The sequence below is a fragment of the Opisthorchis viverrini genome (genome assembly GCF_000715545.1).
Source record: "Opisthorchis viverrini unplaced genomic scaffold opera_v5_14, whole genome shotgun sequence".
NCBI classification, from domain to species: domain Eukaryota; kingdom Metazoa; phylum Platyhelminthes; class Trematoda; order Opisthorchiida; family Opisthorchiidae; genus Opisthorchis; species Opisthorchis viverrini.
Genome location: NW_008751670.1, coordinates 3828605 through 3883908, shown reverse-complemented (window position 1 = coordinate 3883908; position 55304 = coordinate 3828605). Strand labels below are relative to the sequence as shown.

At 42.6% G+C, this 55304-nt stretch overlaps 2 protein-coding genes across 2 annotated transcripts; one reads left to right on the top strand and one right to left on the bottom strand.

Annotated features, from left to right (window-relative positions):
- Positions 1–20604: 20604 nt before the first annotated feature.
- On the top strand, positions 20605–41489 carry T265_12782 (hypothetical protein; the record flags this gene model as incomplete). The annotated part of the gene is made up of 3 exons (XM_009165401.1): positions 20605–22020; positions 29101–31107; positions 39193–41489. Coding segments are annotated over 3 exons (5718 nt in total), but the record flags the coding sequence as incomplete, so codon positions are not given.
- A 2762-nt stretch (positions 41490–44251) lies between these two features.
- T265_01374 (hypothetical protein) lies at positions 44252–52384 on the bottom strand (the record flags this gene model as incomplete). The annotated part of the gene is made up of 5 exons (XM_009165380.1): positions 44252–44774; positions 46038–46160; positions 47780–48048; positions 51907–51972; positions 52011–52384. The coding sequence occupies 5 exons, from the start codon at positions 52382–52384 to the stop codon at positions 44683–44685; spliced, it is 924 nt and encodes a 307-aa protein (XP_009163644.1).
- Positions 52385–55304: the final 2920 nt, after the last annotated feature.

The following is a 55304-nucleotide window of genomic DNA, read 5'->3' as shown; positions in this document are numbered from 1 at the left end:
TCGTCACTCGAAATGCCAGTCACTACTTTACGACGTAATGTGGATTCCATGATTGAAAGATAAGCGATGCTCTAACTTGTATAAGTGCAAATTACTCACGCTGCCAATCAGCCGAAATTCCAGTGCTCCAACTTATAGCCGGAGAGTTGCGGGAGAAGTATTCGCGGTTAAAAAATTTATTCTGTCTCAAGTTTTCTGCTCCTTTTAACCTTCTGTGGAAAACAAAAGCAAGACAAGTGATCATCAGCCCCTAATCTACAGGTGTAGAAGTACGCGTCTATTTATTAGTATGAAATGGCGAACAAGATTTGAAAAAAGAGGAGAAAGCAGACTACAACGCAATGCAAACCAAGAAGGAGGCTAATCAAAAAGGGAGGAGGAACTACCAAAAATAAAAGGTTCCGGAATGACCAATCGACTTGAAGGAACGCAAACCACAACGGACTAATAAATTCACGATAAATGCTGTCACCCAACTAGCAACTCACTTTAAGAGATAACAGATAGCCTTTTAATGCAATATAAACGTACGCTAGCAAATGGGATGTACATACCCAATGGCGCACTGATGAAGTCTCCTTGTATGGTGAAGAAACGTTTGCAAGTCAATTGCCAAGTTCGGTGAACAAATCAACAGCCACCTGATCAACAACACAAGATTTTCATCAATTGAGAAAACAGTATTGCGTTGAGACAAAGGTAGTGTTCTTGGCCGACGAAATCAAGCACAGTTTTGTAACTACGTATTTTGGCAGAATCTGCAGATAACATGTGCCAAACTGTGTATGGTTACTACGGTCAACCCATTCCCAGTAGTAGAACTTTCTGTAAAAATGGGTCCAATAAACACACGCCCAACAGTTCAAACCGCTTACCTCGGCGTATTGCATCCACCAGTCGCTTTTTGCTTTGATTACGTCTCAGTACACAGATTTACTATTGGATCCTTTTGATTCAAAATCGGTTTCGTTGTCAGTGAAACGCGGTAGAATTCTTACACTTTGTGTTCTCAATCGTGATGATTTAAACCTCAACACTTCCGGACTCTAAGGACGAAATTTGTCTCTGACTTTCCATACGTTAAATACTGGTGCGCCTCACACTTTCAGCTTTTCTAAAGACTGGCACACCATGGCATTGTTAGTACATCCTGAATTCTGCACGATGTTTCTTGTTTTCATGCGAATTCAACGCGTGAAACTTCCACAACCACAATCTGATAAGGATGTTCGGTTCCGAAGTGCTTTACTGTCCTCTTTTAGCACATTTTTTCTACAAGCACTTTAAAAATCTAACCTTTCCTGTTATGTAAGTAGTAATGGTCCTAGAAACCTCTGTTCGAAAAACTTCGTGCTATGCAGTGCAACATGTTTTTTCATATTTATATGACTGGTAGTGGTCAGTTTTCTGACATGCTGCGGATGTTCATACAAGATGTTTAGCATGACGCCGTACTTGTGGCAGTTCACATAGAAATAATCTATTATATTAGTAAATTAATTTCGGGTTATCCTATCCAACGTAGTTCACCAGAGTTTTCACTATTCAGCGGTGAAACAGGGTAACTAGATCTGACTGGTCGCATCATCGCGTCATGGGAATAGGTGCAGGGGAAATGGACACTCACAATTGAACTCTATGGTCACAAACTGTGGAACAAACGGGTATCAAAATAAGTTGCGTAAATTACTTCCGTTTTTGTGGAAACTGCGCTGGGGTCAATGAGAACCTATTGTAGGTTAGAGATATGAACAGAAGTGAATATACCTAGCGGCCAGCAACCGAGATCCTTTCAAGTTTGATTCATTGGCTTATGTACCAAAAATGATAGTCTGTTGACTAAAATGCTTCAAGCTTCAAGCACGTAAGTTATTGAGGAAATATTCTGGCTAACACTTCGCTTAACTAATGTTTAGGATTATTTGGCCGAACACACGGAGAGACATCATGTTGTCACTCAGTTCTGTTTTGACGAACCAGAACCACTAAACTCCGAGGGGGATTGGCGCCAGATAAAAAAGTGGTTGCATCAGAAAAACACGTAAGGCTACTGTAGTGAAAAATCAGCATCTTCCATCACCAAGTATAAAAAGGTTCGGTACCATCTGGACAACCAGCAAGTTCCATTCATCTGTATATATTTTACTTCTTTATTATTTTTAGTATAATCCCAAAGAAATGGTCACGCAAGTTATCGTTTATTCATTGACGCCGCTTGTTGTCCAGAGAAGATGAAATAGCACGAACTCAACCGTCCTCGTAGGAATTTGAAACATTGAATTCCCGGAATAAACTTGATAGAATGTTCATTGCAGTGATATTTGATTAAAAGTCTCTCCATCTCTGTCTAACGAAGCTGCGTTTTACGGCGCACAGTAAAAACGGGAAGCAACAAAACACTTTTCGGTAAAACGTATCACGTAAGCATTCATTTCATTTACCCTAGTTTGATGGAACTGGATCTCAAATAACAGTGCTAGGTGTCCAGACAAAAAATATTACAGGCCACTAGCTTGAAAATGTTGTATCGGGATCACATGAGAGATTAATAGCAGAATAGATTGCCGCCGTTTTTTGGGTCGTTGCTGAGGATAAAAATGGACGTGATTTCGGAAAATGTAACTCTCTTTGATGACTGGACTGACGATTCCTAATTACTGGCAATACGATTTTCTAATGTCCATAGGTTTCCTTAGCAATGTTTGCGATTCGCAAGCGGGGTCTCTCATTTGAAATAACCTTGAGAAATCGAGCAGCTTTGGTATTTCAAAACTGGTATCAAAGAGCAGAAGGCGCACAACTGATTCATGCATTCTGATCAGACGGCATCATTATATGAACAAATACTTCAGTTCTCTTTGACAGAAGAGATTTTGGGCCGAATTCTCAAAGTTAAGAAAAAGCGAATATCCTCATCAGTCTGATATTGCGTCACACATACAAAACTTAGATTAGTTACGTCGAACTCATCACAGACTACCGCTGGCTGTGCTTGCGCGCTAGCTAGGATTTTGAAGTTTCGACTTGTCCCCTGGACAATCAGAAAACTGGTTTTTGTGATTGACTGTAACATCCACAGGAATTATGCCGGCCGGAATGCCAGTGAATCAAGGAACTGTTATGAAGAATGTAAGTTGTAAGTTTTCAAGTAGTGTATTAGAAACTGGACATAAACCATGATGAAAGTACTTGAAGAATGCTGTCATTGTTATCAGGCATGTGCGCCTTGTACGACAGTTTTCTGAAGGAACTTATTTACTACTTTATTCTCAGTGTAGACTGACCTCAATAATTCGGATGAAAATCCTAACTTTGGGAAAACTTATCATGAACCCCTGATTTAAAACGGATTTTTTGTGAGAAACCAATCACGTGCGTGAATAATGCACACAGTTCGTTAGAAGGGTAGCCTTTCTCGAGGAAATCGCCTGAATTTGAATAAAACATCTGACTGTATTTTACGTTTTTTTGTTTATAATCCAGTGGTCACAAGCAGAAAATAGACCGCGATTTAAGATTGCGCTGGGGATGCTGACTCACTAAGCCAGCCTAGGTGATTATTATTCCTAATAACCACTAGATATGAACACGTCGTCACACTTAAGGGAAGGACCCAATGGCTCGATCTAGCTGTTCCCTGGTATGGCAACGAGAAATAAATCAGGCATATAGTGCAAAAACTGGAAAGGTTACAGGCAGGTTTCACTCACCATCTCACACAGCATGATGACAATCCAGGTAAACTGAGTACTAATTTTGTTTTGATGAACCAACCGTTAATGAGGCCACGTTTTTTTCAAAGAGTGGTCCTGCGAGAAACTGAACAGGTGCTCACATGACCGTCTCATTGGGGTGATCGTATCGGCTAGTCCCACAGCGACTTAGTGACAACACGCAATTTATCCACCAGTCATGATATCGTGTTTAATGCAGAAGAACATCCAGCATACGACTTGTTTCTTCTCAGTACGTTCTATCTCGGTTTATATTTCACTGCTGATGTAAGTTGATGCAAGTCAAATTCGTAGAGGCTGATCATACTAGGGAAACGTGGTACACAGTGCAACAGGGAATGAACGATGGTCTATTCAAAAATCAACTTTGAAGAATAAACAACACTATCGTTTTCAAGAGCAACTGAGTTGTCATTCGCCAAGATACACCGCCAATAAAAGTACCATAATTTTTGCAGCTGATAGAAAAAATAGGTGAAGGCATCAAGCTTTACTCGCACTTGTGCAGTGTGGAAATCAGGTCCCAGCTATCTTTTCGTTTGACGTCTTTCTTTACACTCCAACATTCACTGTGATGGTTACCTCGACACCGAAATTCCAAAGCGTATAACATAGAAATTCCGTTAACATACACAGAGGGTTTGGGCTGCTTTATCTCAAAAGGGCACAAGTCGCGGTGTATTTTGACCTTTTTCGTCTTGATTTTTGATGAACTAAGTTAGTGTTGCCTCTTGGAGAGTAGACCACGATTAAAATAACTTTCAGCTAAATGCCCGTCCCTTACGGTAGGTAGAAACTAAGATAGCAGGTAAGAGTGTAAAAGATCTGATTTAAGGATTTTTACATGGCAGCTTCGAATTAGTACGGCAAGAAAGATGACTGGCAGGTTTATGCAAACATATGTCATCCGAAAAGCTCATAGGGCTTTCAGTTCCAAGTCCCTTTTTGGTTATTTCAGGCGAGCACTGTTTTTAAGATTGCCACGGTTCTTGGGTGAGAAATCTCCGCCTATATCGTTTAAATTTGTACGCAAAATCCTTTCATTTTGCGCAGAGAGCTTTCAGTTTTTGGAGAATTTCTGTGGCGTTTTAAACTTTCTCAACACGTACTGGTCACCTCGACTATCCGTGTATCGATGGAAGCAATAGTAAGCTCAAGTCTTTATAATAATCAGTGTACGTGTAACAGGCAGTTCTCGGATGAAATTCGGCACAAGAATCCCGCAGGTTGTCGCCACTTTAACAGATAGGGAAGTGTCCACATTGGATTCTCTCTGGTTCCCTTCCAAACGTTTAAGTACTCCGGATAAACTGGTTTAGTATAGTTTAGCGTAACTGAAGCACCCTGCGGGCCTTCAAAGGTATGAAATGTGAAATAACTCAGTGTTTTACTCGAAGGAAACTTTTGTAAAGGTTACTGAAGATCTTCCGGTTTCGCTTTTTTTGGGACTTAATCGGTGGGCGCAGTTCCCGAGTTACCAGCACCCTTGTGTTCTACTTGACCCAAATTGCTCGACATTCGAAGAGTTTCCAGCACTGCATCTATTCCTTTGAAATTTCACAACACTGTGCTTTCGTACGTTTATTTCTCATGGGACATGAACTGTGCTTTGACAAAGACTCACAAGTTGACTACTGTTGGTACAAATGGTAATTAGGAAACACTGTCATGTGGGAAGTGGAAAGCAGATGATGTGATAAAGACCCGGGACGAACTTTTTTCTCACTTTGTGAACACCACCGCTTTTAACTCCACTCTTATGCTCTGCTCCACTAACACAACTTGCACGTTAGGTCGGCATGCAGATTTTGTGTGATTGACCTGTCTTAGTTTATGTAAAATTCGTAACCGCTCGTGTGGAATTACCCTTCCTTGAGTTTCGCCTTATATATCCGTGTTAGACGATGCCTTCATTGTATTGTAGACCAATGGGCATCAATTCGTAAAATTACTAAGCCAGACCCCAAAAGGTATAGTAGATCATACTATACGGAACGCAAAACAGCGATACCCGAAAGAAGTACGGACTACGATGACTAAACTTCGATGACTGATGACGGCCTTCCAAGTTGCCAAAATATTTTCTGTTGGACCACTTATACGAAACATGAGCAACAATGATTTAAATTCGACAAAAATTAAGGGATTCTTTATCCTTTAACTGGTTTCTTTGAAATTTAACAATCTACCACGAACTGAAGTACGATAAAATCACACACGAAATGATCAATTGACGAGTTTTTGAAGCAGGCACAAGTTATCCCAAACTTCAGTGAGATATCACCATCCTGAAATTTATTTACTTAGGAATATTACACTAAATTTAGAGATTGAAAGACTTCATAAGGATGGTCAGAGCCTTCTTTTATGGTTCATATTGTTGTTTGCCACCGCAAATAAGGTTATTTTTATTTCGAAATAACTCTGCCTTGACCTTTCCTTACCACTTGTTGCTCATGGACGGGAGCTAACAACGTACCACCCAGCCACATATATAGAATTGAAGACGTTTCTTATTTTAACTTGAATTCAAAATTTTACATGTTTTTGTGTACTCGGCAACTCTGCCGCGTGCGATATAATTTTTATTTATCTGAACTGCAGGTGGTTTTTCATCCATCCCTTGCTTACCAGCGCGACAACTTTACAACCATGTTTTTTCTCATTTTACTATCGATCGATGAGCGCATGTCTGTGCAGGATTTTTCAACTGCAGCGAGCTTGTTACTTTTTGCGCTAATTTTCCCTCTCCAGGGGTCTCTCAGTGATGTGCTACAACTCACGCACTATTCTAGCAAATAACTTACTCCCTGTGGACATCAGTTAACATTCGAACATATATGCATAGGAACACTTATAGAATACTCGGAGTGTCCAACTTTCTGTGCACGTTACCTATGAATATTCATACATGAAAGGGACATTAAAGTGACCTGAATGCACAGGATGCCAATCAAACACGTAGTTGGATGGTGTAAATCGCAATCATGGGCTGTCTGGCGTTCGCTTCCGTTGCGAAGTAAAATAAACCCATTTTTTAAGAGACTTTCAATATTCTCTGCTCCGGCACTCCTCCTGTAGCTTTGAAGGTTTATATAATGAGTGAAACTTTTACGAATGTTCCATGCGCCTTTTCATTATTTCCCCACCGTTTTGGGGCTGTCTCAGTACCATACAAAGTTGGAAGCTGTGTTTTAGAAGGGTTTGGTAAACAATCGGTAGTTTTTTACTTGGGCAACGTTTCGCTTTTGACACAAAAACTTCATTAGACCAAATGACCAGGTTTTAAGGCAGACGGATTACAAATTAGTAAGACCTTTTCACATTACCAAAGTAGATCAGTGTCGAGTGTCAGTTAACGGCTCTTGTTGGTTGGTGTGGTCAGCTAGTGTGACAATCTGAAGAGGTTTCACTGATTGGTTCTCCGTCTGCCTTAGAGCCTGGTCATTTGGCCTGATGAATCTTTTGTGTCAAGAGCGAAACAGTGCCCAATTATAAACTACCGATTGTTTGCCAAACCCTTCTGAAACGATGACTTCTCAGTCGGTTCCAAACCTTTTCCGATTGATTGGAAGCTATGTTGTTCGTTCATAAGGTACATAGATGAGCACATTCTGAAAGTGAAACGAAGTCGGTTCCAACCTTTTCCGATTGATTGGAAGCTATGTTGTTCGTTCATAAGGTACATAGATGAGCACATTCTGAAAGTGAAACGAATGCTAATCAATATCATTTGTCAACAATAGATAGCGGTCCTAAGAACCATTGGTACATTGTATAACCCGCAATCAAAAGTGAATACGGTAAAAAAAAACAGCTTCTGCGTTTGGATGCGTTTTCTCTACATTTATGTTGTCATCGTTATTAGGGAAAATAATCCAAGGATAACTCCAAGTAGAATAAGGCTTTGTCTACTTAAGATGGTACCGAAGTTGAGATTTTGTCAGAAAGTTATTGTGGACAACTTTTTGTTGAGAATTCGGACAAGTATTCGATAGTTCATTTATCTCTCCAAGAAACTTGCACACCAATGTTCTCCAATTTGGAGGTTGTCCATCTTCACCGATAGTCAGCTGCACATTAGATCACTCACTATGGGGTTGTTCTATTTCTTTGGGCATCTTTTCCAAAACAGCGTCCAGTCGATCCTCACTGTGGGTATCGGTGAATTTTGTCCTCACTTAGATTGACAATGGCTGAACAATTATATTGGGCTTCATCAAATGACACTATCCAACCAACAACTTGAACCGGTCACACGGAAACGTCAGAATTACATTCGTCTATTCGAAATTGCCCCCAATGTGGAAAAAATTCACATTCATAAATACTTGCACATCCACGAATGACGGTTTCACTCCTGGTTTTAATCGGCAGTAAACTGTTAGGATTATATAACAGCATGTAATTTACGCAAATGAGACTGATTAACACGTGTTGTGAAATGAATCAGTTTGATTCATAGTAACCTTGGATAACACGCGGTTTGAATATTCGCTGCTGAGAGCGAAGCAATGAGTTGCAGCACAGCCAAATAGATCAGCTGTAGTATCTCGACACCCTTACAACTCGGTTGGGTGTCAATACGTTTAGCTTGAAGTTGTCTGTGGGATTAGCAGCATTTGTATCCAGTAAATTCTCGTCTCAAGTGTCTTGATGCAATGGCTTGACTATTCCGGTTGATGCACATTAGCTCCTTCCTCTGATTGGGTCTCACCACCAGCAAACATGAGTAGGTTCTTTCCCGAAAACATACTGCGATTTTTCGATTATTGTATCAAATGAGATCTTGGTCTTTTATGCAGCATGTTTAGTTGAATTACATCCTAAGTAAGGTACTCAGCTGAGTTTCAGGTGAACATCCCATAGAAAACGAATGGGTATGCAAATGAGTGTATCTGTCGAATTTCGTGCGAAGTGGATTCAAGTAGAGAAGGAGGCTAATCGAGAATGGAGAACTGCGCCCAAAAATGAGCCCAAAGAGGAGCGTAACCAGCCAGGTGCTACCGTGAAAGAGTTTTAAGCAACCCAGTAGGTGGATTTCTTTATGAAAATCAGCTCATGTTCTTTTTTATCACAATCACGTCAGATCAAATTCGACTTTCGTTTATGTAGATGTGGTGACTCAGATTCGTTCATTACGCGCCTTTAGATTTGCAGTAGCACCTTCACTTTGCATATGGTCAATAATAGGTATTGTCGATAAATCACAATAACAGCAATAACCCTGAGCCCACTGCTTTCGTCCTGTCAAGCCGAAATAGTTGCACCGACCCAGGAGAGCGACTTTTCAGTCACGCGTGCTGAGAACACACAGGGTGGGCACGGATTGCATCGAGTGATTTTGAGCAGTAGAAGTAGGTGCCGATTACCACTAGGCATCTATAGCTGTCTCATTCTGATCGAAAAGTAACCACCTGTCTTTACTTTCTGCGTTTCAGGCTACTTTAAGTATTCCATAGTTTGCAGGAGGCACTGAACAAGCACACTGTTGACTCTGAATGCACAGTTGTATACGTTCATTAGTGCTGCGAGAACGTGATTTATTCTGAACAGTTGTTCAAGCGAAACAACTTATCCAGTTCCTGTGTGAAATGGAAACTTACGCAACCTACCCCCCACCGCGCATTTACCAGTAAACTAACTTCGGTCAGAATTTCCATCGTCACCCTTCTGCTGTCTTAAATAATAGGTTGGACTTACGGACGAATACGGGTGGCTAATATGGATTATCATAATTCTACCTTGAAGATACGCAAACCAAGAAGGGTCGGGGAAACGGACGAACCAATGAATACTTTTATGGTAAGCGCCAGTAAAAAAGTTTTCATGTGCGTAGAACATGAGAAAACATAGATACCGAAGCAAAATCGGTACGTTTATAAGCCCAGAAAAATTAAGTAATAATGAATAAACAATTCAAACTCTATAAGTCACTTCAGTTAACACATTCATTTTACAGCTTTACAAATTTCCATGAGAAGCACGAGGGGAAAACCCAGCAAATCTGGCTTACTTTAACGACTATCCATCAGCGTCTAATCAAAAGCATCAGGAGTAACTGAACCTTAGACCATCTCAAAATTAGTTGTGGATGGTTGCGAGTTCTGCAGAACACATGCCTTTATCACTCACCTTTGAACAGTCGTCTTCCTGTTCTGACGCAATCATTCTGATATTGCGCACTATTAAACCCGAGCTTTGTTCTTATTAGAGCAGCAGCGCACATCCTTGACCGTGTCGGGGATTGAACTCAGTACATCCGACATGCGAGTTCAGCGTGTTACAATTGATCCACCACAACACGCTGAAGGCACCTGAATTTTCACGTCCGAGCACGTGTATACGTTCGCACTTAAGTATTGTAAGTGGCAGACCAGATTTCTCGAACGACCACCCGGTAACTTACCTTGGTTTTGCCAAGCGTTTGGCCAGCCTGTCAGGGCTTCACAGTCAGGTGGTGCCACAGATGCTCAAAATTAGCCTCTGCTATTAATGACGGGACATGCTAGTCATAAGGCTGTTGGAAATTCTTCGGTGGACCACAGTCGTATTCGCCCATCTAGAACCGAAATGCCCACATAAATGTTGCATGTTCATTATGGATCATCATCATTAAGGCCTTGGAAATTTCGAGCCACCAATCCACCCCATTTAGGTAGATGTCTGTCGCTCTATTCTGTCTAACTGCTGGCTAAACACACTGGCGCCAGTTTCTTGTGGCCAGACATTGTGTCCAAATTAATAGCCGGTAGGTCACCGGTGCGAAACTCCTTGCCATTCTGTGAGACACAAAGTGCTGGTGATTCCCAACAACAATTAAACGGGTATGCGGTGCTTCACCGATTTTCAGCTCCACTTACGAGGCGAAATCGCCAATGGATATTTCCAAATCTCCAACAGTTTGATTCGGTGGGGAGCTCAACAGAATTTTGATGAGTCTGTCTAAAGTCACCAGACGGGAGTTTCAGGCGGATTAGTCCGAAAAATGAAAAGCAAATCCGTGCGCCGATAAGTGTATCTCGCTAGTTGCATACGAAGTTTAGTTTATCTAAAATATAGAGTTGACAGAAATTTCGGTACCGCCATATTTGATGACTTCGTGGAATCGCAGTATTCTATTTTTGAAGGACGATAATTGTGAATTCACTTCACAAAGTCAACTTTTTGTAAAAGGTATCATTTTGTTTATCTCTCTTAATCTTAGACCATTACTTTTAACACGTTCTCATTAACGTCGTCACGTGATCTCAGTGATTGAGTAATAGGCATTGCGTGACTAAAACAAAATAAGAAACTTAACATTGCTTAGAAAACACATTCCAAACGCAAATTACGTTTTAAAATAGGAGGGACTACCAGGGTTGCTGATTCTTTCTATCATTCCGAATTATTCGCTTTTCCTCTCATTAACGATTCATCATGTGTCTCCTAACACTCCCCCATGTTTTTCCCTTTTTTCTTTCGCCAGTGTTTATCTGACGCTGGGTGATGAGTGTGGCAGAATGCATTCTAGAGAGCTTGGTTTCCACTTCAGTATCATTCCCATGTGCCCAGCTTATTCACTCTCTTGTGCTATTTTGGCATATGCACTTGGTAATACGGAGACCACAGACATGTAGTTTACTACAGCACTGTATCGTTTTGATCGGGCGAACCGTTGTCGATGGTGGTTGTGTGAAGTCTGCTAATGTGTAGACCCCAAATGAACAGTTGGTCACGTGCGCAGATGATCGATTGACATGTTCCGTCCAAGCCAACAAAATGCTTTGTCATTTGGACGGAAAATGTAGAGTGCACAATTTGTGAGTTGCCAACTCGGTTTGAAAAGCGCTCAAGACATGGTGGGATGGACACCCATCATCAGAAAATAACACCAGTGGGGACAGTTATTTTGAAGCTTTGTTTTTTCCAACTCTGGTATCCTAATCTCAGTGTACAATTTTTGGTCAAAAGGAACAGGGCTAAACTCTGTTATCTGGTGTCATGGCAACAGTTGACCAACACTGCATCGAAGGGATAAAGCAATAATCCGCATCAGTGTGTCGGAAATTAGCCCCAGGTTTTTCGTTGCCGTCAGTAACCACGTACGATCTCTATTTCACACAATTTTTGGAAAAAGGAGTTCAGATTGGAATACAAAACGGACAACCGGGATGGTTAATCAGGAGTCTGGGAGGTGGAACGTATGCAAGGAGTCTCCAAAAGGTCAAAAGCGTCAAGACCGTGTCTAATTATAATGCTATTGGAAAAGAAAATTTGTTTGGCCAAAAAAAACAGAATTTATACACTTTACCCGATATTACTAACTTGGTTTCTGTAAGGCTTCTTTCTAAGATCCGTAAAAAATACGAATTCAAAAGCAAAAATTTAGCCTTCTTATATCGAACCACTAACATGTTAATCTGCTATTCAGAATAAACTCGCTCTTACCGACGACTATCAAGTTTTTTGCTTTGCTACTCATATGATCCTTAGGTGAATTTGACATTTCTTGGCCTAAGATTCCTCCCACCATTTCACCTTTTTATAACTGAATGAGATAGTAAATCTGTTTTCAGTCACCCGAGATTTCAAGCACTTTTGAAGTTCATATGTCAGACAGCGTTGAACGGTAACAGTCAACTGGGTATCCTCGCATTGAGTGTTGTAGTCAGCTGGTCATGCCTCTTCTAGTTAGTCTTGTCTACCACTGCGGAACTTGAAATGTGTTTTTGGATATTTCTCCTTCTCTGAGGTTTGTTACACTAGGCTGCAAAAATGTATAAAATAGAGCGTCTATTTTGATGCTGGGGAAATTTAGTACGGATTCAGCCTGAATAATTTACAGAAGGAAGGCCAAATTTCAGGGTAGACTGAACTAGCGGAAATCCGCTTTCACTAGCATAGATTTGTTCCCACTTTGTCGTGCACACAGGAGATAATTCATTTTTGATTCGGGAACCAGTGATGACTTTTTAGAAACCGAACCATCTGTATTTGTACTCTATGATAAGGACATCGCCTGGCATGCAATCCCCACCCACATGCAAATAAGCCTCATCAAAATTCCGGAAGCTATCCTGTTGGTCAATATTTTTTAGCATTCATTTCTAAATTTAATTTTATGACTGTGTACATGTGCTAGGCGGCTGGCATTTTGGAGACTGTGTTTTATTCTGAATCCTTTCCCATCACAAAATCTACGATACTGGTTTTGTAGGTTTCATCCAGAAAAGGTACTTCAACATAAGCGAACATTTCTCTCGAAATGATTTCCTCTGGTCCCAAGTTATCCAGTCTCAGAAGTGTTCACGTTTACTATCCTATCGAAAATATTTACAGGTGTATATCACCATTGTTTTGTTTTGTTTTTGTACTCTCAGAAAAAGGCAGCATTGAAACCTCTGAAAAATTGGAACAGTGTGTTTTTATACTAAGTAATTAGCCTCGAAATTTCGCTACTATTTTCGAGGTTTCGGAATTCACTGAACTTTTTAAAATTAAAAGCGGTTGTGTGTAGCTCACTATCTGGTTGGATGTCCATCAAAATTCGCTTCGTTAATGTATTACAGGTGACGCAGTCTAGCCGCAATGCACTCACAACAGTTGCTTTATTACCCACCTCTTCCAATGACTGCCAGCAAAGTTAAAGAAAAATTACTGAGGTTAAATCCAAGAACCGTTAACCTAAATGTGAGCTAAACATACCAGCTAGGGAGCATTAGGCTGTTCTCTACTTCTGCGTAGTTCGAACTAACGAACTGGTTGGTTCAACAAAATAATAATTCCCACTGAATGCGTCCTTATTTACTCACAATAACACAAGGGTACCATAGACCAGCTGAAGTGTCAAGCGTTTAATAACTGTTAATATTTTCAACCTTCTCATTCTGAGCGGTTTTCGTTAGCCGGAAAAAGTTTATCAACTGATTAAGTTCAATGCAGTGATGAATGTCGCTCATAACAATGAAAATGATTTAACTTCTGACCTTTCAAACTGCTTTGGTGCTGTCCCCAACCAAAACAAAGTGGCTACTGATATCCGGATAACAACTCACACTTCGCTCAAACTTGACTCAACACACAAGACATCATTTTCCGCTGGACCGATTAATTAAGCATGACTAAAGACCTGTGATTCAAGCTTACTTATCGGCCAGTAAAATGCAATGGATAACGTCTCCTCTTGTTACCTTTTTTGAGTAGGTAACATCCATTCTCCCCTCCAGCTGTCTGCGGTTCTTACATCCAAGCAAGACGTATCCGGTCGGTTTGCAGTGGTCAACCATAGCCAGTGAAAAATAGACTACGGAATCAGTTAATTTCACTTATCGTCAGGTTTGTCTACACATGCTGACGCTTGGAACCACAAATACTGTATGAAAACCTCTTACACCAATTGCGAAGGAACTTCAAGCATAGCTTACGAAGGGCTTATAAAGTACTGTACCTCCAGTTGTTTCTTTTAAATGGGGTTCATACTAAAAGAACCACGCAATAGAACAAGTCCATAGAAATCCACTCATGAATACCTACAATGAACACGGGTAAAATTACTGTCAGTCAGACATTTCCGTGCATTGCACTCTGACTTACCAAATAAAGCGTTTTCCGCTGAATTAGAAAGATGTGTGCAAATGTGAGCCGTGAGGGACACTCTAGTTGACTTAGGTGGGACTTTAGCACAAGTGACTAGACATGTTATCTTTCAAAGCTATACATCAACTGTTGAATGGCTGTATTCCATACCACATCCTCTGTGTCATTATCAAGGCCATCATCATACAACAGGGGATTCAGTAAACGTAATACTTCGGTATGAAGCCTGTTGTAGTAGTGTGTGTTGATATCAGATGGCCACTAGCTAGAATTTTAAACGACTGAAGTCCTGCCGCCATTTGTGCCCTTTATTTGGAAATGCAGTCCACATAATAAGTGGAGCACCTTGTGCCTGAAGTAAACATGACAAAGCCCCTCCATTGTGTTGACCAGCCCACTATCACCAGTGGAGTATGTATGATCTCTTTCGTAAGCACTATATGCCAAGGTGACCGCAATTAACACAACCAACCCCTGAATATGAGCCACTGAATATGATTGGTCCACTACACGGGCAGATTACATTGATGAAACATGGAAGACAACAGGTACCTCAAAAGCTGGGGTAGATTTATGGTCTGTCAATCAGGCTCCACTTTGTTCACTGGGCTAGGAAACTGACTTGCACGCCATCGGATACCTGCACTTTGAATTAGTGGAATCCGCAAAAGTTTACATAAAGCATTTTCAAAGCGCTACAGGATGTTTAGAAGACCTCTCTGAAATTAGGAAATTTTTCCTATATTCCTCGGTTCTGCAACGTTAAAACGACGGCGAGCTTGTTGAAAGATAGTTCAGGACAATACACAACCCGGATGACTATATTATTGGCAATATTTAGATTGCCACAGGAAAACTAACCCCAAGGGGAACTAAAATCAGGCCTGATGTTTACTCATCTAACGTCCAGGACGGCGCGTTCCTTGATCGAAGTAACAGTCCATCACAGCCAGACTTACCTCTAATTTACAACTCCTATGACGGTAGCTTGAGATGACGCTCACCAGCAAGTTAAAGTGAGGTTACATCAAAGAGCTCTGATCCATTTGACCAACAAAGTATAAAAAATGTTTCTTCATTTTTGCGCAAAACTCAGAACGCAGGACTCCACTTTACACCGAAAACAAAATTTTTCAGCGCTTCAGAATTAAATTCAAGTACTAACGCTTCGAATCTCCAAAGAATGTGAAGAAAGACGAGTTCCAGTAGAAGACATAAATAGATCGATAAGTGACATTTCAATTTTGAAAACAATGATTTATTCCTAATGCAATTTAAGCTAAAATGTGTGATCGTCAAACCACCATTTAACTTCGGTGGCCTATCTACAGCCAGTTTGATGCAAAATATTAGAGTAGTCATTTGGCTTTTCACAGTCGTTCTCAAGGTCTTCTTTGTTCGTACTCATATCCAACTACTTATAGGCTGGATACCTGACTGTGTAAGTATTTTGGGGTTTGAACTAGATGTAAACAGAGGCCAGTTAGGATATCCTAGGCACAATATCATCGAAGGTTTGTTTGCAAGAGAGGATTCTAACTTGAGACTTTCTTGCCTGAAAAACTGTTAAAGAAATTATGTCGCATGCGTAACTTGCAGAACTCAAACTAGGACGCCCTTCAGTTAGGAAAGGTTGCGTTTACTTATTCAGTAATGTTCACTCCAGCGTCCGGTCATCCGCTCCAGTTAATCAATATTAAGGGAAATGTTGGTTAGTTCTCTTGGCTAGACGATTTGATTGCGAACGTTTCGTTACCAATCGAGGTGACATCATCAGGGAGCGTGGTGGAGTTTAGTAATAGGTCGCTAGTTGTGCGTTGAGTAGTGATGCGTGTGTGTTTATGTATGTGCCGCTAGTTGGGGCTAACGATCGTTCACAAATGACTGTTCACCGCCACAGCGATAAATCCTAACATTGGATATCCCATTGGAGTCTCTTTCAGCTGTTTGTATATTTTTCCATCATCTCTGGGGGAGTGATGCAAATATTAGAGGGCGCGGTACAATCAGCAATGAACCCAAGGCAATGGATCCGCTAGAAGAAGAAGAAATCTCAACAACAGCAACAGCAAGAACACGTGATCAGTCGGGTAGTTCTACCTTGTGGCAAAATTATACCCGGATTTCCAACCAAATTATTAACCCAGAGAGGAACCCTCGTGGCTCACAAAAAGAATACCACTTTGAGGAAACCAAACTGAAGACAGAAGGACAAATAAGACAAAACCAGGAGTAATAATCACCACCACCACCATCATCATCATCATCGACAGCATGACATCAGTGTTCAATACCGATGCTTCACTGCCGTACAACCATGACTTATTTGAATTTGTGTATGTGCAATTCATGGTTGTACGTGGGCTGGGATACTGCCAGGGCGCCCACACCTAGACAGGAGGACGATTAGGGTCCTCAACCAAAGCCTTTGGCTCAAAAGCCTAACCGCAAGGCAGCGGTGTTTGGCGGGAAATGCAAATGCATTACCATTTCTACGGAACAAGTCGCCACATGTTCCAACCCCCAACCTGGAGGGCCAGGAGACTGTGTTCGTCAGACCTCTAACCAATGACCTGGTATGACTCTGTGAGTGTCGCGGAACACTCTCCAGTATAGCTCAATGGATCGCTGAGGTGCGCAAACCGTCACATCACGGTAAGGTCCAGTCTCTTGGTGACGGAGCAACAACGTGATATACTAAATCAACTGCAAGTACTGCAAAAATATCTACGTTCACCGTACTGAGAGGAAATTATGCAAACAAATGTAGGGAACATTGCGGCTTTCATAAGGTATAACTCCTGATCCTTAAAATCCATACTTGAAGACCAACATTGTCACAAATTGAATTGAATTAAGCACACAAATCCTGGCATACGGAGACACGAACACACGGAAATGCAATTTCAATAAGCATTGTATTCCATGATTGGTTTGATCAACCTATGCACTCAACTAGATCTGGTTTACGCATCATTACGTGCGAAGGACCAATATCAAATTAACAAACCAAGAAACATTAAACCCACTGGAGTCGGAACCCAGATGGATTAAGGACAGAGGTCACCATAGCACCGACCAGAGTACTAGAGCCGGGGAGGCTAACCTCAAATCTCCCCTGGTCGTAGATTAATTAGAACAACGGGTTACAGAGCAAAGGATGGAAGTGACCCATCGTTATCACAGGTCACCCCGGCTAGCAGCAGATATACAGGCATACATGCAACACTATTTATTCAACGCAAAACAGTCGACCCGTCACTGCGCTGCACCACGCTCCCTAATAAAATACTGATGCTGTCAGGCCGATTGGTGTTGGAACGTTTGCAATAAAATTTCTTAGTTCAGCGAACAAACTAACCAACTCCTTGCTGCCACTATCTAAATTAGGAGATTTCTAAGATTATCATCCTGATGAGTTAAATAATTATTTGAGAAAACATTTATGCTGCTGCGCAACGGATTCCCACCCTAGTACTCCAGCCAATGTCATTCACCAAAGCCTTCCACTAATTTTGAGAGGTAACGTAAAATTTTCTGGGGCTGCAGTTGACGAAGAAGGTATTGAGTTGAGAAAATGTCTGACCAAATGCTTGCTTTGCTTAAACTCCTTCTTATCTGTTCTCTTCCGGATGAACCTTTTTTTCTATCCGTTCTCCTTCGGGTGACTGATCACAACAAAAGTAAATTTTCAACCATGTCAATTTGATCTTTTGTATTTTCTCCGAGTGGGGGGCCACGCCACTAAAACCTCTGATTTTTAGAAACCTAGTGTGACCCCAATATCTCGGTTGGGACTAGTTGTCACTATCCGTGAACACACCTTGACAGGAAAAATAAATGAGAGCACAGTGAAGATGCCGATCTTTTCAAGATGCAAAGTCACATATCTGATATCTAGCCATTAATGCAAAGTCGAACTGACCTTTCATTGCCCTCGAAAGTTTCGTGCTATAGAGTTTGATAAGGCTTTGAAACAGGTCGGTCCAAGCCTTCGCTGTGCTCAGAATCAATGTGATTGGACCTTTGAACTACTTTGTACATGACATCACGTTTGTCTATCGCCTTCGAGCTTAATTCAGCTTAAATAACCTTATAGAGTAAACCAATTCATTCTTTCTGTTATCCTCGGTACCGAGATAACAATACAAATATGGGAATCTAACATCCTATCTGTTCCTATTGTGCGACGTGAACTTCTAATGGAAAACCGCCACTTTGCTCGGGAGCAACTACTGTTGATTTGTGAGTAACACGAGTCCGACCGGATTTTCTTAATTCAGGCCTAGAGACCTGGAATTGAATTTTGCTGGTACAGGAATTCGATGAGATAAAATGAGGATCCTAAATTTCCCAGTAACGATAACGTACAATTGGGCTATACCATATTCCAATGCCTAGAAAAAAATAGGTCTTAGAGGAAGAAGTTCGATAACGCAGTAATATGGAGATGAAATTACTCGTAGGTGTTTTCAGTGTTAAAATGGAGAAAGCTTTTATTTTAAGTACCATTCAGTATCCGTCCTCCAGTTAAGGGATGAAGACTCTCCTACGCTCAATCTACTCACAGAATTAGGACAGGTTCCCGATTTTTACTGGTATCATTTCGGTTTAAGCACTCCTCTAAAGTACTCTGGTTCGCTTGGGAATATCCTCACTTGATTAGGTAAGAACGATGCCAAGAGATCAACCCTTGCGTAAAACATCTAGTTTGACTGCACTGTAATGAAGCAACTCACCGTCAGCGTACCGACGTTTACTTCTCAACATCCCGGTGGTTGGACTTCTCCAGGATAATTAACCAGATCACAGAAATATCCCATAAGTTTCGCTTACCATGAGATCGTCGCCTTCCATAGGCATCCGGTAGACAGTCAACAATTTCCTGAGATTTCATTTAAGTAGTTAACTCCGGTGAAGTGTTACATTTCCTTCATCAAAAATTTTAGAACCGAAGAATTCGTTTGCTCCGTATATGTTCGCTGCTACCCTAGCAAAGATAAATACTTACCATTGCTTTCGGTCATCAAAACTTCAAGGAGAGAAAAATGCGTGCACTAGACACTGATGTAGAACCGATAACGATCAGTGACTATAGGCAACGCGTCACTCAGAACACAGAGACAGGAGGAGCGAAAAGCCTGGGGCACAAGTTATCATATTGATATGGGTTTGAACTATCTCCAGGCCAAGTCGAAATTAGTAAAGAAGTAAGGGTGGACTGATCCTTTACGTATCCTTTCAAAATTATCAGTCAGTTTGCCTAGAATACCTAAAAAACAAACGTTTAAGCTACAAATAAAAATCAACAATTTTCTATTGTGAACAGCAGATGCTCAGACCTTTTAAATGAAGGACTTGCTGTAAGATTCATTTCCAAATTTTCCTTAGGTATTTCAGTCAGGTTAAGGTGACTGAATTTATACTGAAAACTGGATAGGAAACGAACACTGGAGTCACTTATACCATTACCCAGGAGGATTCCGCTCGTTTGCTGTCCGCGCTTGTTTCCCAGTATGAATTGGATTTATAGGGATGGTTAATATTGATTAATCAGGCACATTACCTGTAGCTTCCATTATTGTAAATGGTTCCCATTCGTTGGTGTCGCTCTTAGCAACTCCATCGATTTGTCTCCGTACCATGTGCTCATACCATGTTATAACTTGATTTGCTCACAATTTCGATGCGTATCTACGTGTGTTCATCGTTATACGCCATGTTTGTGGTGGTGTGCACGCCCACCTACCTATATCGCCTAATGTGTACACTCGGGTGCCGTCGGAATGATCATCTTGCAAAAGGTCGAAAACGCAAGCAATCAACTCTACGCCTGCCTCATTAAGTGACCACAGCCTTATCTCAGCGGACTCCAGTATGTCTCACGTTCAGTGAAATGCTGGTCAACTCATCCTTGCTCAACAAGTGATTTGGTGGATCTTGTCATTATTTGCATTCTGCTCATTTAGTTATCAGAGAACCGCACGCTCTTTCCGTCCGTAATTCAGTTCAGAAATTACAGACCATTCAACCGCGATTTCTTCAACGCTCTACTGAGAGGACAGCACATTCTCAGTACGATTTTTCTTACCAGTTCCTGGGAGTTACTTTAACCTTAGGCACCACTTTATATCCACTGTATTCCTATGAAGTTCTTTCACGGTGAACTGGAAAATCAAACCATCTGATCTCATAAAACTCCTGATTTACCAGTGTGCTTTGCAACCTGACACTTGATTTTGATGTTCAACTGCTCTGAACGTCTCGTTCTACCTTCGTTTTTAGATACATGGTTGAACATAGGAAGGCCTCCTTACAAGAACCTGACGATAACGGTCGTCTTCCTATCCACGTTGCAGCCGTATCCGGACAACCAGACGTACTGACCTATTTGATCAATGCAGTTTCTCAGCGTTTATTACTGAGTAACGTGCCAGGCCGTTTCCGCCTTATCCTCGAAGATGGATCAGGAGACGGGATGTCTGACAGCGACGATGAAAAACCCGGGGGAGATCTTTCACTAGGTCTTCAGGTTCGTCATCCAAGCACAAAAAAGGATCAAGAGAAATTGCGGAGACGTTCTGTTAACGCCTACCGCATGGAGCAGCTATATACAGCCCGAACTGTTGCAGCTGCTAATTACTTGGACATCCATCACTGGACACCACTTCACCATGCAAGTTGTGAAGAAGCTATCAACCGCTATCCGGAATGCCTGAAGATTTTACTAAAAAATGGTGCCGACCCAATGTTACCAACTCTGCAGGGTAAAACAGCACTAGACTTAGCCTATGCGGCGGGGCGTTCCCAAGTCCTTGTAGATGTACTGCCTAAGCGACAACTGATTGCACTTCTGATGCAGATCGACGATATCGTGCCGCTGCGAGTAAGAACGGGCCAAGTCCCTGTGATTCCACAGCTGCACACGAAACTTCTATCAGCAGAAAAGCCAGATGTTGCACCGCCTCAGCTAATTGTGCCACAGAGATCCGAACGTGAAGGATCCATTCCAAGAACTCCCAGTGAGCGCGCCCGAAAAGGATATTCATTTATCCGCAGACTGGCTGATACAATGGGTGATGAAGAAATCACGTCCCATCACATGTGGAAAGCCAAGGGTGGCAAATCTGAGTCAACAAACCTAATGAGTATATGGCGAAAGATACTGCTGAACGACAACGTGGAATTGCTGGAAACACTGCGCGACTCATTGGTATGGCGACAAAATAAACAAGATAGCTGTGCAGGGGACGTGGATTTCCACGCTGTGACGCAACCGACCGAGTCCACTGCCACCACCATGACGGACTTTGATAGCGCACAGCGACTGACCTCAAAACAGTTGGCCGAACTGTTTAATGATTGTTACGAAAACGGAACTGGTGTCTTTTCACACGTGCAAGCAAATTATCAGAATTTGATCAGAGCCAGAGACTTTCTCACTGTATTACGAGCAATGACCGGACTACTGACGTTCAACACGCTCACCACCCACACTCAATATCCAACATCAACACCAAGTGTGGATGACGTGGAAATACTGAGACCAATGCATAAATCTCTGTTATTTTTGGCCATTCTTTGTGGACGATTCCGAGTGGCCGAGCAGTTGCTTCGTATGCGCCAGTTCGACATGCTACCCGCCGCAGTACTAGTTCTCCTGATTTTACGACGTCTCAGGAAAGAACCTAGCTTTCCGCAACAGGTAAGTCGCTTGAATTTTCCGTCATCCGGATAGATGAGATATGTATATATCAGAGGGTTGTTTGACACACATTTTTTCGTTTTCTGAGCGCATTTTAACGTCGATGGGATATTGGTTTGTAGTTAATAAGAACCTCATATTGTCTAGTGATACACTGCAGTTCTGTAGACTTCAGTCAGTTTAAGGCCGTGACATCTTACCACCAATGGGACTGCTCAAGTGTCCCACTTCTACTCACTGATCAGACAGTGTTCACTGACGAACAGCTCGCCGATCGTCCCGGACAATGTACAATCAGCGCCAAACTGTTTATTATGACAGCCAAGTGGCATACTACATTTCACTTGCGATGTTTGCCCTCGGATGGTGGATCTAACATGTATGGCAACATGTTCTGATTGATACGCTGCGCCAGTACAATAGGGAAATGTGTGTCAGAACAATTACCTCCACAGCAGGTATGACCCCTCTTTAAGACATCCTTCGTGGCATTTATCGCCCTTACATGAATAGGTGTTCCGCTTTCTCCAGGATGCATCCGCTCTGTGAATGATAGGTAGAATTGTCCCATTAAACAATAAATCAAAAGAGTCTATGAGGAAATTGTTCGTTTCGGTTCTATAATGAATCTCATCCTACGCTGAGATTCATTATAGAAACTACACTGATCTAGCCAGTATACCGCTCGGGAGTCGAGAGTTCACAGGTGGTAAATCGTTGACAGTTTGTTGCATGTGATTCGCTTCTGGTTTGAACGCGCAAAGTTTCGTCAGTGTACGGTCATTTAACTGGAGCATCAGTGTGCACTCAGATGTCACAATCAGTTCCTGATCCAAGAACCTTGTTCCAACTTCAGAGAGAGTTGAACGTGTGGGTTCACTCTGAACTGATGCAGCCAGCTTAATATTGTTCATCAACTTGTGAGTTTACTCCCCATTTCGTTCTTGATAGTTACATGCGTGCGTTCTATATTTACTTATAATTTAGCACGTGCGGTGTACATTTATTGTTGTGGGTTGTATTCGAAAAGCCCTTGCTATGCACGGTTGTTTTTATCATCACGTTTGGTTCGAAAGTCAGTTATTCTATGGTCCGGCTACAGTTACATCAAAGTACACTCACCGCTCTAACGAGCTTGTAACAGCAGCAAATCACTACGCTCGGCTGGACCACTGCTTGCTTACGCCTGATGCGTTCATACGTTTTTAGCAACCAACGAGCGTTGTTTGTGAGTAAGAAAAAGTTTTGGCCTCAAGTTCACTTTTAATTTGTTAGCGAATTCCACAACTAATACTCGAGCTGGATTACTGGGCACCTCATCCTTACTGGAAAGCATCAGTTAGTTTGAATCTCAAACAGGTCGATTTGACAACTGGATTTCAGGTGTGCTTAGAATCCTTTTGGATACCATACTTTCATATGGATAAGGATTGTGCATTTGTAAGGTACTCATATAAACTTATGTATGAGATATCTTATTAGCACACTAGTTACTGTGTTGTTCCAAATGTGACCCCATGCTCTCGGGCTCGGAAGTTCCTCACAAGTCAGTAAGGTGTCAAAGAATTTAACTTAGTAGCACGCGAATTAGCAATGAATCATCCTTTTTAATGGCTGAGATATTTCCAGTAAGAAGTTCTGTGAGAAGTGCGCTCAGTCGTTGAAGCATCCTGCCTGTCGTTGAAAGCTGACATAACCGTTCCTCGGACGCGGCATTACTCACAAGGTTGCTCAAAAAGCTTTGACATCCGACAACCTGTTTTCCTTCATTTAGTTAGAGTTTCTGGAGTTTCTGTCAGCCCTACATTTTACCCGAACCCAAATTAGACACCTTTCGCAAAATATTCTCACCTGCACATTAATTTGGTTTCATTTGAAGAATATCACAAAAGAGGTAATCGAATAGGATTCATTTCTGTCTCCCAGGAAAACCAAGTGTGAAAATTTAGTGAATTTCTCCAAAACTGTTTTCCATTTGTTGTAAAGTGGCTTATCCTGATTGGTCTTTCATATGAAAGGCCTGCGTTAAATTCAAGTGGTCAGGAACCACTAAACAAAGGTGAGCGGAGATTCATCGATGAGATGAGACAGAATGAAAGCCTTGTGTGGCTACGCTTAACGGATAACGACACATCATCCCGTAACTCACTAAGNAGAACCCGGACAAGAGCGGTTGTAACTTATTAAAAGCAAATAACTGAAATTATAAATCACGGCTTGCACAAACGTCTCTCATACAAACCCCAAAACATAAGCAGCCATGCAGTCTTCCCCTTCTAACCTAAACAGATATTTTGGAAACTTAAAGGCTTGCAAGTGACTGTAATGGACCCCTTTCTTATGAAAGAAGCGTTGCAAAACATATGCCTTCTGGCACATCCCAAAAGCTGGAAAGCATCAGGAAAACTGCTTGGAAAAAGAACGATTTGTTCTTTGAAAATAAACGATGTTCTGGGGGTGTTGTGATACCTGCATCTTCTGAGGATCTTCGAAAATAAATTTGCCTTTGATTTTCCAAAGGTTTTCTATCGTAGAACATACCCCTAGGTTTGTGAATCATTTGTGAGCTTCCCAGTGCAGTCAATCTATTGTTCTAGTCACACGATTGGCGAGATGGCTCAGTGGTTAGAGCGTGAATTTACTGATGGAAGGTCCGTGGTTTGAACCAGACTTCTGTCTCTCGACTTCCTCTGTCCAGGCTTGGGCAACCTGTCAGTGTTCCAGCCCTCGTGCTTCCTTTGGGTGGCACTGCTAGGCACTGCTGAAAGAATTTTTCCTCTAGTTAAACGATTTGTTTCGTGACCAATGTGCAACCTGGTTGGTTCCTGTGCACTCATCTATCTGATTTTATTCCAATGATCACGCATATCTCCCAAGCACACCTAAGCGAGATGAATGCAAAGATCTCACCAACAATGGGCCTTTGACTCACCAGCCTATAGTCTTCCAAATGACGTAGAACTGGGCAAATGCAAGCGATAAATGGAAATCCTATTACAAAGAATGGAATAAAGTAGGAACGGTTAAGTTCCTCCAAACTTCTTCAAGGTGGAAATCCAAGGAGTGAAAGTATGAAAATTCCCAAAGAAAACTACGAACCCATAAAGACAGTGTTGCTCCAAAATAACAGGAAGAGCACCATCAGGTGGAAACGGAGAAAAAACTTCACGTAGTCCTGACTGACTTCATAAACCACCACTACTTATGACGGAACCAAGGCAGGAATGCTCGCAGATGACAAAATGTCNTTCGGCTATTGCAATGTGCTATTGTGTGTGAACCTATCACGAAAAGCTACAAAAGGACCTCCTATACTTTCATACCCGAAGCCACGCAAAAGAAGAGTGTCCATGTAACTGGGTTTTCAAAACCCGACTACACGTCTGCCAGGACCTCTATCGTGAATATTTTATTTGAATATGATGTGCTGAAACATTCGAGATAGGGTGAAATGTGGAAACTACAATTTACAAATGTGCTCCTCACCATATGGAACGCAAACGACTGCGTACCTATCAAAGTGTTTCAGTTTTGCGAAAGCAGCCATCAGGTGAAGCTCAATAAACATTTTTCCAACTGACCGATAGGTCGGTTGTGAGTAAGCTCGGGCTTTGGTTGTTGGTCTGCTCGCCGAGCTTGGCAGTTGGAGTTCAAACGTTTCCTCACCAATCGAGGTGACATCGTCAGTGCAGGGTTGAGTGGGTTGACCCATAACAGATTAACAACCAAGTAACGCACCCGAGCTACCTATATTCTACAGCATTGCCAGCCCTGGCCTTCTTGGAATAAGCTTCGACGGAATCCACAACTACCCTCTACGCAGAGAAACCACGTGGCACATCTCTGTCGTCATCAGTGGCAATGCGAGTAGCTATTTATTGATGTGGGCCGGTATCCAAGTGTAATGAGCAAGGCAAAAGGATTCCTTTACCCCACACATTAATCTCACAATGAGCGTATACTCGGTCACAAAGCATGCAAATGTGTGCAAAAAAGCCATACCGATTATACAAAATTATTCATTCAAAAACGGGCTCTAAAAGTAAACCTCCCTGTGTTTTGAAGATGAAAAGCTTCAGTCAACGGCAGAATGATCAGGATTCATATAATGTTGTTTTTACTCGATAAAACGGAGGCTTTTATTCACCACTTGTACTCTGTTTATGTGAAATTGTTGTACTTCAAATTGCTTAAATGCTTCCTGTAAGTGTGTTCACACTTCTTGTACACTACTTTTGATAAGCTCATCCTACCTTTTTAGTCATTCCTCCTTTTAGGGTTTACGCTTATTTTTCTTTGCCAATTCCTCTATTCTTTGGTTCACCAGAGATGAGGCCAGCGGTGTTGGGCTTTTCATATAACCAAAGATTGTACCATGGTGACGAAGTTACTTTGCCTTTGTATCACTCATTTCAACAACTCTGAAATACATCTGTTTCCTCCTATTGTCTGAGTCTTACTGAGTGGTTTACAACCCCTAGAAACCGAAACATTGTTCAGTAGCTTTCGTCTTTGTCTTTTCTGCCAAAAAATTCATTTTGATGCAACGTTAGTGAACATGTCAGTGGTCCTCATCGCCCATTCCATTTGAAGGGGCATTTGGCTATGTTTGTTCTCGGAAATGGAGGGACTGCTTGTTACTCGGGTACTTCCATCCTAGCGTGTGCACTAATTGGCTTTTCCAGATCTGACTCGATCTAATCATGCGATGCAATATGAGTAGGCAACATAGTAGTGGCTCTTCTGCGGTGGAGACGCTGTTGGACATGTCACATGTTTAAGAAGGCCACCATTAAGAGCGTGGTTGCAGCTTGCAATACTGAAAATACTATTCCGACGTGAAGTAGTCAGATCAGTACAATGAAGTCTCATTTTTACGCATGAGCAATTAAAATCGTCACCAAATCAATACATCCATGGGAGCGACCAAGCGTCCACGAGAAATTTCAGCGTACACTGAACGGTTAAGCCGAGAAACTTCACTTTTATATATTAACTAAAATGTATACTCGTCTCAATCAGTTTTAGTTAACTGACTTGACGATACTGAAGTTTGGTTGGTATAAGTTGATGCGCGCTATAAACATCCTGTCTTGACCAGCGTAATGTCTCATTGCCAATAAAAGTAAATTTGTGCATAACAAAAAATGTTGTCATGGATGCGATGCCAAAAGAAACATCCTTTTTCCAACTTCCAGATTAGATTAGTAGTCATAACAAAAAAATTTGGGATATCGACTACTAGCCCATCACTAAATGGAGCATATCTCCGGGTTTTAGCCCAGACTCAAGGCAATCAGATTGTCACCACTAATATGCTCGATGCGCCCGTTGCTTCTTAAAAATGTAATGAAATACGTGTTGTAAATCACTGATCTACTTTGGAATAGACGTAACCGGACCTTCCATTCCTTATGTTAGGAGTGAGATAGCAACCAACCATCTCATGCTACTCAGTGTTATCTTAGCTTGAGTAAGGTCAGCCTACCAAGAATCAAGACGTTGCGTGAGCAGGAAACATCCGATCTACTGCAAAAGGAGAAAGAAAAGCATCAGTTACTTTCTCGACTTTGACCTATCAGAGCGGAAGCATGGAAGTTGAAGAAAAGTTTCTTATAAGGCAAAGAGAACATTTCTAGACATCAGAACAAATCAAGTTCTGATGACCTCCAATTTACGGAGATCTTTCAGGCTGAATTTCAGTTTATAACCTGTCAGGCGGTTACTGCAGTGCGCGTCCTTCATCATCCACATACAGGCTAGAAGTGGTCTTTAGGTGAAATGGACCGATGTTTGAGAAAGCTCGAACAGAGTTATAAATCACCTGACCCAGAACTTTGAGTATAACGCTGTGATCTTGATCACCTAGAGTGCTGCTGGGTACATGAATTGAAGAAGACAGATTTCAATAGGATAGCTTGTGATGGTGGTTCTGCGAATAGTTCTGTTTTTTATATTAAAAAATGAAACGAACATCCGATTTATTCATTGCGACATGAATGAATTTCTGCTTCTACAGACTTTAAGAGGTGAATGCGATCCACATTTTTCCAGCATGATAAGACAACGATGCACAGCCAAAATAAAATTGCGATGATTGCTTCTTGGCAATCAGATTGAATTTAAATCCCACTTAAAGTACGTGAGGTCTATGTTCGATAAGAGCTGATGGTCTTTTCTCTCACAAACCGCTAGAACTTCACTTTTCCATCCTTTGCAGTCGGACGGAATTGGAGGTCGAACTTACACGGAATTTGATCCTGAAGTGCTTTCTATCGACCTCTTGCATCCATCGGGCGCATTGTTTGCATTAAACTAATCTCAGGCCTTAAGAAGAGTTCCATAGAGTACAAGGTTGAACGATTACCATTCCAACTGGGGTTCCTGGAAGCTGAAAATTTGGCATTTCCTAAAACAATTTTTGTACTGCATGGGTTTATCGCCTTTATCTCTAAAACAAGCTGTACACGGGATATAAGAATGGGGAAGCGGCAGCAACCAGTCCATGTGTGTTCATTTGGAGTCGGACACGAATAGTGAAGTTGTAAAACAAAACACTTTGTGCTCCCCTATGAGAGCCAACAAGATAGTGGAAACGTGCTATGCTTGTAGATACTTGTAGAAGCCAACGTTATCCTTGGTTGGTGCTGAAAGTGTTACATTTTGGTAACTGTATTAATTTTATCTAGTCTAAACTTTACTAATCTGCTGCAATAATTTTGAAACCAGTAAGCGAAACTCTAGGAGTGGAGTTCAGCAAACGACATCAAACCGATATCAAGCGGAATGTTGCCTACAAGTACGAAGGTGATAGAATAGAAAGTAATTATGCTCTAGACATATAAAGAACCGATCGTTTGTTCACAAAGTGATTATCGTTGGCTGCCGTCTCATCATGTAATCCCATCCACCGATGCCCTTGGTACACAAGCAGCCATTGGACAGTGAACATTTCCTTGGTACATGTTCAGTGGAGATTTTTCTTTTCACTCTCTAAGCGACGAAAACCGAGTGCTCAAATGTACCAGTTATGTTCCACCTAAATATGCGAACAAAGCTTCCTCTTGTCCCATCCCATAGGTATTGACTGAACTTGGCCGGTACTCGGAACGCATTGAGGCCATCGCAGTCGACGTGCTGAATATTGTTTTCCTGAAGGACAAAACACCGGAGAAAAAAATCTGTCGTAATTTGCTGCAAATTCCACTTCGATCATTTGGAAACGTTCCACTAATCGATTTGTGTGCACGAGCCAAAGGAACAAAACTATTGAGTCTGCCTTATTTTCAACGTCTTCTGGACGAACGGTGGGATGGTGTACTTGTCCACATCCCCTCATTGCTCCGATTACCAGTGCAGTTCTTTCCCTTTATCGGTCTTATCTACCTGGAATATAAAGCGAGGCAGGAACGTTCCGCTATCGCCAGGCAACGTGTTCGCGATACACTGTCCACAGTCCTATTGTCCACAAACAAGCATTCTGGAGCAAACTCGTCAACAACAACCGGTTTAGCTGGTCGTCAAAGGAACAGCAGCGATGCACCTGATGTTGGTTTCGATTCTGACCCGTGGAAACGACTGCGAAACTTACAGTCACAAGGGAAGAACAATTTCATTTTGCCTAAACAGTCGCAACGAGAAGAAACAGTATACAACCGAATGGTCGCTCGAGAAGGATGGCGTAAATTTCCACGCTGTTACTTTATTCTCGGAGTCTACCTCTCACCATCAACAAAGTTTATGTACCACGCTATTTTTCACCTGTGCTTTCTTATTATTTTCTCTGCCATATGTCTTTATCATATTACATGCAGGACCGATATTTTCGAGGCTCTCTGCTTAGCCTACGTAGCCGGATATGGACTCGAAGAGGCACGACAGTTCTTGTTCGAAAGTCTGAGAGACGGATGGAAGGAATACATTCAAGATAAATGGAACTGGATTGATCTTTTGGCAGTCGGACTGACAGCGCTGGGTTTTTGGGCCAAAAACCAGGCAACTTACTGTGACCATGATACAGTGGCTGAAGCCCATGATGAATCCCTGCTATTGACTCGTAATTTTTACATGATGAGTTTGGTTCTTTTTGATATTCGAACGTTGAATATCACTTCGATATTTCAAACAATCGGACCACGACTGAAAATGATGAGTGATATGCTCCGAAAAGATTTAATCCCGCTGCTTGTTGTATTTGCCATATTCATCATTTCCTACGGAGTCTGGTTCCAAGGACTGCTCTTTCCTAACGGCTATTATAAAAATAAGACCGAAGGATCAGGGTCGGTCAGAATGGAGTTTCTGAAAGCTTCGGGAGAGCTTTTGAAACGAGCTTTTTACAATCTGTTTGACATCGGGATCATTTTAAGTGAGGAGAGTGATTGCGGCAGAAGTGTGCCCTGTGGTTACGAGACAGGTTTCAATGTCGTCCTCTATTTTGTGTTCGTTCTCTACACAGGAATTGTGAACATCATTTTGATAAATCTGCTAATTGCCTTGTTTAGCAACACTGTGTCCAGGATTGAACTGGAATCAACCTCACATTGGATGGCGGGTCGATACAAAATGATCAAAGAGTACAGTGAACGGACACCATTACCACCACCGCTAAACGTGTTCTGCATTTTGTACGAGGTGATATACTGTTCCTGTTATCAGTGCTATAAATATGTGCGCAATCATTTTCAAGGTGGGATTAGAGCAGCCAGGCGACAGCGAAAATTAGCCATCGAAAACCACTCGGATTCCTCGAGCGACCAACCCGCCACTTCCGTTCATACACCGGAAATAAAAAAGGAAAAACGCCTGCGCCATCGCAACACCAGGAGGCTTGAAAAATACATCGGAACCATATCCCTGTCAAGCCATTCGGAAAAGCACGAAATTGAAGTGTTCATAAATTTTATCATTCTCCAAAGCTTTGCGTTGCGCGATCAGCGATACGTACTTGGCCTGAGTTCACTAGATGGGGCAGCACAGAATCTGGCGGCGAGTAGGAGAAATGAATTTCGGGACGATGGACAAAGACAAGACTATAATGAAGCGTTTGAACAATTGAACCAACGGTTGGCTCAGTTGGAGGCACTGGTTGACAGACTGCATCCTATGATAGAAAAATTTTGTGTCAACTAAGGCTGACGAATTCGAAATGGTTTAGATTTCATCTGCATTATCATCCATGTTTGTGCCTCATTTCCCTTACGGCAGCTAAGCGCCGTCAAATTAATGGGAAAACAGTTTGTTCCGCCTATGTACAGTCACGTAGCTTTAAAATGTTGGAGAAACATTCACATAAATCATAGATTGTCTAATCTTCACACTTTAGATATTCGATTTTTTCGCTTGATTCCAAATCTCTAAGCAAATCAAAGGCAGGTGATTGCGCAACAACTCTATGTACAACCAAGAACGCGCACCTTTGATAAAGCTACTATGTACATGACACGAGTTTTTCCTTCTTGCAGTTTGTATTAGATGCATGTCCCGTCTGTATTTTGCCAAATACAATTAGCGATTTCAGAAAAATATTGACTGTGGGCCAAAAACTAAACTAGGCGAACTACGGTGCGACTATGGCTTATCGAATACTCTATATTTTCCACTGAATTCGCATAGTAGTATATTTGCGCCTCAGAGGTTTTATTACCCAAAGTTTTCGTACGAGACCAGTAAAGTTCTTTCAGACGTTTTCCATAATGGGGTCCGTCAGGGAACTTTTCATAATGATGTGTTGCAGGCTGAAGATTTGGAAAAGGGTCAAGAGAGCTGTTAAAGAACAGCTGAAAGCATTAGACATTATTCCATGAATAGGTAGTTACAACGTTGATCGACTGACCATGGTGAGTGTCATGTATAGCAAACTATGATGTTAGGCCCACAATCCACTCCACGCACACACTGGATGATCTTAGATTGCAAGTCCCCTTCAGTCAAATCAAAATTAACCATGAACTTCGAAGAAAAACCTTCCTCTAGCTCGGTCTTCTTTCAATTCCCCTGTTGAATTCCCGTTATGAGGCTATGGAATGAGTTTCTTCGCTTTTAAATTATGAGAACCGGTAAATTTGGTTCTCACATTGTTTCCCTACATACTTGAATAGTGGTATAGTAGAATGTACTCACTCCTCCAGTCTGTACCAGATCGCAAACCCTCCAAGGCAATCGTTTCTGCCAGCCACATCTGTAGTCAACGCAGACGATGCGATGACTCTTGCAAATAAACCTGTTAAACCCAGGGGGTTGTGGTGAAACGATATTCTCATAGACTCATTTCTCACAAAACTCAGGTGCGCTCAGCTGGGAAGAGTGACTGCTTCACTCTTTTAATGAATACTCAGTAGAATAACTTGGACAGCATCGATTGTCGAATGTTACTCTCCATGGGGTTAAACGGCTAGCCAGTATATTTCTGTAGTAGAACACTTAACCATAAATGGCATTGCGATTTCCGGATTGTGGCTGCAATCCAGTAACTGCAGTCTTGTGACCATCTTCTGCAGTTTCAACTTTTTACTACTATGAATACAAAAAACAGTACTTTTTTAAAAAGCAAATGCGTTGGACATATCAGAATAATTCACTTTAAGGAGTTGCGCGTTTGAACAGTTCGCGGCTTGTTCCGGAGAAGCAACGGAATTAAGTCTCATTCTAGCCGGAGTCAGTCAGCAATGCACATTCATAATTTAACGCTTGGTATTGAACACGTGGGACGAGCGTGCTACTAAAACTTCACAGGCACAGATAAGAAACACCTGAACTATCACGTCCGAACAGGCAAACATGTTCACAACTGCGTCATGCGATTGATTTGTCCACCTTCGCGAACGAGGACCAGGTGACGGTCCGGACTGTGCCGATTGATTGACTAGCTTGCCAGGCACTCCCAAACAACTTGTTGTAGGTAAATGCGGAATTTGTGGAACGTTTGTCCGCACTACTCGTTTGAGCATGCTTTTCTCCTGGAGCGCTGTAAAGAGAATGCGGTTCAAGAAGTCACTCCCAACCAACTTGTTGTAGGTAACTGCGGAATTTGTGGAACGTTTGGCCGTACTACTCGTTTGAGCAGGCTTTTCTCCTGGGGCGCTGTAAAGAGAATGCGGTTCAAGAAGTGTTAACTTTCACTCTTATAAACGACAACACACAACAGCGTTGGTTCCCAGACTGTTCATAACATAGCCTCTCCTTGGCTTTCCTCCAATAAATCGTTGCCTCATCCTAACTTTCTGGATATCACGTAAAGGTACAACCTGGATGGCTAGAAGGAAACAATATGCACAGTAAAAACCAAAACCTCGACCTCCTTAAGAGGTGCGCCCTCATTCACCTGGACAACACGCAGCGACGTTTCTCGTTGATCACTACCCGTTTCGCACTCGTCGTTCGAGACATTGTGTAAATTGACCACATCGCTCAAACGTGAACACTTTTGCCCCTTCGGATTCAGATGCGTTTGGTGTGTGGTAACACGCCCATCTCGCAAATCGGGTGTCCGCCATTCAAGCCCCAGAAAGGCCACGGTAATGCACTGCTGATGAGCGCTAATAAGGGCTCGAGTTCAGTTTTTCTCTATTCACTATTGTCTCATCAGAATAACCGTGCCAGGACAGGATGACGACTGTTCAAACAAGTGACGTGAAGGTAAATTCTACGAATCCCGCAAATACCTACAGCTAATCCCCCAAAACATAGACCGATTCGAGGAGTATACCAATAACTCCGTTCTCCGTAGAGTGCTCATATCCCAGCATTGTTGTCTAGAAAGGGACAACTAACGCAGTGGGGGTTTAGTGGATGGAAGAAACGAGGACGCGTCTGAAAGTGCATTTTCTATGAGTTTTAGCTGAGAGGCATTTCTTGTCCTACTAAGAACATTGAGTTATGAGCACACCACAAAACGTGTCAGCTGATGCCAGGTAAATCCTTTTCGAGTTAGAAACTCCTGGCGTTTCCCCATGAGTTTTCTTGACAAAGTTTTTTTTAAGGCAACGCGATCGAATCTCGACAGAAATCAAATGTTTCGACATCAGTTTGCGGTGTCACGAGGGGCAGTCAAACTCTGGAATTAAACGTTTAAAGTTGCGGATTTCTCATCACACAGATTTATATTTATCCTTCCATCAAGACACTTTTGATTCCCGTTGAATCTTCCCAAAAATTTATTCGATACATCATTTTAAAAATATTTGGATGACTTATTGTGAAATACGGATATTTTCCTCTCTGAGAGGTATGTAAGTCTGGTAAGTTTCAACCAACATTCGAGCACTGGCTACAAAGAGTAGACTGTAAATAATAAAATTCCCGCGGTCGAAAGGACGTACTAGGGTTAAAACTCTGATCGTCCACGCACAGGAGAATCCCACTTACAAATCCGGTGAGCTGATCCACAGCACGCCGTACGATGAGATAAAATCTGCCATTTGGACTGTCTACGTGCGTCTGCACACAATCGTGTTTTCAACACAAACTGCGTGCAGATGAACCACAAATATCGATAATATTAAACAGACTGCTATCGCCTCCCACTGCCTCCTCCCGGCTTATCAACCTTGTGCACCTTTCGCCGTTCCCTTGTAAAACATTACTACGGCGTCTATCCCTTTGGAGCGATCGTTTTTGACGCGCTACTTCATCAAGCGCTGTACAGTTTTCTTTATATGCTATGCATGAGTTAAGTGTCGGAAACTGTCCGAATTGCTTACATTCAGTCAGTTGTGAAACAGCGTGGTACTTCTTTTTACATCACAATCCTTGTACTCGGTGGTTGCGTTACTTCCACTCAATCTACCATTTCTCCTCACAATATGCATTTTTTTATTCACTTCGTAATTACTACTCTCTTCGTGTTATGAATGACAGGCGGTACATCTACGGTTTGTTCATTTGTTACTCGTTTTTTTTTCATTTCATCTACATGTGTGGCTGAAGTGTAGGTCGTTACCTTCACTGGTCGATTTTCCATCTTCTCAGTACCAGTCACCCTTTGAGCAAAAAGCGACTACGCGTTCATCGATGTGAAGTGCTTCCCGATGATGGCTTCTGAGGTGTGGAGTGTCGAGGCTTAAATGCACAACGCTAAAAAAACCCATAACTGCCATTTTAATCGCCATTCGTTGATTGTGGAAGATTTATTTACCTCAGCCACTTGCAGTTTTGTGACCATTTTTCCTCAAAATGACATGCAAAAGACCCCCTCGGCAATAGCTATGGATGCAAACGCATCGTAAAACCTTTCATTCTCACTTATTTCTGAAGTTTCGGCTTTCTTCGCACTCACTTCCTCCCCTCAACTGTACATCCGAACTTCGTAAGTTTGACACTGATCAATTGCGTCATGACATGGGTTTATTGTAATAGGTTGCTAGAGGCAACTTATTTCCAGGATGGTCGTGTAATCCTCAAATTGAAAAAACACAGCAAGCCAATAAATTTTGATCTAGAGCAGACAGCAGTTTTCTTTAGCCCACCGTTTGCTTTCATAGCGGCATTGTATGGCACATATGCAATGGCAACAATCAAATTTTTTTGAACTCAAGTTCCCTGTGGTAATGAAAATGCTGGACGACCTACAAAAAGAGAGAGCAACAACCCTTAAGTTACCAAAACAAATAAGCACGAAAACGTTCGATATTTCATCCACCCAAAAGTATCCCATGTGTATGTTGGTTATACGAAACACCACAAGCAATAGACTGTACATCTAGGGCTAAATGATGTTTGCGAGCACATTATAATCCCCCAATTTCGTCTACCGTGTAAGATACCCTAAGCAGCCAACGGCAACTAGACACAGTGTCAATTTACGTTGCCTAGATGGTAGATTTCAGGGCGCTTCATTAAGTTCTTGGATAGGTCCCTGTTAGAGATGATCCTGAAACTCCATCTGGAAAATGAAACTAGATAAACCATTCCACGTCTGGCCTCTGTGTTCCAGGGATTTTGGAGTTTGTTAAATGTCAAGCTGGTTTTTCATACTTATGCACCAGACTGAGAAATGACCTTGGGTTGTCAAACAAGTAGGTGGGTTCGAATAATTGCTGCGTATAATTAGGAAAGCCTTCAATTCAGACTTGTTGACCGGCGAAAAAAGCAGCTTTGCATGTGGCATTTACTTGATACATAATTCTAACATGAAACTAGTGTTTCCATACAAATTGGCAGGAGGGGATAAACGCACAGCAGTACAATCGTCGTGGCAAGCAAATCAGTATTCATTAGAAAAAACATATATGATGCAATCGAAATACACACATTTGCAAACTAATTTGGTCTTGCGGGAGACTCACCTGGAAACCAACTGAATCTCTCCTTTATGATGTTTTAATTAACTGAATGTGTTGACCAGTCCGCCTCATGTTTCAGTTGGTACGATAATCGAGATATGGCGATAGATGTGTGAATTTATACACTACTCATAAGGCAGCTGAAAATCCTTCGACGGCCCACGACCGGTTTCAGTGTAAATTTTAACGATCCGCAGATTTGTTCATCTGGATGACGAAAAGTGCTGTGAAATTCGGTCCCTAGTATGTCATAAAGAATGCAGAGCTTAGGGTTTTCGGCAGGTTCCGACGGATTTTCCCGACATGCGCAAAACGAATGAAAAGTTGAACGCAAAGGTGCAATGTTAGGATTTAAAATGAAGGAAGAAAAAATTGCAGTCGTATGATTCGAGTCGCATAATTTCCAAGCTCACCGACTGATAGACACTTCAGTCATATTAGCTGAGACCTAGTTTCTGAGCACATAGTAGGATTTTACGTGAACAACTATTTTTAATCTATTCACCTGAGACCTGACGGGCGGTGGTAAGTGATTCGGCCAGGTCGACACGGTGGCCTGAAGTGCAAGTCAACCGCTTCACGCAGCATATCATTTAGTAGCCATATTCCGTCTGTCCCCCAGAAACCAATATGACAACTTTAATGCAAGTTGCAGTAGCGGAACACTATTTTTGAGTTTATACTCCGCAAAAAATGTTTCTCTTAGCCTTGGGTGATAAGGTGGGCGGTCAAGAGTTCTTCTGTGTAAAGAAGGGATAGAACAAATGCGAGCTTGGCTGTCGGTAGTGGGTTATATGATAGTTTAAATGATCTCTCACGCAAAGGTGAAATTTGAAGCAGAACAGACATGCCGGACTGCTGCGAAAATTTGGTAATGTCCTATTATAAACGTTGTTGACCTCATGTCAACTTGACATTGCTTATCTATTCATTCTGTGGCATATTTGACATTCATAAATGGCCTCCAGGTGTAATTGGCTTCAATTATTGCTTTTATCGTAATTATTCTATGTTAAATGAGACATTCTGACGGTGATTATACTGACCGCGTTGCCACATTTCATAGCACATTATATCACCTTCGCCCAGAATGCAAGTCATCCATGCTGTGTTGCACCACGACTAAGGACCGAAATGAGTCATAATCTAACTGAACAACTGAATAAATATAATGCAAAGAAATGAGTATAACCAAATCACAAAAGCAAATGCGATTAACCCCCAGATTTGACAGCACACTGTCGACCAGTCGTCACTCGTGGCCGAACGGTTTGACCTTAAGCTACCGACCTCGAGGTCGGGTTTCACGAGATGACGACTGCTGATTATTCCTAATGAGGATGAAATAGCTCTACAGTGCTTCATGAGTTTACGGTACACATTAACTACACTTATGCAACAGAAGTCTAGTTGCGAATTTCCGAATCCTTTCATACCATCAACAATATCTAGGTTGCTCAAAAAGAAGGCTAATTCACACGATTGGTAAGCCTTCCATATGATATGTCATACGAGAAGTCAGTGAACACGTCACCACTTGATGTGAGTTCCGTGATTGACTAAAATTGCAGGATGGCAGAACTGGACCACATGCAGCGACTTGATAAATGCTGCGCAATACAACTCCTTGGTTAATACTCCCGATTCCACTTTACGTGACTTTCAGATTTATATGCTTTTCTAACTCCATAAATCAGATGGTTGGTTTGTCGGTTTAACGACTTGATACACTCTAAAACATGCGATTAATTGCATAACGTTCGGCTTAATACTCTGGAACAGTTGATTCCCCGATTAGCCCATTACCCCGATCCATCATCGTATCCGCACCAGCTGCCGATAATCGAAAAAATTCCAACATTTGAGTTACCACGAAAATGTGTCCCACCACGTACACATGCCCTTGACATCAATAATGATTCGCCACTTCAGTCTGATTGATTGATCACCGAAGACTACGAGTTGCGCTAGTAATTCCAGGGCGTAATTTCTAAACCAAGTCAAACTCTGATATCATGTTCATTTCCAAGGAATGACTGTTTCAATCGACGGATTACTCTCCAAATTCTGGAAAGATTTTGCTCACTAGATGCACTGAATTGACCTTGTTAGATCATTCCTCACAGCTGAGGTGCAACCTGCATATAGGAACATGTGAGATGGCATCCAAGACTACATCCGACAACGGGGTAATACGACCTTGGCAGGCTCATATGTGCCCTTGAGGCGTCGCCCTTAACGCATCAAATTATCCCGCTATTATTGTAGCCTACTCAGAGGTCTCGTAAATCGATTGGCGGAGGTTGAACTCGGCACTGTGAGGGTTTGAGACGGAAATTCTCTCACCAATTTTACCACCATATTTGCAAGACTTGGTCTATTTATTCACTGCGGAACAGGAATTGCTACCTAACAAAAAAGGATCACAACAAATAAGAAAATCTGTAGGGAAGTGCGGTAGTGTGGATAGCGTCTCACAATAATGGAAGTCTGCTTGCGCTGCAGAATTTTCAAAACTGGGTCTCTGTATTTTTCAAAGTGAGATGTGTCCACCGAAAAGTGCGCATAATTAATTGTTCCCCGATTCTTGGTGAGAGCAGTCTTAACGTCAGCGGCCGACATGCAAATAACTGTACGTTAGTTGAACCGACAGCTGTATCGTTGAGCTGGTGCTTGTTCACTTCCATCTAAGGTTCGGACAGGTCATGATGCCACTGATTCTTAACGTCAGCTCAACTCCCATTTTACTCCCTCAGTTTTCCTTCAAACATAAAATGTGTCAACGTCAGACCTCATTTTGATGTATGGACAAGGGGATAACTGAAAAATCAATGTAAAGATGCTAAAATTTGTAATGAATTGAGGTATTTTTTGTTTTCTCACCAACCAGGTCCTCAGTGAACTTGACCGTTTCACCGACCGAATCGAGTCAATCGCCGTGGATCTGCTGAACTTGGTCTCGTTCAAAGACAACACTCCCGAGAAGATGATTTGTCATGATATGCTCAACATCCGGTTGCGCACATTTGGAAACTTATCGCTGGTCGACCTATTTGCAATAGCTAAATGTAATGGTTTGTTGGGCTTGCCGTGCACGCAATTTTTATTGGATGAACGATGGTATGGAGTTCTGACCTATGTACCGAATTGGGTCAGGTGGCTTTCACGGGTATTCCCACTGGTCGGCCTACTCTATGTCGAGATAAAAGACAGACAAGATCGTTGCAATTGTTCCACCGCCAGTACCGCTCTGATTGGTAGATGTTGTGCTTCCACCGCCAGTACCGCTCTGATTGGTAGGCAAATGTCCGTTCAAGACGACAACAGTTTGAGCTCAAAGCAGGCAGCACGTGCTAACAAAATAACCAAACACGCCAAATGGACTGATGCCGGTAATTCATATTCCACTGCGGTAAATGATAAGGCCTATGATGACCGCCCCGTGAAGTCGGTGTACGCACAATCGCCAGAACCAGTCATAACTATTTATCAAAGGATAACCAGTCAAAACGAGGAATCGTCAAAATCTCCACGTATGTACTTCCTTACAGGTATCTATCGTTCCCCATCGATGAAATTTTGCCTCCACTCGCTGTTTCACTTGCTTTTTCTGTGGTGCTTCTCTGTTGTGTGCTTCTATCATCTGCATTTTGACTTCAGTATAGCTGAAATCATTGCTCTTGCCTATGTAGCCGGTTATGCTATTGAGGAAATAAGGCAAATTTTATTGGAAGGTTTGAAGGATGGATGGGCAGAATATCTCAAAGATGGTTGGAACTGGATCGACATTCTGGCCGTCAGTCTTACAGGAGTCGGATTTTGCGTCAGAATGAATGCACAAAAGAAGACTGATGACCCTTTGGACGAATCAAGAGATCAGATACTTTACGCAGCACGTAATGTGTACATGTTAGGTCTGAATTTGTTCTACATGCGAACGCTCCACATCACTTCTATATCCCAGGTTATTGGACCTCGACTAAAAATGATGGCCGACATGTTACGTAAGGACCTTCTACCCATGATACTGGTGTTTGTTATATTCATCTTCTCCTTTGGCGTCTGGTTTCAAGGTCTTATTCACCCGAACGACTTCTATAAAAGTATGGCACAGATGGAAATTTACACGAGAGAACGTCGACATGAAGGTCAAAAGCTACCTGGTTCTTTTAAAAAGATGATAAAACGGGCCTTCTACAGCATCTTTGAGGTGAGCATTGTAATTGACGAGCAACACTGTGACGATTCTAAGGAATGTGGCAGCGAGCGGGGGATGGAAATTGTACTGTACTTCGTTCTCGTTTTGTACACGTGGATTGTGAACATAATCCTGATCAACCTACTGATTGCTCTGTTCAGTAACACTGTGTCCCGTATCGATCAGAAAGCCGCAGCTCTGTGGCTGGCCGGCCGATACAAAATGGTTAAAGAATACAGTGAAAGGACTTTATTACCCCCACCGTTGAATATACTTTGCGTGCTGTTGGAGCTTCTTCAGTTTATCGTTTCCCAGTGTAAGAACTGCATCCGAAAGCGTTCGAACCCTAAAGAGGAGTTCAGTGACACAAGTGCCTATGGCCTAACCAAAGAGCAATCAACGTACAATCCCAATGATTTTCGCACCAATTTACGTCATACGACATGGATTCGCCATGCCCTGTTAAATAGCAATCGGGATACTACGAAACAGGAGGTGGATGCCGTGTTGAAATTCATCTTGCTGCAAAGCTTCGCACTACAGAATCGCCGGCACATACTTGGAACTGGGCTACTTGGGCAGGGGTTCATTAGTTGGCCGGCTGGAACCCAAGAAAGTGAAAATTCGCAATCCCAAACAAATCAGGAATTATCACAAGCCACAACTAGAATCAACAAGCGCATAAACCTGATAGAGGCTAGTCTGAACATATTTCTCAAGAAATTGAGCGCTGTGCCCCATGAAGCTGCGATGATATCCAACCCGAAACGCTTGCCAAGGCCGCTAAAAATGCCATCAACAAGGATGATTCGTACACCATCCAATGCATCAACAGTATCTGTGCACATACCCACTTCCTCGGAAATATTTGCCAGTCTTTCAAAACAATCCAGTTTCTCGTCACCGCGCGTGTCATTAACCCGGGGGAAAGGGGAGGCTAGTAGACCGGACGGATTGCCAGAACATGAGAAACCGAAGGCCAAACCCTAACAGAATGGGGATCTGTGTAACAGGTAGAATTAGTGCTACCAAGTTCATTTTCTATGCACACATTGTGTATCCGACTGTTGCGCTCATTATCTTTCATTCGTTGGAATGAACTTTGACAGGTTTAGAACCAACTGACATTTACGCATAAAACGTATCCGTGGAAAAAGTGATACAATAAAATATTCAATGAGTTACTTCGTTTACTCTAGTGTAGACGGTCGGCAAAGGTTTGACCGAGGGGATAAGCAACCTTGGCTAACAGACAAAGTGAGATGTTGGATCACGTAATATACCGTATCAGACTCAAGTTGAGGAAACACTTCCATCAGCTTATGGATACCCGTATCCTGGATTACTGAAGTTGGAAAAACCATCCAGTCATCAACTCACTAAAACAATGGGAAGCAAGTCAATGTGTGATGCACTAGAATTGGAATCATGATACTGTTAAGCACCTCATCGGCAAAGTTGATTAGGGTGCAGTACCAACTATCTACAAAACGTTGAACGTATTTACCTGGGCATCCGACTTTGATCGATAGATCTAGCAGCCAGTTGAAATTCACTGAAGACGGTTTGGTTGTTGGTGAGAGGAACAAAACTGCGCCCAATTCATGTTCGTTGGGGTCAGAAAATAGACCCAAGGCAAGGGTTGCCACATCGGTCACACAAATTAAGATATTCATTTAGTTTATGTGGCGCTGTTTCAATAAGTAACTATTACAAAATAGTCAACCTTGTCTTACCTGAAACCAGATCGTACGCGATTCACGAAATACATTCATTTGCTGCAACTATCGAGGACCATTGAGAGTCTCTATTAAGGATACCACTGCCAGCCAGTCAGGTCAGCTTTCCAGCTACCAAACATGTAGAAGGCAATTCAGTGAATAAAGGTCAGATTCACCGACCGGAAGGTCCGTAGTTCGAACCAAACCTCTGAATCCCGAATGCTTTCATCCGGACTTTGGGGATTTGGCAGCATCTCATCCGTTATTCTTTCGTGTGGCATGGCAGCTAAGCACCGAAAGGGTGCTACAACCGAGCGAAACCATACACTGAAGTTGCCACATATTCAGCCACCGCGGCCCGGCCAGTTTATTGATGTTCAAGGAATTTGCTTGTTCGCACTACAGGACCTGAGGGAGCTAGGCTTTGACAGAGAACCGCCAACGCAACTGAGTTAACTGGTAAATAATTTCATGCTCCGTTGCCACATCATGGATTGACCATCACTAGGTCTTCTTCACCCGACACATTGCTGATCAAGCAGCGCACCCTCATAGGAAGTATATGATCTAACCAGCGTTACCCATAGAGTGTGGTCAGCCGACATATTGTGGGAGTTACCGAACCCGAAAACCTCACCATCACTGATCAGATGTTCCAATCAAACCTAAGGAATACTTCAGAGGCACCGATAGTCAAACAGATAGCGTCAGCGGAGATCTGCACGCAGCGGCCACACCTCTGATCCAGGAAGAGAGCAGCAGTGTACACTCTACCCTTAACAGCCGTGTCAGCGCCACAAGTGTCGAAGTCTGACAAACACCAACTTGGCCTTCCTAATTCGCAATGCCTTCGGCTCTCACCAATCTGTCTATCGAAGTGCGAGAAATCCGGGATCGTCTGGAGCAGTTTAAAGTGTATGACTGAATATGGATCCTGTATACGTGCTTCAGAGACAACAGATACGTCGACTGGAAGAGAAAACAGGGTCTGAGCAATAAATGTGCTGCCCAGGTCAACTTAGAGCACGAACTTTGAAAGTAATACTGTGGAACAAATCTGAATTTGATGAGGGATTATTCTGATTCGTTTTGCAGGCCAGAATTTTAGATACGGAGCACGGTTAGACGACCAACGGCAAAATTTACCGCGACTAAGTTGAAGGAAGCGTCGTGGAAAGTCGACGAATGAAGGGGCTTCGTCTAGGGTACTCCATCTCGAGCCTGTGATCCAAAAGTCTGACATAAGGTAGTGGGGGGTTTTGTTCAAGATCCCTTTCCCTAGCCTTCATCTGAGAAGTTCGAACCGCGAGCTAAAGTTGTTAGGGTTTTCTTGTGGGAGCAGTCAGAACGTTTGGGTTTAGGTCCTCTTGGGGAGCCTACAATGGCTAAGCAGAGATAATAGCTGAGCATAATCACTGGGGATACATTAAAGGCGAAGATCAGAGTCACTGCTGAAAAGCACGGAGCACCGAAACAAAGTTGTCCGGTTTTAGATGTTAAACCACGAGCACCATTTTTACGGTTTTCTCCGTTTGTTTCTCCTCCCCAAAACGGTGCAGAGGTCCATCCAATATGATGGCTCCGTGGATTGAATGGAATACAATTGTTATAAGGTCGTGTGTCTCCACGCACGACAAATACATATTTCTCGCCACCGCGTAGATCATCTGAAGGAATTAACCAAAACAGTCACTTTTGGGAGAGTTGTTTCTATCGGAACGACCTCAAGGGTCCACTACAAGGTGGTCGCTTGTCCGTGGCTCCGTTGCTATCGGTAAAACAATGAACTCGTAAATTGATCGAAACTGTGCCAGCCACAACCACTGTACGGCAAGTACGCTGATAGTGATGATGATGATTAATGGAAGGTTATGTTATGTACTACAGAAATAGTGAAACCCGAACGGTCCATACAAACCGGGAAATGTTCTAGACCAGTGCCTCGTAACTTCAAACAAACACAAAGAAAAACAACATCAAGCCACCGCCACTTTGATCACAAGCATACGTGTACAGGCAACAGACAATCCAACAATCATCACCGGTAACTGGTGATCCCAATGAAGTTACATAACAAGCTACGTGAATGAAGGATACATCAAAACCATCAAATAAGTGCCTCCACTTCGTTAATTATTGCAAGAGAACTGACAACTGAGATTAGCGAATTGGCAGAAAAGCATGAAGGGAAAGTGATTTTAGGTGTTTAAAAACTCATACAAAGTTCTCTTAAAACCTAGGTGTCCAGAAAGACAGATGGCTTGGCGTACAGAGTTTACACCAGTTGCAACAGCTGTGTGGCTCGTTTGAAAGCATGGATAAACGGAAAAATTTTGTACACGGGAAATAGGGTGGAGTTGGGATCTGGAGGTCACAACAGTCAGACAACCACACAGGGACGGGGGAATTTATGTACATCGGTTAGGAAAGCAGTTCTCAAGAGCCAGGATGGAAGAGTCCGTCACCGTCGCTTGCGCCCGCGCATGTGTGACTTAAAACGCTGTAATACAAGACTGTCGGTCGATCGTTCGGCACCCAAACGTTCACGTTCCGCTAGAAAGGATGCAAAAACAGTAGCGCAGATCAGTAGGTACGGTGCTCGGGTTTGTGTCCAACAGAAAACCAGTAATAAAATCAGAACCAGAGGAAACCACCTGAAGTCGAAGTACGAAAAACTAGTTTTTGCTTAAACTGACTTCATGTTGTCTTTCATAAGCTGAGGGACATAACTGGTCGGCAAGAACCTACAAATAAGTTGGGAAACTCAGGCTCAACTGGCCCATCTAACCTGATAGCGACTGTAAATAAGCCCACCATATTTGTCCATTCGGGCGAATATGAGACAAGTGAATATAGGAGTATAGCGACTCCCATGTTCACTTCGAATTGTATAGTGCCTTTAATCTGAGAGGACGTATTCCCATTTTCTTCGTCCTGACTTGATCACGGTATTTCAGAAGTAATGACCAATGTGGTGTGGTCATACTGTTCCCATCATAGAACTACCTTGACATTTCTTATTCTCTGCCGTAAAAGAGTTATACATCTTCGTAATCGTTAGCTATCTCGCCCATCAGTTTTGTTGGACCACGATGCATCTCACTGGAATAGGCCATAGGATTTAATCAAGTGTGGCGGTTTAACTATAGTTCAAAACAGGCGATGAGTGTAAAGCGGAAACGGCTAAACCCTGGCCCCCGCATGTCGTATGATCAAGTCAGGACGAAGAAAATGAGAATACGTCCTCTCAGATTAAAGACACTATACAATTCGAAGTAAACATGGGAGTCGCTATACCCCTAGGCTGACGATGCCGACATATGAGCGATAGAATAGCCAGGGCAGGTTTGGACAACCTAGCTCGCGGTTAACGCCTTAATCAATGGGTTATCTCCAGCGCACCCTGTAATTAAGGTCATCGATACTCAGTAGTCTTGAGTGCCATGAGAAACCGTATTGAGATAACAACGTGGTAGTCGAAAAATATAGTTCAAAAGAGGCGATGAGTGTAAAGCGGAAACGTCTAAATCCTGGCCTCCGCGTGTCGTCAAAAGACGATACATGAACAAACGACGAAAGAAATGAGTCTTAGTTTCCTGGTAATTGGCCTAGCAAACTAGTATCGGCCGTCGATTTCAATTACGAACTGAGAGGATTCGCCACACTGGAGAAAACCAGGAATCTGAGTATTCTATATACCAGGTGACTAACGGTGAAACGGAACAGACATCGTGAAAGTTGTACAGGTTCTGACAGTGTCCGAATGGAATATTGCAAGGGAAGTTGAGAGAGCCTGGAATAACGAATGCCACATACCATCAAGCCCAGTTGTCTGCTGTTGGACAATGTCCGTCTTGTGAGGATTGGCCTTCGAAGCAATATTCAGAAGGTCTCGTGTGTAGTCGCCAGATGAAAAGGTTGTCGTCGCGTTGTGACTATCTGAAGGAGTATGAAAATACCAGCATACAAATCAGTTAAGGAACGGCAGGTAGGTAGGAAATCAAGAAAGTATTAATATCGGGATACAATTGCTTCATTTGCATTCGTTAATCGACGACAGAAAACAAACGAGTTAACAGTCAAACCTATTTTACCAATTTACAAACGGCAAGAGTATAGCTACAGGAGAACGCGGGTTGGTGTTAAAAGTTACGCCGGGACAAACTCAAGGTCCCTTTCAGCTATTTCTGAGTCCAAAGTGTGGTAATTAACGGGTTCTATATCAAGAAAAGGTGTAGAGGTGATAGTGTCAGAAGCATGGGTGAAGTTGCATATCTCAAGTGAATTTCGTTTCGATGAAGTTCGGCACCTTTACCAATGCTCCCTGTTAGGCAATACGTAAGACAAAGGAAAAACGGAACGCGACATTAGTGACTGCGAAAACCCGGATACGAAATCCCCAGCAGACCGCTTGCCACTTAATTGTCCAGGTGGTAAATTTGGAGCGCTTTGATTTGCCCTCATTGTGCAAAGAATGTAATTCAATGTCCAGCCTCCTGTTGATGACCCTACAATCGAAGCTCCTTAAGCAGCAGTATGTTGATCAACTAAATACTAATGAGTAGGGTTCTCTAGGCCCGCAAGAAATAGCCCAAAAAATTACTGCTTTCTACAAGATCTTCTAGTATCGAAGAAGCATATGTGAGCGAACTTTAGCAATATTTACTTCTTCTAGCGACTTACAAGGGATTTCATATTTATGGAGCTGTTCGATAAAGAACTTAGTGTTGCCAAAGTCTAGTCATTGGTCAGAGTTTGTTCCTTTCGGCACGACATAATAAGTCTCTTCACGTTAGTGTAGGCCTCACTCGGAAGTCATGTTGAAGTCCAAGAAGTCAATGTAGATTTATGGGGGCATTCACCAATGTTTGAGTGCCAGTATAGTTGAAACAGGTCTACGTAACTTATCGGAATTCCGAAAGGGTTCACCTAAAGCGAATATCTAGGGTTGATGACTAATTTGAAGATCAATGCGATGTCCAATGGAGGGTATGAAGATCAGGAGAAGACAGTGAATGACTCTCACGCCATGAAAGAGTCGCATTTTCCGGTAGTTCAGCAGCCGAATTACAAAACACGGCTGCGCACAGTCAAACACACAGAATGGCCACACACTCATTCTTCTTTCAGAATCTACCACATTTGCTGCGCACACAATTCAACAAGTAGCTAACCGTTTCTTCCTACGCATCTGCCTGGTAGACCATCCGATAGTCTTAAAACTTCTAAATATTTTAACGCCGTCCAGACAACGAAACACCAACTCTGATCATCAGAAACAACTGTGCCTGTGTTCTACAAAGAAAGGAACTACGGTTACTGTGAACATGTCCGAAATTTCGAAAGATATATCAGTTATCTAAACCGATATGCCCAATGAACCTAAAGGCTCTGGTAAACGGTAAGCCACAAAAGCTAGCAGACAGATCCCATGTGTGGATAGGTATTAGGCTATAGAATGACGGTTACTCAGTACGAACTTAGGGTGCACAAAATGCACCTGGAAATACAAGACATCTCAGGTAATAATAATAATCAAAACAGAGAAGTAACCTTACTCCATCGACTGTGCTGAACGAAGTTGACAGCCACATTAGTTGGGGCCAGGCCATCAGACGCCATTCCGTAGCCACGGTTGAAACGGTGCTTGAGCAAAGTTTGTTTGGCCTCCTCCGTTGCCTCAATGTTGCGCATTTTCGCATCCACACCCAAGTCAACTTCCGGGATCCCACAAAGCATTTGATTGGATAACATATCCTCCTTTTGTTGACCGATAACCGGTCTCAAGTATTCCGGTACATCGCGAAGGAGGTCTGCACCAGCATTACTGTAGAACAAGAAGAGGCGGAGGAAGATGGAGTCAAACAGAGTCGTCTGCACGAGCCAGAACCAAGAGGCTCTGGAGCATGGAGCCAAACAAGAATTTGGAATACTCCGCATTTCCCGCACTAACGGATCTTCGAACATCCAGCTGATATATGAGCGTAATGATTGTGTCTAAGTCGTATACCATTCTGACAAACACGATCACCAAAAATTACAGGCGATAAAAGATGGGTCCGTCACTAGGGCATAGATGCGCACAACTGTTATCAGTGCAAACAGGGAGTGTTTTCGCGCGTCTGCATATCGCAAACAGCCAAAGGCAGTAAAAAGAGTACCACAAGCCTATAAGTGAATGCCACATTGACTTGGAAAAATATACCAGAAATGGTGGTAGAATGTTATGAAAACGACCTGATTCTCAGCCTTAGATTAGCAAGATTAAAATTGTTTGGAGAAAGATCCTCTTTAGGACGAAGGAATCGCTTTCTTTCAAACCACAGCCGTCAAGGTCACTGTTTTTTCTGGAAAATAGTGTGGCATAGGTAAACTGATATGAGGGCCAGGGTAGCGGGGACCAAAGGATATAACGACTACCAAAGCAACCGACTAGATCACGCCATACTTGCATTCTATTGTTGTTTGGTAGGCCTACTTCAAATAAGCAAATGGAAGGCGAACTCAAATTATACATCTTTTCGAACTGGTTGCATTCAAGTGGCCCGGCTCTTATTACTCATACGTTCACTTCTGTTATAAAAGTTTGATAGCGGACCCCAACGCTAGTAAGAGTACTTTATGGAGAAATAATTCCACTCTGCGCCAAAAGACACTACTCAGTTCCCCTAAACTTATTTCAATGAGGAGCTGCTACAAATCTTAAAACAACATTTCGCTTGCTGGCAGTTACCACGAGGATTCGGCACACAAGATGTGGATTGGCAACGGAGTATCCAAAACAAGATTGCTGGTCGTTTTCGTTTTCGAAAGACATTAGGCGGATCAATGAAGATTCAACATGGCTGATGAACATAAACAATCAACGGCATGATGAACAGGGAAAGGTAGCCATGTTCCTGATGACAAAAGCTCGGATACGAAATGAAATTGCATAAATGACAAGATGTGCAGCGAAATCTTTGAGAGGCGATGCGGTCTCTCTAGAGGTCTTCATTTGGGGTAATGCAAGTTGCAGGTGTGGCTTTATTTGCTGATTGTGGATGTTACGTAGTCCTGAAAAGTCAGGGGCTATGAACCCATAGATCAGTGATCCTCAGCCTGTTTCGTAATGTGAATCCCTTCCACCGTCCTCGTATACCTTTCGAATATTTCCGGTTCAAAATGGTAGGAGAAATGATCGTAAGTGATGAACTAGATTAACGTATTGTAATCGCTAGGCGGTTAGTGTTATGGTCTACTGACAAAGGTGTTGTTTTCCACGCCCGGTTCGTAATGGTGCAAACCAGGATGCGAGCAAGTTACATCCTGACATGGGATAATACAGGCTGAGGGAGAAATCTGCTTTGTCGATGTTGGTCGAGGAGTTCAGCCAACGAATCACATAAAACACTGAGAACTCAGAAGTTCACAAGGTGGTTCGACGGAATACAGGCAATAATCATCATCATCACCATCATCAGTAAGTAGTTCAAAACTTCGGAAGCTCCAGGAAACTATCGGCGAGCCACATATACCAAGGGTTCAAGTAATTTTGGAACTCAAAATTCATTGAATATAACATACAGGAAAGTAAGCGGTACATTAATGCTTTCCTCAAGATACGTTATCAAACTATTACCAGTATAACATGATGTATATTTCGCAATCAGATATTAGTTTTCAACTGTCGTACAGAGGGTAGAAATAAGAGGCTGACAGAGAGACAACTTAGAAAGTTCTAATGAAGAGATTGTAAGCATCAGCACTCACGCGCGCTGTGTAGATTGAATAAGGCCCATAGATAAGTTTGGGAAAGAGAAGGTCGATGTGGTCTGAGATAACGCTTTGCCAGCATAACACAGTATGCACAATAAGTAGGATACTGCCGGATTGCTCAGTCCTGCACAAAGGGACGAGTAGGACCCTCAACCAAGGAATTTAACTCAAAGGATCAACCGCAAGGTAACAGCCATAGTCTAAATTTAATGGAGCAAATCGCTACACATATTCGGCCCCCAGTCTCGAGAATCAGGAGAGCTCGTATATCTAGCCCAAACCGGGCCGAAGAAAACCATATGAATGAAAAACCCTTGGATCAGTGAACTGACCCATTAACTTGGTTACCTCAGTCCTGATGTCCGACTCTATCCAACCTAGCATGAGGCCATGCAATCAATCTAATGTAGACGAACCCAAGAGGTTAGGAGCAGAAAAACCTCAGCCAAAAACAGAAAAGTGAGTACTAGTGGCATAAGTACAATTGTCACATTAAAATACAGCTGATTAAGCATACAGTAAGTTTCAGTCATGGCCCTGGAGGTGAAGCTGTTGCATCTCATAGTACACATTGATAACCACGACGAAAGTATTCTTCTACAGATGTTGACATCAGCTACATTACGGCGTTCAATCTCGATTATGATTCTGAACGAGCTTCGGAATTTCGTTCAAAAAAGGCAAAAAAAAGCGTGTACCGAACGGACTGCAGTTTGTTGATGCACTATGCTTCGTTGAGATAGCAATCAGTATGGCCAAAATACTCGTACAGCAGAATGCCTCATTCTATACCTTAACATCTCCAAAAATGCTGAAGGATTCAGCAGCCACCAACCCGAGCTAAATAGGACACAGAAATGACGCTTCAGAATGCTACTGTCTCGTCAGTCAAAGGGCTGTTGGGCAAGGAATGTGCAGTAAGGAATATGAGCAGTGATCGCCGGCAGGTAATAGAATTTCAGAACACCCACACTGTTGATGTTGTGACGAATGGCAAAATCACAATCAGACTAAGTCAAGGCGAAAATATCACAACTTAAACAGCTCGCTTAAACACAGGCTTAGCAGACGAGCACTGTGTGGGCTCATTCGAGATAAATTTATTTGGCCAACATTGTATACCCATTTTCCTACAACGTAATATGTTTTCTGATCTCACTCTAAGTCCAGAACAAACAAGGGCACGAGAAGGTCACACGCACAAAAAGTGTAAGTTCATGAGTGGTACGGTGGGAATCCAATAAGCCTGTGAAGTTGGTTTGAGAGGACAACGAGCAGAAGACACAACGAGTACCAGGTGAAGCAGCTAACGCAGCAACGTACTGCTTTCGGTCATGGTCGGATCGCAAATGTGAGTCACTATGTGCACCAACTTCAACCAATAAATGGAGACCATAAGATGGAACCCATCAGAGTACACACTGACATAACCCCGGTGCTCCCAAGCCACACCAAGTAGGTTAGAGATCTGCGTCCTCACCCCCGGGTTTTCACAGGTCACATCCACACTTCGCATAGACGATCAGCATTCTCAAGAAGGGACGAACACCATGCAGACTGGAGAATTCGTGGCGAAAAGGTTGAGGACACGACGGAAAACAGAACGTCGAACAACCCCAGACAAGCCAACCATACACACACAGCTGTGGAAGACTCAGTGTGTCCCGTTGAATGTTACTTCAGTCTGAACAAGCTAAATTCCCCTGGCTGCGGGTGACTGTTGACAGCTTCGAGAGCCAGATGGTCTCTTAGTATTTGAAGCGTCGACGTGAGTAACAAGGAATGGGTTACAACTAACGTTCCACCCAAAATGGTAGTGGGTTGATACAATTATCATGCATTAATTTAAACGATGAAACATGTATTAACACATGGAACAGCATCGGGTGTGAGTGTGCAGAATAGAATACATCAGAGTCAAACTTACGATTCTGGGGATGGAGTACGTCGCAATCCTTTCCGCCGAGCGATTTCTTCTTCGATATACTTAATCCTGAAAAATGTATCAATGAAGCATGGAATAGAACAAACATTTCGGCATCTTCATCTCGTTTGTTAGTCTCTGTCGCGAAGGTTTTAGCCAAACGAGCTTCAACATCATCCTCCTCTTCAGTTTTCTTCGACCTGATCGCGTTCCTGATCTCCACCAATCCACCCGTTTTCAACTTAAAGGGGTCGCTAACGATGATTGTCTCTTCTGGAGCTGCTTTTCCAGTACTCAAAGCAGAGAGACTGATACCAGGAGGTCGCTTACGGACCTTCTGTAATTCCCTTATGGCTTCAACTACATGCGTACTGTCCTCTTGCTGCACAAGCTCATTTGAATCATTGGTTTTCTCTCCCTCAGATTCGGAAGAATCACTGGGTCGACGGGTACGGAGACACCGTTTCTTAGCTGGGTCCATTCAAACGAGTTCCTGTGAAGACAAAAGGGAAAGAAATTTAACGTCAAAAACCAACAGAAGAGTGTTTCCAGAAAAGGTTCGACCGGAAGATAGCTATTGTCCGTTTCTTAGCTGGGTCCATTCAAACGAGCTCCTGTGAAGACAACAGGGAAAGAAATTTAACGTCACAAACCAATAGAAGAGTGTTTCCAGAAAAGGTTCGACTGGGAGATAGCTATTGCAAGCTCGGATCAGCAATTTTCCACACGCAAGCCGAACGGGACGGTCTCAGGAAACATGAAATTCCGATGCTTTTATGATTATCGATAGTTATCCAAGCTTATCTGGAGAAGATGAACACACAAACCCATGAGATGTACATCACATGGCCAGCTGAGTATAGTGAACGCCATTCAGAAAAATGAACTTATGCATTTTTAAGAGGCGGCCAGTGAGACCCAGAATGGGTCTAAATGTAAACATACGGCGCCCGGCAAATAAAAAGGTGCTCTTATCAAGACTGGGACGAGTACACAGTGAAAAAGTTGTGCAACCCAAATTGACCCATAAGGATCACGAGACTGCATGCACGTACCAGTATGGGTCAAAACACAGTTTGAATCTAACGAAAATTCAGCGGGAAGTACCACGGTTACTGATAGTAGGATTCCAAGGTAATTGCACGAGAATAACCACAGTTACTGTCGCCAAAAAGTAAGCGCATTCAGTAGCCTACTTGTGTACATGTTCGACTTGAAGAGTTGGACAAAGCATAGTGCTGGAGTTAGTGGGAAAGACTGAATGGCTCTCGCTGACTTCGGTCCATTGTCTCCAGAAAACAGCTTCAACACTGCTTATTATCCGGTTTAGTGTTCTGTATTTATTTAACGCGATCATGGAGTGACACAGCTGCTTCGAATTTCCGAAGTAACAAATTTCAGACCTTAAGGTTCTAGTAAGGATTATTCGTGATATGCCGTAGCACTGGGCTCAGCCTCCGTGCACGACCACACATTTCCACTCGCCGCTTGTCCAACAAGAGGCAAACGACGTTTGCACAACTGTTTTGTTGACGAAATCTGAACAAGTCACCTCTATTCAGCAGATAAAGGACAGGTAAAAGACAAACTGAATGTCAAAATATTCCGTCTGGATTTTTAATTGCAAGCTCTTACACAAACGGACTTCTTAGTACCCATATAAGGTAGGATGCTGAAGATACATCTTTTTCAGTGTACTCAAAACCTCTCGCTTGCGGTGATCCATGTCTGATCGTTTTTTTTCACATCAAGAGTAGATTTAGCATGCAAATACACCGCTAAGGTGCGTTTTCTTCAAGAGAAACCATTCCATGTTGACCCGAGTGACCTATGGTCCAATATTAGGACACAACAACAATCGCGTGAATTCTGTTAACATTTGAAACTCCGATTGACCATTCATAGCGTGATGTACCTGAAGTCATTGCGGAAGGTGAAGCTGTGGCAACCGAGAGTCTCAACCAGAAGCGAGACTTTTTCAATTCGTTGAATCAGTACATGTAAACAGAGGAGCGATGAGCCACCCCCAACAGAAACTCAGACTTCGGTTGATACTGGTACTGTAAAAGCCAAACTGCACAGCAGTGAAGAGATGGTGCCTTAGGAGAACCCTTTGTCACCAGATTATGATGTCGAATGCAAAGATGTCCGCCTAAACAATAAAAACTAGACCATCGATCCGCAAGCACGCACATACTTTGGAAATGGTCCAAAAAGTAGTCGTAGCTTTACGTGCTCCTTACGTGGTCCTTCTATCACGAAGAGACTGGACCTTACNAGCCCAAACCGGGCCGAAGAAAACCATATGAATGAAAAACCCTTGGATCAGTGAACTGACCCATTAACTTGGTTACCTCAGTCCTGATGTCCGACTCTATCCAACCTAGCATGAGGCCATGCAATCAATCTAATGTAGACGAACCCAAGAGGTTAGGAGCAGAAAAACCTCAGCCAAAAACAGAAAAGTGAGTACTAGTGGCATAAGTACAATTGTCACATTAAAATACAGCTGATTAAGCATACAGTAAGTTTCAGTCATGGCCCTGGAGGTGAAGCTGTTGCATCTCATAGTACACATTGATAACCACGGCAAAGGTATTCTTCTACAGATGTTGACATCCGCTACATTACGGCGTTCAATCTCGATTATGATTCTGAACGAGCTTCGGAATTTCGTTCAAAAAAGGCAAAAAAAAGCGTGTACCGAACGGACTGCAGTTTGTTGATGCACTATGCTTCGTTGAGGTAGTAATCAGTATGGCCAAAATACTCGTACAGCAGAATGCCTCATTCTATACCTTAACACCTCCAAAAATGCTGAAGGATTCAGCAGCCACCAACCTGAGCTAAATAGGACACAGAAATGACGCTTCAGAATGGCACCGTCTCGTCAGTCAAAGGGCTGTTGGGCAAGGAATGTGCAGTAAGGAATGTGAGCAGTGATCTCCCGCAGGTAATAGGATTTCAGAACACCCACACTGTTGATGTTGTGACGAATGGCAAAATCACAATCAGACTAAGTCAAGGCGAAAATATCACAACTTAAACAGCTCGCTTAAACACAGGCTTAGCAGACGAGCACTGTGTGGGCTCATTCGAGATAAATTTATTTGGGCAACATTGTGTACCCATTTTCCTACAACGTAATATGTTTTCTGATCTCACTCTAAGTCCAGAACAAACAAGGGCACGAGAAGGTCACACGCACAAAAAGCGTAAGTTCATGAGTGGTACGGTGGGAATCTAATAAGCCCGTGAAGTTGGTTTGAGAGGACAACGAGCAGAAGACACAACGAGTACCTGGTGAAGCAGCTAACGCAGCAACGTACTGCTTTCGGTCATCGTCGGATAGCAACCAATAAATGCAGACCATAAGATGGGACCCATCAGAGTACACATTG